The following is a 72,089-nucleotide window of genomic DNA, read 5'->3' as shown; positions in this document are numbered from 1 at the left end:
AGGTCGTGATAATATGGTATCAGATCACTAGGTTCACGTATGTCTCACAAGTTATGAGCATGCCTAATATAGTCTTGCGAATCGGTACGGAGACATCTGTACTTATCTTCGAGAGGCTATAGGGTGTTAGGAAACTACCTTTCTTCATATTCCATCGTGCAATTTATGTAGTACTAAATATCTTTCTCTTATTCTCTCACAGATGGTGAGAACGCGCTCTAATGAGGTTCCAGATCAGGGAAGAGCTACTCCCCATGTTGTTAGAGGTCGAGGGAGGGCTCCAGCCCATGGTAGGGGACGAGGACGTCCCAGAGTTATCCTAGTTATACCACCAATGGATCCAGTAGAGGATCCTATTATCGAGGAACAGGGCAAGGTGCCCACAGCAGAGCCACCTCCGGTGGATTTTACGTCTGCACCGGGATTCCAGGAGGTCATGGGCCGTATTCTGCAATTCATGGACACTATGACTCAGGCCGGTTTATTTCTGGCAGACCCAACCATATCTCAGGAGGGAGGGGTAGCATAGACTCCTACCGCATAGGCTCATGGGCAGGCAGCTGCTTTGTATCAGACCCAGGGTGCACTACCCGTGGGTGGGGCCCAACCAGTGGTAACAGCTATACCTGAGCCCAGACTAGTTGCAACCACCGAGCCACAGAAGCTATTGGATAGATGGACTAGGCTACATCTTCCTGTTTTTGGGAGAGAACGGCATGAGGATCCCCATGACTTCATTGATCGGTGCAGGGACAGATTGCACAACATGAGGATATTGGAGTTTCATGGGGTAGACTTTCCTACTTTTCAGTTGAAGGGCAAGGCCCGTAGATGATGGAAGTCTTATCTTCTTGGCAGACCAGCAGATTCTTCTCCCATGACTTGGGACAAGTTCACCCGTATTTCCCTGGATAGGTATATTCCATCCTCCCAGAGGGAAGAGTTGCGGTTTCATTTAGAGCAACTCCAGCAGGGCCAGATATCAGTGACCGATTATGAGGCGATGTTCTCTGAGTTATCTCGTCATGCACTTATGATACTCCCTACTGATGCAAAGATAGTATGGAGGTTTTTTGCGAGTTTGCATACTAGCATTCAGGCCACTATGGCCCGAGAGGTTGAGATGGGTACTTCTTATGAGTTGGTCGTGGAGATATCCCGAAGGATTGAGGGTGTGTGTCAGTGTAGCCGAGAGCAGGTTATGAGAGATAAATGGTTTAGATATTTTGGAGAGTTCAGAGGTGCTCCGTCTAGGGTTAGAGGTCAGTTCGTGAGAGGGCAGTCTAGCAGGCCCCCATATCCAGCACCACCGCCTCCTCGGGGTGCTCCAGTGCGACCTTATTTTAGTGCTATGCCAGAGAGCTCTTGTCGCCCACTAGTGATTCAGGGTTCTTCCAGTGTGTATTCAGGTCACTAGGACCAGACTTCTAGTTAGCAACCCATCACATCGAGAAGTTGTTACGAGTGCGGGGATTTCAGTCACATGCGGAGATTCTGCCCCAGGCTTTGGGGTAGGCCAGTGCAGCAGGGTCTGCAGCCTATGATTACCGTACAAGTTGCTCCACCAGCCGTCCGACCACCCAGAGTTGGAGGCCAGGTGGTTAGGGGCCATCCTAGAGATTGAGGCCAGCCAGGTGGCACTTTAGCTCAGTTCTATGTTTTTCCGGCCAGACCAGACGTAGAAGCCTCAAATGCTATGATCACATGTATTATTTATGTTTGCGGCAAAGATGCCTCTGTATTATTTGATCCAGGGTCTACATATTCCTATGTGTCATCTCTATTTGCTGATTCCCTGGGTATTTCTCGTGAGTCCTTGGGGTACTCCTGTTTTTGTGTCCACTCCTGTGGGCAATTCTATTATTATGAATCAGATCTACCGGTCCTACATTATTTTACATTCTATGGTTATGAAACTAGAGCAAATCTTCTGCTGCTTGAGATGACCAACTTTGAAATCATCCTGGGCATGGACTGGTTATCTCCATACCATTCCATCCTATATTTCCATGCCAAGATTGTTACCTTGGCTATTCCAGCATTGCCTAGGTTGGAGTGGAAGGGTTCGTCTGTTAGTGCATCTAATCAGGTTATTTCTTTTCTGAAGGCTCGACACATGGTCGAGAAGGGTTGCTTGGCTTTTCCAGCCTATGTTCGGGATACTATTGCAGAGACACCGATGATTGATTCAGTTCCTATAGTCCGGGAGTTCTCCGATGTATTTTCTTCAGATCTTCCAGGCATGGCACCAGATAACCAGCATATATCTATCCTACCGTGTCGCATGGCACTGAAAGAATTGAAGGAGTTGAAAGAACAACTTGAGGAGTTACTATCCAAAGGGTTCGTCAGACCGAGTGTATTGCCTTGGGGTGAACCAGTATTATTTGTGAAGAAGAAGGATGGAACGATGCGAATGTGTATTGATTATCGCCAATTGAACAAAGTCACTATTAAGAACAAGTACCCATTGCCGCGTATTGATGATCTATTTGACCAGTTGCAGGGTGCTAGGGCGTTCTCTAAGATCGACTTGAGGTCGGGGTACCATCACTTGAAGATTCAGGATTCAGATGTTTCGAATACTGCTTTCCTGACCAGATATGGTCATTATGAGTTTCTGGTGATGCCCTTCGATTTGATTAATGCCCCATCGGCATTTATGGATCTGATGAATAGGGTATTCAGGCCATACATTGATTCTTTTTGTCATTGTCTTCATTGATGACATTTTGATCTACTCGCGCAGTAAGGAGGAGCACGAGCAGCATATGAGAGTGGTGCTTCAGATGCTGCGGGAACTAAAGCTATATGCTAAGTTCTCTAAATGTGACTTTTGGCTAGATTCTGTAGCATTTTTAGGGGAATATTGTATCGGGCGAGGGTATTAAATTTGATCCCAAAAAGATCGAGGCAGTTCAGAATTGCATCGTCCCACTTCGGCTACTAAGATCAGGAGTTTCCTGGGGTTACCATGTTATTATCGTCGGTTCGTGGAGGGCTTTTCATCTATTGCAGCACCTTTGACCAAATTAACCCAGAAGGGTGCTCTGTTCCTATAATCCGATGATTGTGAGCGGAGCTTTGAGAGGCTCAAGTGTCTTTCGAGATTTGCATATGGCGGGATCCGTTTTTGAGGCTGCCCTCAAAGATGTTCATGTTAATTCTCATAAATCTTGAGTCGTTTGTGGGTATGATCCTGCTACACCTGAGGCCGGTGATGACAAGGGGGACGAGGGCATAGACTGGCTCGAGGAGAATGACTGATATGATGTTGCATATCTTGAGGGCAAATATGGCGATGGCGAGGGTGTTGATGGTCCGGGTGGCGATGCTGTTGAGGGACAAGTTGGCGAGGATGCTGAAGGCCCTAATGGTGATGACCGGTAGTTTTCCCTTTTGATTTTTTATGTATTTTTATCGGCGTCTCCACGAGCCTATTGTAAACATCTATAAGTATGTGAAATATCAAAGTTGTTCCTTATATAATCTTCTCTTCTTGTGGTTCATTTTATGTCCTTGTGTGTATTTTTTATTTCTTTGTTGTGATATGGCCGAGAGCCGATAGGTGTTTGTTCGAGCGAGGCCAGACATAATCTTTTGTTAAATTACGGCTGAGGGCCGGTAGGTGTTTGTTTGTTCGAGCTTAGTCGAACATAACCTTTCGTTAAATCGCGGCCGAGGGCTGTAGATCTTTTTTTTTAGCTTGGCCGAACATAACTTTTCGTTAAATCGCGGCCGAGGCCGGTGGGTATTTGTTCGAGCTTAGTCGAGCAAAACATTTCGTTAAATCACAGCCAAAGGCCGGTAGGTGTCTGTTCGATCTTGGTCAAACATAACTTTTTGTTAAGTCGCAGCCGAGGGCCGGTAGGTGTTTGTTCGAACGGGGTCGAACATAACCTTTTGTTAAATTGCGGCCGAGGGTCGGTAGGTGTTTGTTCGAGCGTGATCGGACATAACCTTTCATTAAATCGCGATCGAGGGCCGGTAGGTGTTTGCTCGAGCGGGTTCGAACATAACCTTAATACCAAAAAAGTGTGTTATTGCTTTGACATTGTTGCTTTGGTTATATACTTGGAGAAATTTACAGATTTTTGGGTGTTTGCTGGTGTTCCAGTCTCAGTCCCAGTCCATCTAGTCCCTTCATTGGTTGACTTGGAGAGTATTGACAGGTCGAGCAATGAAATATTAACCATGACCCTACCTTCACGTACTTCGACTCGAAGCGTTCCCTTTGTTGCCTCGTTAAAAACCTCCTTGAGAAAACCCAAATAGGACAAAACTCTAGTGAGGGAAAAAAGATTACGACTTGGGGGACGCTTTTTCTCTCAGAAGTTTAAGTATTTGAGGTGGCTGATATTCCAGTTGTTTGGTAGTAGCTTTCCTTCCATTGTTTCAAGTTGGAATGAACCTTTGTTCGCTTTGGATGTGATTTTGTACGGAACATCCCAATTTGTTCCCAGCTTGCCTTTTCGGGGATCTTTGCTCTCTTGAGTTTTGGATTTCAGTACATAGTCCCCTACTTTAAGCGGTCGGACCTTTGCTTTCTTATTGTAATAACATTCTTCTTGTTGTTTTTGGGCAACCATTCTTATGTAGGACATGTCTCTTCGTTCATCGATTTCCTCGAGTTCCTGCCTTCTGCTTTCGTTGTTGCTCGTGCCGCTTTCATGGGAGTATCTGAGGATGGGTTCTCCGACCTCGATTGGTATTACTGCCTCAGTCCCGTAGACCAAAGATTAGGGTGTCCCTCATGTGCTGGTCTTCGGAGTTGTTCGATATGCCCATAATACTTCTGGTAGCATTTCCGGCCACAGCCCCTTGGCGTCTTCGAGGTTTTTCTTCATGATGTTTAGTATAGACTTATTGGAGGACTTTGCTTACCCGTTACCTGCTGGGTGGTATGGGGTTGAGAGTATTCTCTTGGTATGTCATTTATCGAAGAATTTGGCGGTTTTCTTCCCTGTGAACTATGGTCTGTTGTCACATCTGATTTTCTTGGGTAGGCCAAATCGGCATATGATGTTTCTCTATATAAAGGTGATTACCTCATGTTCCTGTATTTGGGCGAATGCTCCTGCTTCCACCCATTAAGAGAAATAGTCAGTTAAAACCAAAAGGAATCGTACATTACCTCGCCCTGCTAGGAGGGGGCCCACGATGTCCATTCCCCATTTGATGAACGACCAAGGGGAGGTGACCGAGTGGAGATGTTCGCTTGCTTGATGAATCATTGGGGCGTACTTCTTGCACTGTTCGCATTTCTTCACGAAGTTTACGACATCCTTTTTCATGGTGGGACAGTAGTAACCTACCCGTATAAGGCATCTGACTAGTGCTCGATTGCCAGAATGAGCTCCGCAGTGGCCTTCGTGGACTTCCTCGAGGACGCGCTCGGTTTGGTTCGGGCCTAAGCATTTCGCTAGAGGGTCGCATAAGTCCTCTTGTATAGGTCGTTATAAAGGAGTATGTATCTGGCAGCTTGCATTCTTAGTTTCTTGGCATCTTTTTTGTCGCCTGGGAGTGTACCGTCCTACAAATATGCGATAATGCGATTGCACCAGTCCCAAGTTAAGTTTATGGTTCTTACCTCGATTTGGTCTAGTGACGAGTTGAGGAGGTGGACTACGCTTTTATCTCCGATTGTGATGATTTTTGTCACTGCGACTAATTTGGCGAGGCCGTCTGCATCGGCATTCGACGCTCGTGGAATTTGATTGAGCTGGCATTCGTCGAATTGAGTCAATAGATTGCATATTTCAGTATTGTAATTTTGCAATCTTTGTTCCTTTATTTGAAAAGTTCACGTGACTTGGTTGACTACGAGATGGGAGTCACAACGGAGTTTCAACCGTTTAGCCCCATATTTGAGTGCTAGCTTTAACCCTGCAATTACGGCCTCATACTCGGCATCATTGTTAGTTATATCTGGGCATCTTATGGTCTGGCGAATTACTTCGCCTGTCGGGACCTCGAGCACGAGTCCAGTCCGGACCTTAATGAGTTGGATGCGTCGTCGGTGTATAGGACCCAAAGGTCTTGTGTTTGGAGGGAAACTTTGACGGCTTCCCTTTTGACTTCAGGCATTATTTTTGCACTGAAGTCGGTAAGCACTTGTGACTTTATCGCCGTTCGCAGCTAGTATGTGATGTCGTGCTCGCTTAGCTCGATGGCCCATTTGGCTAGCCTCCTTGATAGTTCGGGTTTATGCAAAATGCTCCTCAAGGGAAATGTTGTGACGGCCGAGATGGGGTGGTATTGGAAATATGGTCTAAGCTATTGTAAAGCTATGACCAAGGCCAGAGCCATTTTTCGAGGTGTGGATACCCCGTTTCGGCATAAACGAGTGTTTTTCTAATGTAATAGATGGGAGATTGCATATATTTGTTTTTGCGGATCAAGACTGCGCTTACTGATACCTTGGATACGGCTAGATAGATAAAGAGTTGCTCCCCAGGTTCGGGTTTCGAAAGCAGGGGTGTTGATGATAGGTATGCCTTTAGTTCTCATAGAGCCTGGACGCACTCGGAAGTCCATTTTAGACTGTTTTCCTTCTTGATTACGTCAAAAATTTTGTGACATCTATCCGACGACCACAAAATGAACCTTGATAGAGCAGCGATATGACCAGCCAACCTTTGGACTTGCTTTTTGGTGGTTAAGAGTTCTAGTATCCCCTCGATAGCTTTGATTTGGTCTGTGTTGACCTCGATCCCTCGCTGCGACACTAGGAAACCTAACAATTTTCCTGAGGCAATGCGAAATGCGCATTTTTCCAGGTTCAGCTTTATTCTGTATCGTCTGATTATGTCGAAAGTTTCTTTCAAATGATCGATGTGATCTTCTGCCCTTTTTTGACTTGACTAACATGTCATCTATATATACCTTCATGGTCTTACCGAGTTGGTCTTTGAACATCTTGGTTACTAACCTTTGATAAGTAGCCCCCGCATTTTTTAGTCCAAACGACATGACCCGATAGCAATACGTTCCTTGGTGGGTGATGAACGTGGTCTTCTCATGGTCTTATTCCTCCATGAGAATTTGATTATAGCCTGAGTAAACGTCCAAGAAACTCAATAGTTCGTGCTCAGCTGTTACGTCGATGAGCTGGTCGATGTGGGGTAACGGGAATGAATCCTTCGGATATGCTTTGTTCAAGTCTGTGAAATCCACGCATATACACCATTTCTCATTTTTCTTTTTGACCATCACTACGTTGGCAATCCACTTGGGGTACTTCGACTCCTTGATGGAGCCGTTTTCTAATAATTTTTCCACCTCATCACGGACTGCATCGTTGATGGAGGTGTTGAATTTAACTGTGACTTGCCTTACTGGGCGGGTGGAATGTGTCGATATTTAACTTGTGTGTGGTGATTTCCTTTGGGATGCCCGACATATATGCATGGCTGAAAGCAAACAAATTTGCATTAGGTATTAAGAATTGACTGAACTTACTTGGTTCCTGGAGTTTACAGCCGATATAGGCCTTCTTGTTATAATCGTTGAGGTTTAATTAAATGGGTCGAGGTCTTCTATATTCGAACCTGCAAGCTCGACCATGTCGGGGTCCGTGATGACATCCCCGATTTATCCTTGCTTCGACCTCGACCCTGTTGATTGCTACGCCTCTTTTTCTTTATCTTTTTTCTGTTGGATGGTCATGTTGTCCAAGGCAATGCAGTAGCATTCCTAGGACGTGCGATGTTCTCTGCGTATGCCAAATATTCCCCAAGGTGTCGGGAACTAATTACTTGGTACAAGCTTGATGGGATAGCTCTCATGGGGATTTATCCATGGTCGTCCCACTATGGCGTTATATGCGATGGCCTGGTCCATGATGTGGAATGTCGTCTCTAGAGTCACGCCGCCGGCCAAGACGGAGAGTGTAATTTTCCTTGATGTCCGCTCAACTGCATTATTAAAACCAGTTAGTGTGATGCAACACGACACTATCTTATCTTCAGGCCTCATTTGGGTAAGGAATCGTGGATGGATAATGCACGCACCGCTTCCATCGTCGACCATGATGCATTTGACATCGGTGTCTAAAATGCATAAAGTAATAACGAGGGCATCATTATGAGGGAAAGTCAAACCGTCGATATCTGACTCGACGAAGAAGATACTTTCTTCGAGTTCGTCATACCGTTCGAGGGTGATAGACCGCTTGAGTTTATGAGTGGTGGTGAAATTCACGTTATTGATAGAGGCGTCGTAGTTGTCTCTGATGATTATATTGATGGTAAGAACTGGCAATGGCAGCTTCGGCGGGTCTTGATGTTTGATAAGTAGGGATTTTGACCGATTATTTGCTCTCTTTTACTTGTGATTTAGCTCAAAAATGCTTAAAGGTATTCCCAGAAACTAACAAAATATGTTTACTTGCGGGAATATTGGGATACGAGCCAAAGAAGTCAAAATCAACTCATAAAGGAGTTAAAAGTGAACAAGAACCAAAATAGGGCAAAAGGCAAGCAGTGCGGCCGCAGAGGGGAGATTCAGAGAGTAGTTTTTGGGCCAGCTAAAGGCATGCGGACCGCACCGAAATTGTGCGGCCGCACTTGTCGAAGAATCAGAGAGCTGGGTCAAGTCCAAAAAAGCAAGGAGTGCGGACCGCAGCACTTTTGTGCGGCCACATAATCATAAGTGCAACCACACCTATTTTTATGCAGACCACAGAAGCCCCCAAGTCCCAAGCCCAAGTACCCAAGAATGTGGACCGCACGATAATTGTGCGGCCACAATAGCTCATTGTGCGACCGCACCAGAATTATGCGGCCGCACAACCTTCGTAGGGGCATTTTTGTCAGATATTTTTAGCTTAGTATAAATAGAACTTTTTGTCATTTTTAGGTTAAGTCGAGTTTTCAGAAGAGCACCCGAGCCATTGTATTTTCTATTTTGAGGATTTTTGTACTAGATTAATATATATACATTAGATTTTCTTTCCCTAATCAATTAATATGCATTCTATCTTAATTTCTTCTTTGATTTCTGTACTTTTCATGAGTAGCTAAATCTTTAGTTAGGGTTGTGACCTAACCCTAGTGTGAGTATTTGATAGGTGTTTAATTTAGGGCTTGTTTTTTATTGGGTTAGTGATATTTAGACTTGTTCATGATTAAACCCTGGAATCAATGGTTACAAACATTGATTCATGCTTATTTGACTTAGCCTCTACTTGAAAAAGAGAGACTAAGTCTAGGAAAACTTGGCTAATAAGAAATTGGGGTGAACTTAAAAAATTGATAGCCCCAATTAAAGGGTTAAACCTAGAGATAGTAATACCCGACTTGAGCTAATATCACTTGTATAGTGCAAATACCCGAGAGGTATAGAGTGAGTACCCGGATGTGATTGCTACATCACGACCCCAACTAATCAAATTTGCCCTGGAGCTGACAACCCATTAGGTAACCACCTAGATAAAAGTCACAACCCTAGTCCCTTTTAATCATTTGAAAAACTCAAAACCAAAAATATTGTCCTTAGTTTTATACTTGCAAACAATAGAGTAAAGTAGAAGTAGAACACCATTCAAGTTGTGGAAGTGTAATTGGAGCCAAAACTTGCAATTAACTTAGATATACACCTAATCCCATATTCTAACTCCCTGAAGATTCGATCCCGACCTTCGTTGGGTTTGTTATTGCATCGACCGCCTCATTACTTAATTGTGATGTGGGTTTGGCCTAGATCAATTTTTGGCGCCGTTGTCGTGGAGTTAAACGAATTTAGCTATATATCTAGGTATTTGTGTGTTTTGTATTTCTTTCCTTCCAAGTCACTAATTTTGTTTGTGAATTGCGTTTAGGTACAAAATGGCCCTTAACAACGAGCCCCTCGGAAATTTACCATTGGGGGAGGGGTATAATGATCAAGTGGATGAGGTTCATCCCGAGCCTCAAGTAAACAGGCGAGGCCGACCGCCTAATGATAATATCCCAAACCCTCCCCCACCTCCACCAAGAGCAGCGCACCGGGTGTTGCTGAATGAGGGCTATGCAAGTGCAATAGTTCCGCCCCGGATTAAGGCGGGCAACTTCCAAATAACCAACGTGATGCTTACACTGCATGAGCAGCGGGGTTGCTTCACCGGAGCTCCACACCAAAATGCCTACAAGCATCTCAAGGGTTTCGTCGATACTTATTGGGGGAGCAAGCAAACAAATATCTCCGAGGACGCACTGCGGTTAAGGCTATTTCCCTTTTCTCTACGGGGAAAGGCTTTGGACTGGTTAGAGAGATTGCCCAATAATTCCATCCACACTTGGGATGAGTTGGCCGAGAAGTTCATTGCCAAATTCTTCTCTCCGGGGTACATGGCTATACTAAGGGATGAAATTCTAGCTTTCAAACAAGAGCCCAATGAGCCATTGCACGAGATTTGGGAAAGATATCATACCATGGTCAAAGAATGCCCGAACAATGATATGACCGAGGCCATGATCCAATAGACCTTCTATAAGGGGATCAACACAACGAATTAGTGTATGGTAAATCAACTTGCTGGGGGTAACTTCATGAACACGCCTTATTCTGAAGCTTGTGAAATCTTGGATGAGATGGCAGACACCTCTTCGACGTGGCAAAGTAGAGCCAATGTTCCTCAAGGTGACCCATATGTTATTCACCTACACAAGGAGCTACATGATCATGGGCAAGCTATTGCGGAGTTGACAACTACCATGAACCAATTGGCTAAGGCTCAGCTTCAACAGGTTCAAGGGCCAAAACAGGTGAATGCTATGGAAGGGGTGGACATGATGGTAAACAAGAGATGACAACGAGGTCAACAAGTACAAAACCATCCGGAACAATTTGAGCAAAGTAATAGTGGGTATAATCAAGATGATTCATATGATGGGCAAGATGAAGAGGTTCAATATGTCAACAATTATCAAGGTCAAAGAAGCAATGCTCCAAATCAACAACAATGAAGATCATAAGGAAACCAAGGAAATTGGAACAACCAAGGCCATCAAGGAAAATTGGAGTGGTGGCAACAATAATAATCAAAGCAATTGGGGTAATCAAGGTAATCAAGGTAATTGGGGAGGTAATAATCAAGGTAATTGGGGTGGCAATAATCAAAGCAATTGGGGAGGCAACAATAATCAAGGGGATTGGAACAATAGCAATCATGGAAATCGGGGGTCGGGCTTTCAGAGACCCCCGATGTATCAATAACCAAACAACCCGCCTCCATATCCGTCGCAAGGTCTTAATTCTTTTAATAGTGAAATGGGACGGATTGAAAACATGTTTAAGAAAATGATGGAGAAAAACGCCGACTCCGATGCCCAATTAGCCTCCCACAACACTTATATCCGCAACTTGGAGGTTCAACTTGGCCAAATTTCTCAAGCTTTAAATACTCGCCCAAAGGGGGCACTACCTAGTGATACGATGGTGAACCCGAAAGGTGGGAATACGGTGCATGCAATGGCCGTAAAAATAAGAAGTGGGAGAGGTGGAGTTACTAGTACCTCAAACCAAAGAAGACATGTGGGTGATGATGTGTTGGTGCAAGATGATGAAGAGCCAAGCAATGATGTTCAAGCTAATGAAGAAGCGAGGATTAATATTGATAAAAATGTGGAGAATACGCAAGAAGATGTGAACCCATCTAGGGAGCACGTGATTGACATGTCGGAGCCGGTAGTGCCAAAGGCTAAGGCACCAATGCCAAGGCCTCCTCCTTCACACCCTCAAGGACTTGCAAAGCAACACAATGAGAATCAATTCAAGAAATTCATTGATATGATGAAAAGTTTTTCCATAAATGTGTCATTCATTGAAGCCTTAGAAAATATGCCAGGATATGCCAAGTTCATGAAGGATTTGGTAACAAAGAAGAGATCAATGAACTGTGAAATGATCAAAATGACACATCAAGTGAGTGCTATTGTGCACTCTATGGCTCCAACATTAGAAGATCCCGGTGCTTTCACAATCCCGTGCACTATTGGGAGTGCCGATTTCGTCAGAGCTTTATGTGACTTGGGGGCAAGCATTAACTTGATGCCCTATTCTATGTTCAAAACATTGGGGATTGGGCAACCAAGACCTACATCCATGAGGTTACAAATAGCAGATCGGACAATCAAAAAGCCGTTGGGGATAATTGATGATGTGTTAGTTCGAGTCGACAAGTTCATCCTTCCCGCAGATTTTGTGATACTTGATTGTGAGGTTGACTACGAGGTGCCAATCATTTTGGGGAGACCTTTCCTTGCTACAGGGAAGGCCTTAGTTGATGTGGAAGCTGGCGAGCTCACCTTCCGGGTGGGCGATGAAAAAGTGATGTTCCATGTTTGTAAATCAATGAGGCAGCCAAATAGCAACGAATTGTGTTCGTTCGTGGATCTGGTAACCGAAGTAATTGTTGATGACACGAGTGTTGTGTTAAATATTGAAGATACCTTGGAAGTTGTGTTGTTGAATCATGATGAGGATGAGAAGGAAGGCTTTGTATATTGTGTCAATGCTTTGCAAGGAATGGGATCATATACTTATGAGCCCCGAAAACTTTCCTTGGATCTCGAAAGCCGGAAGACTCCACCAACAAAGCCCTCAATCGAGAAGCCTCCTACCTTGGAGTTAAAGCCTTTGCCTTCACACCTTAGGTATGAGTTTTTAGGCCCTTGTTCCACTTTACCTGTTATTCTTTCCTCATGCTTAACTAACGTGCAAGTAGATTCCACCCTTGCGGTGCTCAAAAGGAGGAAGAAAGCAATAGGTTGGACATTGGAGGATATTCGGGGTGTAAGCCCCGCCTTTTGCATGCACAAAATCATTTTGGAGGAGGATGCCAAACCCTCCGTACAACATCAAAGATGATTGAATGAGGCCATGCAAGAGGTAGTAAAGAAAGAGATCATCAAGTGGTTGGATGCCGGGGTTGTTTACCCCATTTTCGATAGTTCGTGGACCTCGTCGGTGCAATGTGTCCCAAAGAAAGGGGGCATGACTGTGATAACAAATGACAAAAATGAATTGATCCCCACAAGAACTGTCATTGGGTGGAGAGTGTGCATGGATTATAGGAAGCTCAACAAAGTTACTCGGAAAGACCATTTTCAGCTTCCATTTGCAAATGCATTGGTGCATATTGAGAAGGTTAAAGAGCTTCAGAGTCGGTTAGATTTGGCCATTTTCGATATTGCAAGATTGGCTAATGAACTCGAAGTGGCCAGATCTGAGGTGACCGAGGCTAATAAAAGAGTTGATGCTGAAGTGGCCAAGTTCAGGATCGATATAAAGGTCAACCAGGCCAAGGCCAAGAGCATGGTCGAACACGCTAAATGGAAGGCTCAGAGAGAAGCTCTCGAGGAGGTCAGTGCTCAGGGCTTTGATGTTGAGGCCGAAATTGAAAATGCCAAGGCAGAGCAAGACAGGGCTCGAAGGCTGGCCTTCCCTAAGGAAGACTCCGATAGCTCGAGCGAATCTGAAGGTGAGGAAGATCCCGAGGACACGGCCTCCGATGAAGACCAAGCCATTTAGGACCTTAAAAAGTTTTTGTTATTTCTATCGAGGCTACTTCGGCCTTTGTAAAGAACTTCCTTTGGGGCGTGTTGCCTTTGTAAAAGATTTTGATGTATAGAATTTTTTTTCCTTCTATAGCTTCTGAATCTTTTGCCTTTTTGTTAACTTACACAAAGGTCAAAAGTGCCTTAGTATGGAATAATTATTTAAAGTCCAAGATTGAGATAGTAAGGACCGATAGCAAGTAGTGCACTCGACTGTTTCTTATGGGTAGTCCCCGAATGAATGTTCGAACTCGAACTGAGATAGCTTTTAGACTTGATGAATAGAGTTCAAGTGAAATGATTTGCTCGAATTCGAACTAAGGTAGCCCTTAGGCTTTTCGATCGAGTGAGAGTGATATCTCGAACTCGAACTAAGGTAGCCCTTAGGCTTTTCGATCGAGTGAGAGTGATTTCTCGAACTCGAACTAAGGTAGCCCTTAGGTTTTACAGTCGAGTGAGAGTGATTTCTCGAACTCGAACTAAGGTAGCCCTTAGGCTTTTTGATCGAGTGAGAGTGATTTCTCCAACTGGAACTAAGGTAGCCCTTAGGCTTTAGGGTCGAGTGAGAGTGATTTCTCGAACTCGAATTAAGGTAGCCCTTAGGCTTTACGGTTGAGTGAGAGTGATTTCTTGAACTCGAACTAAGGTAGCCCTTAGGCTTTACGGTCGAGTGAGAGTGATTTCTCGAACTCGAACTAAGGTAGCCCTTAGGATTTTCAGTCGAGTGAGAGTGATTTATCGAACTCGAACTAAGGTATCCCTTAGGCTTTACGGTCGAGTGAGAGTGATTTCTCGAACTCAAATTAAGGTAGCCCTTAGGCTTTATGGTCGAGTGAGAGTGATTCTCGAACTCGAACTAAGGTAGACCTTAGGCTTTAAGGTCGAGTGAGAGTGATTTCTCGAACTCGAATTAAGGTAGCCCTTAAGCTTTACGGTCGAGTGAGAGTGATTTCTAGAACTCGAACTAAGGTAGCCTTAAGGCTTTACGGTTGAGTGAGAGTGATTTCTCGAACTCGAACTAAGGTAGCCCTTAGGCTTTACGGTCGAGTGAGAGTGATTTCTCGAACTCGAATTTAAGGTAGCCCTTAGGCTTTACGGTCGAGTGAGACTGATTTCTTGAACTCAAATTAAGGTAGCTCTTAGGCTTTACGATCGAGTAAGAGTGATTTATCAAACTCGAATTAAGGTAGCCCTTAGGATTTACGGTCGAGTGAAAGTGATTTCTCGAACTCGAAGTAAGGTAGCCCTTAGGCTTTACGGTCGAGTGAGAGTGATTTCTCGAGTGAGAACTAAGGTAGCCCTTAGGCTTTACGGTCGAGTGAGAGTGATTTCTTGAACTCGAATTAAGGTAGCCCTTAGGCTTTACGGCGAGTGAGAGTGATTTTTCGGACTCGAACTAAGGTAGCCCTTAGGCTTTACGGTCGAGTGAGAGTGATTTCTCGAACTCGAACTAAGGTATCCCTTAGGCTTTACGGTCGAGTGAGAGTGATTTCTCGAACTCGAATTTAAGGTAGCCCTTAGGCTTTACGGTCGAGTGAGAGTGATTTCTCGAACTTGAAGTAAGGCAGCCCTTAGGCTTTACGGTTGAGTGAGAGTGATTTCTCGAACTCGAACTAAGGTAGCCCTTAGGCTTTTTTGTCGAGTGAGAGTGATTTCTCAAAGTCGAACTAAGATAGCCCTTAGGCTTTACGGTCGAGTGAAAAGTGAATTCTCGACCTCGAATTAAGGTAGCCCTTAAGCTTTATGGTCGAGTGAGAGTGATTTCTCGAACTCGAATTAAGGTAGCCCTTAGGCTTTATGGTCTAGTGAGAGTGATTTCTCGAACTTGAATTAAGGTAGCCCTTAGGCTTTTCGGTCAAGTGAGAGTGATTTCTAGAACTCGAAATAAGGTATCCCTTAGGCTTTACACGTAGTCCCCAATTCGGGGTTATAGTTCGAATTTGAATCAAGGTATCCCTTGGGCTTTATACTGATCTTGTTGATTTTTCGGACGGTAGTCCCCAATTTATGGGGTTAATCTAACTAACTCCGGCCATGGTCGGCCCTTTAGCATGTTTGCATAATAGACCGAGAATATGAAGTAGAAGATCCTTTATGAGGTATGAGGTATCGGTACAGAAGAAATTTCACTTTATAGGTCATTATACATGCGTACATGTTTTGTGCCAGGGCTCGAGCAAACTATGCGGGCATGGTTCGTTTGACCATTTGGCCCTTACAAATTTTTCCCATTGATACCTGGTTGCCATGAAGTAAAGAGCTTGCCTAAACTTAATATTTGAAGGCAATGGGCAATGCCCCCCATTATTCGAGGTTGATTGTAAAGAGGCCTCAAATACTGTAGGATTGTTCTAAGTTAGCATGATCAATGGTTGCCTCATTAAAAACCTCACTGAAAAACCTATTTGGGACAAAACCGGTCTAAGGGAAAAAGACTGCAACGTGCGCTTTCGGACCTAAAGGCTTCATGTTGAAGAATCCATCCTTGTTTCTGTTCGAACACGTGCAAGGGTTAGTTTCGAAATACAAATGAACATGGGAGGGTCGTACCTTAGCAGTAGTATTATTTTAAGTGTGATACATTCCAATTGCTCAGTAGTTGTACGCCGTTTATCATACCGAGCTTATACGATCCTTTTCCGACGATTTCAAGAACCTGATACGGTCCTTCCCAGTTGGGACCCAGTTTCCCTTCATTCGGATTTTAAGTGTTAAGGGTGACTTTTCTTAGCACCAAGTCCCCGATGTTAAAATGTCAAAAGTTGGTTTTTCGATTGTAGCACCTTTCGATCCGCTGCTTTTGGGCGGCCAATCGGACGAGAGCGGCTTCTCGTCTTTCATCCAAAATTCTAGGCTTGTATTCATGGTCTTGTTATTTGACTCTTCTGTTGCATATCGAAACCTGATGCTAGGTTCTCCGACAATCAACCGGGATCAGAAATTCGGTGCCATAAACTAACAAGAATGGTGTTGCTCCGGTGTTGGATTTTGATGTTGTGAGGTATGCCCATAGGACCTCGGGTAGTATTTCTCTCTATTTTCCTTTGGAGCCGGTCAGTCTCTTCTTAAGATTTTGGATGATGGTTTTGTTGGTCGATTCGCCTTGTCCGTTCCCGCTGGGATGATAAGGTGTCGATAGGAACCTTTTGATCTTGTGATCTTCGAGAAATTTAGTTACTTTGTTGCCGACGAATTATTTCCTATTATCACATACAATTTCGGATGGCATCCCGAATTGACATATGATGTGGTCCAAAATGAAGTCTATCACTTCCTTTTCTCTGACTTTCTCGAAAGCCTGTGCTTCAACCCATTTAGAGAAATAATCAGTCACAATCAAAATAAACTGAGCCTTACCTGGGGGTGACGGAAGGGGGCCAATGATGTCTATTCCCCATGTCAAGAAAGGCCATGGAGATAGGACCGAGTGGAGTAGTTCCCCGGGTTGATGAATCATGGGCGCATGCCTTTGGCATTTGTCGTACTTTTGAACGAACTCCCTTGCATCCTTGTCCATATCGATACAATAATATCCTACTCTGATTACTTTGTGGACCAACGAATCGGCACCGGAATGATTTCCACAAGTGCCCTCATGAATTTCACGTAAGATGTAATCGGTATCTCCCAGACCCAAACATATTGCCAATGGTCCATCGAACGTCCTCCTAAATAGCGTTCCATCTTCGGACAAGGTGAACCATGCTGCCTTTGGGCGCAGAGCCCTCAATTCCTTTGGATCTGATGGAAGCTTCCCATTCTTGAAGTACTCTATGTATTTGTTTCTCCAATCCCAGGTTAAACTTGTGGAGTTTATCTCGGCATGACCTTCTTCGATTACCAATCTCATGAATTGTACGACAATCCCCGAGTTGAGTTCGTCATCTTCGACCGATGAACCCAAATTTGCAACAGTCGGCCTCGTTGTTCTGTTCCCGGGGTACATGTTGTAAGGTCCATTCCTTAAATCGATGTAGAGTCACCTGTAATTTGTCCAAGTACCTCTGCATTTGATCTTCTTGGACTTCAAAAGTCCCATTAGCTTGGTTTACCATGAGGAGGGAATCACACTTAGCCTCTACGACTTTCGCTCCCAAGCTTTTAGCTGGTTCGAAACCTGCAATCATGGACTCATATTCAACCTCATTGTTAGTTAATTTTGCAGTTGTGATAGACTATCTAACTACATTACCTATGGGTGATTTCAGTACGATGCCTAGTCCGGACCCCTTCGCATTCGAGGCACCATCCGTAAAGAGAGTCTAGACTCCCGAAGAGGCGCCCAATTTTATAAGTAGTTCTTTTTCAATCTCGGGTTCGAAGGTCGGCGGAAAGTCAGCCAGGAAGTCCACCAAGATTTTAGATTTGATGGCGGTTCGGGGACGATACTCAATATCATACCCACTGATTTCTATGGCCCATTTAGCCAATCGATCGGGTTTGTGCAAAATATTTCGAAGAGGGTAAGCTGTTACAACACATATCGTATAACACTGGAAATATGGTTTTAGTTTCCTAGATGCGCTTATTAAAGCAAGCGCTAATTTTTCTAAGTGTGGATATCTAGTTTCGGCCTCGCCTAAGATCCGACTGGCATAATAAATAGGGAATTGCGTACCTCGTTCTTTTCAAACCAAAACTCCACTTACCGCTATCTCCGAGACAGCTAAGTACAAGTAAAGCTGTTCATCTGCTTTTGGGGTATGAAGTAATGGTGGGCTTGATAAATACTGCTTTAATTCCTCCAAAGCATGTTACCATTCCATAGTCCATGCAAAGTTGCTCTTCTTCTTAAGTAGTGAGAAGAATCGGTGGCTCCTATCTGAGGACCTCGAAATGAATCGCCCTAGGGCGGCTATCCGTCCCGTTAGCCTCTGCACGGACTTTACATTATATACTACCATGATGTCCTCGATAGCTTTGATTTTATCGGGGTTGATCTCGATTCCTCGGTTGGATACCATGAAACCAAGAAACTTGCCCGAGCCGACCCTGAATGCACATTTTTCGGGGTTGAGCTTCATATTGTACTCCCTCAGTATGTCGAAAGTTTCCTGCAAATGCTTTAAATGGTCCTCTGCTCGCATGGACTTGACTAACATATCGTCAATATAAACTTCCATTGATTTTCCTATTTGTCTTTCAAACATTCGGTTTACTAGACGTTGTAAGTTGCACCAACATTTTTTAGACCGAATGGCATTACGTTATAACTGTAAGTACCGTACTTAGTGATAAAAGAGTTTTTTCCTGGTCCTCTGGGTTCATATGTATTTGATTGTACCCGGAGTATGCATCGAGAAAACTGAGAGTCTCGTGGCTGGCCGTGGCATCGATCATACGATCGATATTAGGCAAAGGAAAAGAATCCTTAGGGCATGCCTTATTCAGATCTTTATAGTCTATACACATTCTAAGTTTGTTTCCCTTCTTAGGGACTACCACCATGTTTGCTAGCCATTCGGGGTATTTTACTTCTCAAATGGATCCTCTTTTAAGAAGCTTGGTTACCTCATCTTTGATGAAGGCATGTTTGACCTCGGACTGGGGCCTTATTTTTTGCTTTGCCGGATGAAATTTCGGATCCAAGCTTAGTCTATGAGTGGTGATTCCCGATGGGATTCCTGTCATATCAAGATGGGACCAAGAGAAACAGTCCATGTTATTTATAAGAAAATGAACAAGCTTTTTCCTAAGCTCGAGACTTAACCCCGTGCCCAGGTATACCTTTCGTTTGGGCAGATGTTCGACTAGTGTGATTTGCTCCAATTCTTCGACCATTGATTTGGTAGCGTCGGAATCATCGGGGACCATGAAGGATCGAGGTATCCCATAATCATCATCTTCGTCAGTCTCCTGCTTCTCCAGTTGGGTCGAGGTTGGCGTTTGTGATTGCTATTTGGTATCCCGTTTTTCCTTTGAATTAGGTCCCTTTGCCGATGACAGTGATGATATTGGAATCACTTCATCGACGGAAAACATCTCCTTTGTGGCTGGTTGCTCTCCGTAGATTGTTTTGATTCCCTATGGTGTCAGGAATTTTAGAACCTGGTGAAGGGTCGAGGGTATTGCTTTCATGTTGTTTATCCAAAGCCTCCCGAACATGGCGTTATATCTCATGTCGCCTTCGATCACGTGGAACTTCATTTCTTGGATGGTCCCGGCCACGTTAACTGGCAAAATTATCTCGCTCTTAGTAGTTTCACATGCCATATTGAATCCGTTTAGTACCAGGGTTGCGGGCACGACCTGGTCCTGTAGACCGAGTTGCTCTACGACCCTCGATCGAATGATGTTGGCTGAGCTACCTGGATCAATTAACACACGCTTAACTTGAGTTTTATTCATAAGTACAGATATTACCATTGCATCATTCTGGGGCAGCATGATCCCTTCTGCATCTTCGTCATTAAAAGACAAGGTTCCTTTTAGCATGTAATCCTGAGCTCGAGATCGTTTCTCTCTTACAATCGACATCTTATTACTGACCCCTGGGGAACATCGATCCCTCTGATGATCATGTGGATGATGTGTTGTGGCTCTTCTTGTTCGTTTTTGTCTATTGAATTCTCTATTTTTGAAATAGTTTTTGGCTCAGTCACTTAAAAACTCTCGAAGGTGCCCTTCATTGAATAACCGAGCTACCTCCTCTCTCAACTGCCTGCAATCTTCCATTTTGTGTCCATGAGTGCCATGATACTTGCACATTTGATTGGGGTTTCTCTGGGTTGGATAAGACTGCAGAGGTTGAGGCCATTTAGTATCTTTCATGTGTCCAATAGCCGATATGATGGCGGATGCATCAGTGTTGAAGTTATAATCCGATAACCGTGGTGCTTCCTTAGGTCCGGTGTGCCTGTCGAACCTACTCTTATTCATCAGCCCTCAGGACCCTTGGTCTCGATCACTTTTCCTTTCACCTCGTACGGGGTTGCGTCCTGGATTGCCACCCCTACGATCTTCGTTATACGGCCGGTATCGGTCCCTGTTCGACCTTGGTTTCTGGCCGATGTCCCTTTTAACAATGGACCCAGAACCCAACTGGTCGTCATCGACTCTAATCTTCGATTGATATCGATTGTGTACATCGGCCCAGGTAATAGTCGGGTACTCGATCAAGTTCTTCTTCAACCGTCGTGAAGCCATCGAGTTTCGTTCTTTTAGTCCTTGGGTGAAAGCTTGAACGACCCGATCGTCTGTGACCGGTGATAGATCTATTTGTTCCATTTGGAAATGAGATACAAACTCTCTTAGCATTTCGTTATCTTTTTGCCTTACCTTAAAAAGATCTGACTTTCTGGTTTCGACCTTTATGGCTCCGGCATATGCTTTTACGAAGGAAAATGCAAGCATAGCAAAAGAATCGATAACGTTGGGCGATAAATTATGATACCATATCATTGCTCCCTTTGACAGGGTTTTACCGAACTTTTTTAATAATATGGATTCGATATCATCATATTCTAGATCGTTCCCCTTGATGGAACATATGTAGGAGGTGACATGTTCGTTGGGGTTGGTCGTTTCATTATATTTAGGAATTTCGGGCATGCAGAACTTCTTGGGGATCGGTTTTGGAACCGCGCTCGGGGGGAAAGGCTTTTGCACAAATTTTTTGGAATCCAAGCCCTTCAATATTGGTGGTGCCCTAGGGATCTGATCAACCTTAGAGTTATAAGTTTTCACCTTTTGTTCGTTTGCTTCAATCCTCCTTTCTCCTGACTCTATTCGTTTTGTTAGTTTCTCGAGCATCTTAATAATTTTGGGATTAGTCCCCTATTCTTTTTCATTCGACCTTATTACAGCTGGCCCCGTTTTGTGGGTGACTTCTTGGGGTGGACCAGGCTCGAACCTGCTCGGTGCCTGGGTTTGGCTCTGCAACTGGGCTATCGCTACTTGTTGAGCTTGCAACATTTCGAAAATCATATGCAGGCTGATCCCGTCTTCTCCACCTTTTGTGTATTTCGAATTGCAGATCGAGTTCCATCATGAATGCTGTTTTCTGGGTCGGAATGTTGGTTCGCCTCAATGGCCACATGTGAATTAACGTCAATTGGATCTATGGCTCGAGTTCCAATGGGGTGGGCGAGTGGCCTTTCATCCCCGAGCGTCAGGTTGTTATTCTCATCTTGAAGGCCAACTTCGTTATCGATAGGTAGTGAGAGTCCGTCGTTTTTAACCTGAAATCAAAGGCATTCCCAAGAGCAAGTGTAAAATAGTGTATTTCACAGAGATTCATACCAAATAACCACTATTATCCTTAGCCCTATGGTGGGCGCCAAACTGTTTATCCGAAAAAATGGATAGAGTTGAATTTATACGCAGTTCTAAGGATACGTGGTATAAATTGGTATAAATTGGTACAAATTGGGAAAGATAAATAAGTATGCATTGAAATTAGTTATAAAAGAGATGAATGCAAACCAGATGAACCAGTTAGCCTAAGCCTTCAAATTTAATCATCTCCAAATTGGGTGAAGAATGATTGATAGAAGAAACAATATGACCAAAAATACCAAAAACCAAAGAGAAATAGTATTAGCACTGTTCTCTATATATATTAGAATGAATGTGTGTCTGAATCCGTGAATGAATAAATTGAGTCCCCTGAATCAATGATAACCTACTCTTAATATAGTGGAGGAATCCTACTTTGGATATAATTAAAAATACATAGTGGGGATCCCATGATAGATTAATTAATTGATTTTTTCTTGATTTTCGCCGAGATTCTCACCCCAAATGCGGCTATAAAGGCTCTTTTGTTCTTTGGCTCGAGCCCGAACTCAGCCTCTCTCGATCGTGATCGGCCTCAATTCGCTCGATCTCAATCTAGGATCGTTCTCGTTCTCGGCCGATTTCGGTCTCGAATGGTCTCTATTTGCTCGACCTCTATCTGGGCTCGATATCGATCTTGGCTGAAACCGACCTTGGTCGGTTTCTAGGGCTCGAACTCAGCAGCCCGACTTCACATCATAGCTCGATATTACAATGACGAACCTCGGTCCATCATGCCCCAATCTCGATTAGTCATACGAAGGGCAAACTCGGTTTTGACCGTATACAATTAGGGAAAAATCACTTTTTTATTTTTTTAATTTTATTTTTAGCTTTAAACCTTGATTTCATCCCAATTCAATGATTAATAAACTACATCCTCAAGTGCCGAAACAGTCGTATATTTTTGGGATAAATAAAAAAATGAGATATGTGATATTCTTTATAAATAAATAAAAAAGCTGAAAATGACAAAAGTTTGTCTAACGGCATAGTTAAAAATGAACTTAAGTTTCGTACCTTTTTTCCCCTTTAATAAGTTTCTTACTTCTAATATGAACCTAATTATGAGAAAGTGAATAAGACTTTTGTGCATATGCAAAAGTATTAAAACAAAAAGGTTCCTGCCTGTCATGCCCCAAAATCGGGGAGCGCGACCGGCGCTCAATCGAGTGAACCCGACCGAACAAGCCTGTTAGATTTTCTTCTACCCAAACTCATTCATGAATAGAGAGAATACATATTTTCATTAACTAGACAAAAAGGTGATCATGTCTACAATACCAATTCATTATCAATAGTTTCATCATTTTTAAAGTCTCAAATGGAACAAGTAATACCACCACTACATAAAATAGTTTGACTTTTCTAGCACCAATACACAACCCACACTATGTCTACGGAGCCTTTATAGATAAAGAAGAGTACTATGATAATGTCGGCAACAAGGCCTCGGCTATACCTCGAACACAATACACAAAGAACAAAAGATACATGACCCCGGAATGAAGTGGGGCTCACCAAATCAGCTGGGAAGAGAGTGCACCGCTATTACTGATCAATGTCTCCTGTTGTGGAACCACCTACATCCATTAAAGATACAACGCCCTCGGCAAAAGGGACGTTAGTATCGTCGAATAGCACTAGTATGTATAATTAAACACCCTCTCAATAGAAAGAATAATATTACAAGGAGGAACAATCATAAAATCAATGGAAGTCTCGAACAATACCAAAACATCAAGTTAAGAACCGCAAAAGATTTCAAGTAAATTTCCATATTTTCAGGTTGGATATCCTTATTACCGATATACCATCGTTCACAATACCATTATTTACAATACCAATTCCACCGTACTCTTAGCACGGAGTCTGATCACGACCCGATCGGCTAGGCCATAGCATTAGAGACATCGACCACAATCACTCTCAATACCAATACCACCGTACCTTTAACACGGAGTCCGATCACGACCCGATCGGCTAGGCCATCTCATTAGAGACATCAACCACAATCACAATTTCAATTACAATTTCTAGCACAATCACCACCATGTGTGCAGCATGGCATCCGATCACGACCCGATCGGCTAGGCCGTCTCATCCGAGACATCAACCTTTTTATATCAGTCATCTCATTTCATACTTCTCTCACATCTTTTCATTTCATTAGCACTAGTGGCCATAATTATAAAATTATTACTTGGCACATTGGTCGTATTTAGTATTTCATGCTCACCTTTTCACTTTCTAACATCATCATCATCAACAACAACAACAACAATTCATATCAAGGTTTGTAGCACATATGTGAGCAATTAATAGTCTCAGGCAGATAGAGATTCTTCACAAAATTTGACATAATAGCCTTCGTTTGAATTTGACTTGAAGTCGAACATTTTTAATGCACAACCCATATTTTGAACACATCCTCAATTGATAACATAACATGAATAAAGCATTTGGGGATACTTATTGAACATATATCTTTCAACACAAACTTACTCGGAATAGCCAATTTTATGATGAGCCACTCGGGACTTACATAAATGACATGAATATCGTGGGATTCAATTCTAAGAGAAGAGTTTAGCCAACATACCTCAATTGAGATTCCTTACACTCTAAAATATTCCGGAATTCTTAGCAACTTCAATCTGTTTTAGAAATATAACAAATTGAACCAAAATTAGGAGGATGATCGTCGTTCTAGCTCATTTGGACATTTTATCAAACACTAGGTGTGTATAAGATTCCAAGGTCCTTTTTATGGAGGATTCCATCATCCCACAACCCATTCTTTATCATTCTTAGCTCAACAATCTTCTTACACCCTTTGATAACACATGCATGCAAGATGAGCAACTCCCAATGCCCAAGAATTATTTTACTAATTACCCATTTCTAGTTAACTTTCGAAATTGAGGGTTAGGGTGTAGAATCTTATCTTTAGGATGAAGACCTTGTGGGTTTTCCTTGTTAATCTTCCAAGATTTGAGCAAAGATTGATGAAAATTTAGCCTAGGGTTTCCTCTCTCTAAAACATCAGATTTTAGCTCAAAAATGGTCCTTTGCATGCATTTAACGAAGTAGGGTCGGTATAAAAACTCAAAAAATGAAGCTCTGGAACAGGGTTTGCGATCACATAATTGATATGCGGCCCGCATATCGGGCGCATAATCCTTCAGAATTGGAAAAAACCTGTCTGGCTTTGCAGTCACTATGCGGCCCGCAAACCTGTTCTGTGGTCGCATAATAAACCTTAGAACAGTTCTGCAGTCGCATAGTCGGCCGCAAAATGGCATCCAAACCTGCCCATACCTGCCTCACTCTGCGGCCATTATGTGGTCCGCAGAGTAATTCTGCGATTGCATAATGGACAGCAGAAACGCATTTCTCTGCCGAAAATTTTTCTTTACTCCTCAGTGCATTGTTCACCCCAAAAAGTCCGACCCAAATTTCTATAATCCTCAAACACGTAAGCCTAGTCCGGCACCACGAAACCTTACTTTACTTATGTGAAATTTTTACGGGGCCTTACACTGCCGAATATAAAATTTAAAGTGAACTGAAAGCAAAATTCAATGTTTAACTTAGACTAAAAAAAAGTATTGTTAGTATTATTGTCAGCATTTGAGTAAAGCTAGGATATGATACCGATCAAAAGAAAAAATAGTGAATTGTAGGATAAGCTAGCACAACCCAAAATCTGAGAGGTACTTAAATCATAATTCTTAAAAATGTTTCCCTTTGATACTGAATGGTATCAAATAATAATAACATAGTGTAATTTCTTAAATATTAAAAGAAAAGAAGAAAGAAGAAGTAAGAAACTTGGGTTAGTTTTAACGATGCCTTAGACTAACTTTTGCCATTTTTAGTTTTTTTATTTATAAGTATAAGAGTTAAATGGATCTCACCCATTAATTATTTTATGGTCCATATGGCATGAATCTACAAGGATATTGAATATTACCTGAGGCAACAATACTATCTTTTTCCATTCATCATAGTGTAACATGCAATTCTTCATCAAAATTCCGATGATTTCCTGTGGCATATTTAGTGGAACACTAATTTCAATATCTTTGTTTTCCTTTTTAGCTCATTTGGATAGTACTTTGAAAGAAATTATTTCTTGTAATATGAAGTCGTCTTTACTAGGTAGCACTTTACGATAAATATCAGACTTGCTATGTGAATCTCAATTGTTACGTTACGTGCCTTTGTGTATTTTGATGATCTAACATTCTTCTTAATAAGAATCAGATTGGGAATCAGTTACACATCCTCAAAGTGCTCAAAAATAACAAGTCTCAAGTTTGGCACAAGTCCCCACAACTTGGGTCAAAGAAACGAGAGAGGAAACATATGCTCATCAGTTCCTCTGGTGTTAGTATAAGTTAACTCTCTACAGCTGTAAAGTCGCTGCATTATTTTCTGCACATGCAATAGTGCAACAGTCACTTCCTTGAGCATGCCTTGTACCTGATATTTGCATACATCATCCTAATGACCTCACTTGTATATTACCAACATGAGGCAGGGAAAATCAACACACTTGCACAACCCTAAACACTCAATTCTCTCTCAAGTGTGCTGAAAACTTCAAGTCATCGAAGAACAAAGCAACAACAGAACCAAGGACCAGATCCTAGTATCAAGTCTATCATATGTCCTTAGTATTGTCGTGTCTTTGTTAGTGTCATTTATTTGTAACTCCTACCCATATTACTTAGAAGTATTTCTGTAGGAGATCTTTTGTAAAATCATAAACCATGTATTTGTGTTTTGGCTAGAGTTAGTCAAAGTGTGTGTTTTGTAATAGAGTTATTACAAAGAGACTTGTAATCGAGTTGTTACAAGTAGGTGAGGGATTAAGAGGTTAATTCCTAGATTACAATAGGTTATAATCTGAAAGTTGCTCATTTAGTGAAGTTGAAATCCTACGAGGGTAGGTTGTAGTTTTTAATCCCTTAATCTAAGAGTTTTCCACGTAAAACTTTGTTATGTCTTTTACCTACTGTTGTGTGTGTGTGTGTGTGTGTTCTGTGGAAACTGATAGAGAACCAGGTTCTCAATACAGTTTGGTGGACACTAAGTTTACATCAATTGATATCAGAGCAGGTTCTTTCTACAAGGCTAACACCTAGAAAGGATCCACATGGCTGCTCCACCAAACTTTGAAGAAGGTCAATCAACAAGATTCAGTGGACATTATTACAGATGGTGGAAGACAAGGAAGCATGATTTTATCATGGCTGAGGATTCTAAGCTCTGGGATGTTATCTGCGATGGCCCTTCGTTCCCATGAAGACCATTGGGGAGCCAGCAATGACAATTCCAAAAATAAGGAAGGAGTACAACGATGCTGACCGCAAAGCTATAGAGAAAAACTTCCGAGCAAAAATGATCTTTATTTGTGGTATTGGTCAAGACAAGTATAACTGAATCTCTGTCTGTCAATCCGCCAAGGAGATCTGGGAGGCTCTCCAAACAGCACATGAAGGGACAACTCAAGTTAAGCAGTTAAAGATCGACATGCTCACTACTGAGTATGAACTATTCAGGATGATTGATGATGAGTCCATTCAGGACATGCATACTCGATTTACCTCCATCATCAATGAGATCTACTCGATGGGAGAAATCATTCCAAGAAACAAACTTGTCAGGAAGATACTTAGCGTATTACCTGGATCTTGGGAAAGCAAAGTTAATACCATTACAAAGGCAAAAGATCTTCAAAAGCTAACCATTGATGAACTCATTGGTAATCTGAAGACTTAAGAAATGAAGAATAAGAAGTACCATGAAAGAAGAGAGCCCCAAAAGGAGAAGAACCTAGTCCTCAAGGTAGACAGCAATGACTCAAATGGTGAGGATGCTGACATGGCCTACCTGATAAAGCAATTTAAGAAAATGGTTCACATGAATGGAGGCATTCCAAAAAGGGGAAGCTCCAGCAAACCAAGAGGTTATGACTTGTGTCATAAATATGGAAATCCCGGACATTTCATCAAATATTATCCTCTCCTCAAGCAAGACCAGTACAAGCACAACACGGACAAAGCAGCCAAGAGGAACTCGGTTCCTGACAAGAGATTCAAGAGAAAAGATGTCGCTGACAATATTGTGAAACAAGCTCTTGCTGAATGGGGAGATTCTTCCAGTGAATCTGGGAAGACGATGGACAAGGTGATACCTCCATGATGGCAGTTGAAAGCGAAGCAGCTGAATATGACTCTATCTTTGTCCTGATAGCAAAATCTAACAATGGTGAGGATGATGATGATGAGGTAAGCTTTCTAGACGTTCAAAAAAATTTGAAGTCTTACTCTCAAAAGAAGCTTATATCCTTGGAAAATGTTTTAATTGATGCTTATCATAACCTTATAAATGATAAAAATGTGTTAACTGTGGAACTAGGAGAGGTAGAACATAAGAGAGATGATCTGGTAGTCGTAGTGGTTGACCTAAAAAAAACCATTGAGGTTCTAAAGAGAGAAAAAGATGTTCTAACTGAAAAAATTGAAAACATAGAGCATGAGAGAGATGACATGTTGTTAGTAGTTGTGGATCTAAAAGAAACAATTGAGGAATTAAAAAGGGAAAACAGTTCTGGGAACATCCAAAAGGGAAAGGAAATTGCAAGTGAGGCACACATTAAGCTTGAAAATTGGTGAAATCTAGTATGTGTGCTGAATTTGAAAGAAATAGACAACTTCAAAAAGATCTAGGCAGAGTTAAAAATGATCTAGAAAAATCTCTAAAGTGGACATGTTCCTTTGATATAATCACTGCCATGTATACAAGCAATTATGGGAACAGGCAGGGAGTCGGGTTCCAAAAGGAAAAGACTCCCTACTATCTACATAGCAAGTATGTTACTGTCTCTGATAACTGGCTATGCACTCACTGTGGTAACACTAGGCACTTTAAAGAAAACTATAAGGCTAGAATTTAGTCCCAACAAAAAAATAAGTTTTTTTGTGGAAAAGGTAACTACTGCTAAAGAACCCGATTCCTCCATTAAAAAGCGTGTAATGCCTGCTTGGACAAAAAGAAGTTTAATTAGCCCTTTTCCTCACTACAAGGGACCCAAACTTGTTTGGGTTCCTAAGTTTAATACTTGATTTTCTTGTGCAAGGAGCAGTGAAAAGAAACAGCCAAAAATGTTATATGGATAGTGGCTGTTCTAAGCATATGACTGGAAGCATTGATGATTTCCTTTCACTCAAAGCCCTGCAAGGAGGGAGTGTATCCTTTGGCAATGGCAAAAAGGGATACATTCTGGGAGTAAGAAGAGTTGGGAAGACGCTCACTCATTGAATTGATAATGTGTACTATATAAATGGCCTAAAATATAGTCTACTGAGTGTCTCTCAAATTTGCGACAAAGGAAACAAAGTGGAATTCTTATAAAAAATTTGCACAGTCACAAATCTCGTGACTGGTGAAGTGGTTCTGTTGGCAAAAAGATTCAAAAATATCTATGTTGCTAATTTTGAGTCTTTGAAAAATGGGGATCTTACATGTCTAAGTGTTGTTGATGATAATGTTGAGCTGTGACACAAAAGATTGGGACATGCAAGCTTTTCATTGTTGAACAAGTTGTTCAAGAAGGACCTGGTCTGTGGGCTGCCCAAGTCAAGGTTCAAAGATTACAAGGTGTGTGATGCATATGTAAGAGGAAAGCAAGCCAGGACCTCTTTCAAGCCCAAGAATGAAGTAAGCACCTTAAGGCCACTTGATCTTCTCCATATGGATCTATGTGGACCTATGACGGTGCCAAGTAGAGTAGGAAAGAAGTACATTTTTGTCATAGTTGATGACTACTCCAGGTTCACATGGACCCTGTTTCTCATAACCAAGAATGAAACCTTTCCTCTCTTTGTTGAATTCGTAAAGCAGATTCAAGTGAAGATGAACCATAATGTTGTAAGTATAAGGTCTGATCATGGCACATAGTTTGACAATACAAAATTTGACGAATTATGTGCTGAAAATGGTATAAGTCACAATTTTTCAGCTCCCAGAACTCCCCAACAAAATGGTGGTGTGGAGAGGAAAAATAGGACTCTTGAAGACATGGCAAGAACTATGCTAATTGACAATGGCGTAGACCTCTTAAACAAAACTCCATATGAATTGCTGAACGGAAGGAAGCCCAAGCTAACTCACCTAAGAACGTTTGGATGTAAATACTTCGTTCTCAATAATGGTAAGGACGCACTGGGAAAATTTGATGCAAAAAGTGATGAAGGAATCTTTCTTGGATACTCCTCACAAAGCAAAGCATACAAGGTCTACAACAAAAGAACTCAATATGTTAAATAAAGCATACATGTAATCTTTGATGAATTACACCACCTATGTGGGAAAGATTCACATGATAAGATTGATCAAGACGGAGAGCAGTCGAAGGTTCCTGGATAAGTCATTTATATGGCAAATGGAAAGGCGGAATTGATGAGCCAAGTCAAGGAATCCAATGAAGAAAATACAACAGAACCTTCAACTGATGCAGAAGAACCTGGTTCCTCCATCACAACAACTGAAGCAGAGGACAAAGTTGTTGATGCCGTGCAAGGAACTCCTGATGCTAAACAGGGAAGTGGTACTCACCCACCCATATATGCCAACAACGAATCCCATTTTGAGGAACCCGGATCTTCACACAATGAGATTCAGGTGTCTAACTGGAAGCAGTAAAGTTCACATCCTCTCCAAAATGTGATCACTCCTCTTGATTTAGGAATTCAAAATAGATCAAAGACAAGAAACTCGTTTGCCTTCTCAGCGTTCCTCTCTCAAATTAAGCCAAAAAATATCAATAAGGCATTGAAAGATGTTGACTGGATTACTTCTATGCAAGATGAACTTCATTAATTTGAGAGGAACTGTGTATGGCACCAGGTTCCTCGACCCCTAGACAGAACGATTATAGGAGCCGGGTGGGTGTTCAGAAACAAGCTTGATGAATTTGGTAATACAACAAGGAACAAGGCCAGGTTAGTAGTTAAAGGCTATAATCAAGAATAAGGGATCGACTATGATGAGACTTTTGTCCCAGTTGCTCAAATGGAAGCTATCAGAATCCTCATTGCCTTTGCATCTCATATGGAATTCAAATTGTTCCAAATGGATGTCAAAAGTGCATTTCTGAATGGATATTTAAAGAAGGAAGTTTTTGTCAAACAACCACCTGGTTTTGAGTTTCATGATCATCCTAAACATGTGTTCAAACTTGACAAGGTATTATATGGTCTGAAATAGGCCCCTCGTGCATGGTATGAAATATTATCCAAATTTCTTCTTGAAAATGGCTTTACAAGAGGAAAAATTGACAACGCCCTATTTTTTGAAGAAATAGGGGAGGAACATGCTCATTGTGCACGTTTATGTTGACGACATCATCTTTGGTGCAACAAATGATTCCTTATGTGAGGAGTTTGCAAAGCTTATAGGAAGCGAGTTTGAAATGAGCATGATGGGAACGATGATAAGTCAGCAGAAGTACATTAAAGAGCTCCTGAAGAGATTTGAGATGGAAAGTTTAAATACCATTGACACTCCTATTGCCACTGCCACTCGTTTGGACATGGATGAATCTGGTTCTCCTGTGAACGAAACCATGTACAGAGGCATCATTGGTTCACTCTTGTATCTCATAGCTAGCAGACCTGACATTGTATTATGTATGGGATTATGTGCTAGATTTCAATCCAGTCCAAAGGAATCTCATCTGAAAGCTGCCAAGAGGATTCTAAGGTATCTCAAAGGAACGCAGGACCTAGTTCTCTACTATCCTTCAGGAGATAACCTTGGACCTAATTGGATATGTTAATGCTGATTATGTTGGTTATCTGGTAGATAGAAAGAGTACGTATGGCATGACTCACTTTCTAGGGTCATGCTTAATCTCATGGGGTACAAAGAAACAAAACTCTATGGCTCTTTCAACTACAGAAGCTGAATAAGTGGCAGTTGCCTCTTGTTGTGCTCAACTTCTGTGGATCAAGCAACAATTGGAGGACTTTGGTGTGTTTTCGGATTGTGTGCCACTACTGTGTGATAACACAAGTGCTCTCAACATGGCAAAAAATCTAGTTCAGCATAAACGAACAAAGCACATTGATGAGCGATATTATTTTCTCAGGGATAATATTGAAAAAGGCCTCATCTGCATGAAGTTTTGCAAAATAGAGGACCAGGTAGCAGATATCTTCACCAAATCTTTGAGAAGAGAGCACTTTGAAAGGAATCGACTGGCTTTGGGGCTGATAATTTCAAATTGAGTACCATGTCCCTTAATGATTGGCTATGAAAGAATGAACAGGTAAATATGCTAAAAAGTGTTTTCTGACAAATTCTAACTCATCTATATACCATTACAAGTAAACGCGCGTGGAAATTACAGAGTGCACAAGCAACCAATAACTTTGCATCTGAGTAAAAAGATGAAGCTCTCATTTACAAAACTCAGTCAGGGAATGCACACTTTAAATGGCTACAAAAGTGCCACGTCATTAAATGTTTCTCTCTCTCTCTCTCTCTCTCTCTCTCTCTCTCTCTCTCTCTCTCTCTCTCTCTCTCTCTCTCTCTCTCTCTCATCTGCTTAAAACCAAACGTCACACTCATTGGTAACCGACCCATCTACCCAATACGTTACACTCGTTTGCAACCGGTCCCTCACTCCCTATAAATAACCCCAAAAGGTGTCTCTTTCCCAACTATCCACATCAAAGACACAAAATTCTCTTCTCTTTCAAAAGCAAACCCTCTCTTTCTCGTGTATCCACTTCCAAACTCTATTATGTCTCAGAATTCAGAGCTTTCCAGCACTACCAGTGTCATCCCCCTTGTGTCTTCATCTCACAAAGCACAGGAATATGTGTCTGAGTCTCAACCATCACCTAGTCAAAACCCCACACTGGACCAATAACCACCTACTGGCTCTTCTCCAACCCAATCGAGTTCTGGTTCTCATCGCAGTCGTAAAACTCAGAACCCCAAGAGATTTATTGCTCCAATCTCTCCTTCTGCCTCGCCAGAAAAAAATGGTAGATGACGAAATAATAGACGGAGATGAGGAACAAGAGGTATCCAGTCAGAAGGTTGGGGAAACCTCTGATACTCATCAAGATGTGGTCGGTAGTGGTGAAGTCTCAGCAGTGCCCACTCCAAGCTTTGATCTAAATATAGCCACTCCAACAGGTAATATTCCTACCGCATTTTCTGATACTATTTTGGGGGTGAATGGGAGAGAAGCCATTGAGAACGTGTTACTGATTTCTACTGAGGGAGGTTTAGTTGGAGGATATGAGTGTGATGATGAGACCATTGGGTCTCAGAGAGGAGGTAAAAGCCACAAAGTTGAAGGTGGGGAACTAGTGGTTGAAGGTGGGGAATTAGTGCCTTTGCTTGGCACCAGTCAGTACTACTGAGGAAAAAACAGAGAGACCTGATCCCTCTGCCCAAGAAGAGCACTATGTTCCCACTTGGGATGAAACATCTTGCTCCTCAAAAGAGCTCCCGGCCAGTACTGATCCTGCTCATTCTCTTCACTTCAATGCTGAGTCGTTGAACTATGTCATTCCTAAGATGAGATCTTTATCCGAAGAGGAAAATGAAAATAGTGAGGAAGACTATGACAATGTGACGGTGGCAAGCTTCATTGCTCCCAGAAGTGGTAGGGCAATTCCCAAAAATCCCATTCTCAAAAGACCCACCATCAGGCAGCAAAAGAAAGAAGCTTATGAGTCTGTTCTGAAGAAAAACAAAGAGAAAAAGAGAAGAAGAAGAAGGTTGGTGAAAGGGGGAAAACTCGTCAATGAGGAGGATGTGCCTCCAGCACATGTTGTTCATGTTGATGATGAAGAGGTGAATGAGGAACCTTCTTCCTTAATTCTTAAATCTTCTAAGAAACCAGTGATTCCAGGGCCCAAGAGAGGGCCATATGTGAAAGTTGTAGAGGAGAAAAGTGTTGAGGGAGAGAAGTCTAGTGAAAAATGTTCTGAGAAGTCTGAAAAGAAGGAGGAAACTATGAGGAAGTCTATGAAGAGGAAGGCTAGTGACAACGAGGAACCTGGTTCCTCCAAGAAGGCAAAAGTGAATGTGCCAAAGGGTGGAGGCAGAGAAAACCTTAGGAAGCAGAGGGTGCTATGGGGCGGAACCTTCGCACCTAACATTTTTGACATGGCAGGGATGCGACAACTATTTGACATTTGTGAGTTTCAAAAGTGGACACACTTGTTCACCAATGAGATCCCCAAGGTGTATGATGAAGAGGTGTGTAGCTTCTACGTAGATATGTTTACAATGAAAGATGATAACATTTGCTTGAAGGTCAATGGCGTAGATTCTGTGATTGACGAGGTTGTTCTATATTTTGGGAGTGCCTATTGAAGGGATCTCATCCATTGAGGGGACATGTTCTCCTAACTTCAGAAGTTCCATTCTGAAGGATGATAGTGTGCAGCAGGGGGAACGGGTGCACAAGAAGGCCCTCCTTCCAGTGTATCAACTTCTGTTTGATATGGTGAATAAGGTCTTGCTTCCACGTGTAGAAAGATGTTCTATCACTTCAAAAGTAGACACGTTCCTCATAGAAGCACTGTATGCCTACCCCACCATCAATCTGTCTGGTCTTATGATTGAGCATATGAAGAAAGTGAAAAACTTCAAGGACGACAATCATAGTTTGCCTTATGGGTTCTTGCTCACTAAAGTATTTAACTTCTTCAAAGTTTCTTTAGGAAGAGCAACAGTGGGAACTCGCAAGCAAACTTTCTTAAAGACAACCTTAGAGGAATGTGAGTGTATTGACAAGAAAGGGGGTGTTGGCAGCAATTCCATTATCTCGCAATTGATTGATGCTCAGAATGCTGCCAATGAGGAGATAAAGAGGTTGAAGGCACAGAATGCCATTCTTGAATGGCAGCTTAGTTAGGCCAAGAAGGCTCATGGTTCCAGCAGTGCACAAGGCACAAAGGTTGCTCGCCTGACCAAAGAAAATGCAGATCTCAGGAAACAGGTCGAGGACCTAAAAGAGAGGCTGATTAACGAACAAGTTTCTGCAAATGCTCGAATGGACATCCTTCTCAGAACCCTTGCCTCCCCCTTCTAGTGGCCCTTAAGCAGTTCCCTTCCCTGTGTCAAGTTGAATGATGTTTGTCCTACCTTAGTTTCTTTTTGTTGTTTCTATGACTGGTACTTTAAGCTGTTGTTTTGTCGATATTTTGTAACAATGATGCTACTATCTCTGCTTTCTTCTCCTAAAATTAATGAGCATATCATCTTTTACTATGCATGTTATACTCTTGTGCTCTATTTTTATCCAAGTTGTGTGCACACATGTGGCCTGAGTTAACTTTGCTAGACTTCTTTTTGCGTTTACTTGTGTCTAATCTTTTTATGATGCCAAAAGGGGGAAGAAAAATTGAGAAGGGGGAAACATGTCCTTAGGTTCTCAGGGGGAACAAGTCTTTTTGCAGAAAACTCTGGTTCTCAGGGGGAACCGTAATTATAGGTTTGTCATCATAAAAATGGAGAAATTGTTAAGTTACGTGCCTTTGTATATTTTGATGATCTAACAAATTTCTTACAAGAACCAGATTAGAAACCTGTTACACATCCTTAAAGTGCTCAAGAATAATAAGTCTCAAGTCTGGCGCAAGTCCCAACAACTTGGGTCAAAGAAACGAGAGACGGAACAAATGCTCATCAGTTCCTCTAATGCCAGTACAAGTCAACTCTCTACAGTTATAAAGTCGTTGCATTATTTTCTGCACATGCAACAGTGCATCAGTCGCTTCCTTGAGCATGCCTTGTACCGGATATTTGCATACATCATCCTATTGACCTCACTTGTATATTACCAATATGAGGCAAGGAAAATCAATACACTTGCACAACCCTAAACAATCAATTCTCTCTCAAGTGTGTTGAAAACTTCAAGTCATTGAAGAACAAAGCAACAACAGAACCAAGGACCAGATCCCAGTATCAAGTCTATCATATGCCCTTAGTATTGTTGTGTCTTTGTTAGTGTCATTTATTTGTAAATCCTACCGAGCTTACTTAGAAGCATTTCTATAGGAGATCTTTTGTAAAATCATAAACCTTGTATTTGTGTTTTGGCTAGAGTTAGTCAAAGTGTGTGCTTTGTAATAGAGTTATAACAAAGAGGCTTGTAATAGACTTGTTACAAGTAGTTGAGGGATTAAGAGGTTAATTCATAGATTATAATATATTGTAATCTGAAAGTTGCTTAGTTAGTAAAGTTTAAATCCTACGAAGCTAAGTCGTGGTTTTTAATCCCGTGAGCTGGGAGTTTTTCACGTAAAACTTTGATGTGTCTTTTACTTACTGTTGTGTGTGTGAGTTCCGTGGAAACTGATAGAGAACCAGGTTCTCTATACAGTTTGGTGGACCCTAAGTTTACCTCATCAATTTAGTCGGATTTCAATATAGGCACACCGAGAAATTTTATCGGTGCTAATCCTCAATCTCATCTTGGGATGTTATTCAAAGGTGCTGAATCGTGCATCTAGAGTCTAGCCTAACAAACTCAATCTTTCTCATAAATCACAACTTACATATTTGTATCATGTATCCACAGACGGGTTTAAAATTGATTCTAAAAGAACCTATTTCACCGAGCAGTGCTAATTTCTCCCTTTTTAGAATGGCTCTAAGGGCTACATTTACGTTAAGTCTGATCGATAGTAGCAGCATTACTTCTTGAAATCTAATAGTAATTGTCTCTTGGGCAGAATTCCTGCTACAAATTGAGTTTCATTCCACAACCAAAAAGACTCCATTTGAATTTATTTATGGAAAAGAACCACCTTCCTTAATTTCATATATTTTAGGCACGACGAAACTAGAGTCTAATGAAATAACAATTGCTAGGTCTCGATCTTATTTTCAATGATACAAGGGAAAAGATTGCAGCAGCACACAATCACATGAAGAAGATTTATGATTCTAAGCATAGAGAACCAGAGTTTTCTGTTGGTGAAGTTCTTAACACACACACCTCAAGATGTAAATACAATAGATAATACATGCAAGTTATTCTGTATAAAACTTAAGAACAAGCTTAAGAAACTAGCTACTAGAATTGGATATTGAAAATTATAAAATTGAAAATGTCGATTGTGTAGATTTGTATGTTGAATTTATAGCATACTTCATTAAATCAACTAAAGTATGTACAAATCATCACGAGCAGTGGCCGGATCTAAACATAAGCTATGGGTTCTCAAATAGCGGGGTTAGAGATCAAAGTACGGATTAGGTGGAACTCAATAATGTTAGCGCAAACTTTATATTTATCTTAAAAATTATTTAATTTATGTACAAATAATTAATGTAATACTAATAATTTAAAATGACTAAAATTCTTCAAAGCCTAGCTCCACTTTGGTATCTATGTGACTGTTCCATTACATGTTATTTAGGACCATTTATTTAATTTGACCAAAATAATAGTAAGATTAATTATTTATCTACACATTCACCATTAATGTCCATTTGAACTTTGAAGTCAATCGGATTAGAGTATTAGACTATGGTTTGACAATTGACAATACTTACCTGTCAACCAACCAGTTCAAGATTCCGCATATTACCTCTAAAATTCCCTCTCTTTCTTCACTATTCTTCTTGTTCCTCCAAAGTCCAAATTCATAATCCACCCCTTTCTTCCTCCATTTTCGCCTTTGCAACTAATCCGAATAATCCAAAAATTTATTACTATCTTCTTCTTATTAGTTAAACACATCAATTTCTTTTGGAACAAGTTAACTGAATTATGCTTCGCCTTCTTTGTAGAACGAGCCGCCGGTGTTGTACCCGTTTACCTCGCCGTCGCTCCCTCTCTTCATCTTCAAATCGTAATCCCGAGGATTCCGTCGATATCCTTAACAATATAAAAAATCCCCATCTTGTCCCTTCTCCTACGTACCCCCCAATCCTACAATCCGACCAACCCTCAACTCTGCCTCGTTACTCTCTATTTGCTCTATCGGCGACGCTTTTATCCGCCATTGTTGCTTCCTGCGCTGTAATTTTAACACGAGATGATGAAATTGAGAACGTGCTGGAAAAATCGAACGAGTCGTTGATGAGGATTGTAAATAGGATGAAGAAGACAGGGGCAGCAGCTTCCGTGCTATGGAAGTCGTTGAGGTCGGTTATGTCTTCAGCGAATCACGAGGTTCGGGTCGGGTTTGAGATTAGGGTTGCGGCGTTGTTAGCTGACATTGCCGCCGCCAGCGAGAGTCGGAGGGCGGCGCTCATTGCCGCTGGCGGTGGCGCGGTGATTGATTGGCTTCTGGAGACGGTGGGGATCTCAGGGGAAAATTGTGGGACTCAGGCTGAGTCAGCTAGGGCTTTGGCTTACTTGATTGCTGATCCTAATGTGTGTGAGGATGTTCTCGCGAGGCCTCATGCTGTTCCCTATCTTCTTAGGTTTATTTTCTCTGCTCAGCCTCGACAATCAAAAAAGGTGAGGCCTTTTTCCATTAAATTTTTAAATAAATTACTGTATGGAAGAAATTGAATAAAATAGTTAAAATTTAGTGAAATGTTTAACTTCAGGACTTAATCGTGCCTCAAGCAAGCCCTTGAAGATACTCGAAAATTATGAATGGCATGAAATGACATTGATTAAGTTCTTTGTGACCAGGCTATTGAAAGTTATTAAATTGTTATATAATTTTTTATAATTTTGGAGAATTATTATTTTTTGTTTGACATGGAAATGTTGAATTTTTGTTCGAAGCAGAATACAAGACGTAGTTCATTCGATTATTCTGATTCTTTGAAAGGTAGGAGCATGCTGGTTGCAGCAATTATGGATATTGTCACGTCCCATTGTGAAAGTGCAGACAAGGTTTTGTTCAAGCCTACACTACTCAAAGATGCTGAGATGAGAGATATTGCCGCAGCGATTGAAGTGATCGAGGAAGGTGGTATGCACTGGGATGAGCCACATGAGGAGGATGATGATGGCGGAGAAGGGATGAAGGGTATTGGGATGAAGATTCTTGAAGGTACGACTGCTGTAGGACTTTCAAGAACTAATGCGCTTGTTGAGATGGGGCCTCCTAACACTAGCCAGACAGTCAGATATACGCCTAATAATCTCTTGTTTAACAAAATAAATGATAGTTCGTCAGCACGATCAAATTTGTCTTCTGCTGTGGTTCCTGGCCTTTGGGATGATTTGCATTCTGAACAAGTTGCTGTTCCTTTTGCTGCTTGGGCATTAGCAAATTGGGCAACGGCTTCGGAAGTTAATAGGTATCATATTCAAGAATTGGATCAAGAGGGGCATGCAGTCATGGCTGCTTTAGTGGCACCAGAGAGATCTGTGAAATGGCATGGAAGTCTGATAGTTAAATTGCTTCTAGAAGATGACAATCTGCCGCTAAGTACTTCTGTTTCTGATTGGACTTCTAGTCTTCTGTCTACTGTTTCGCATGCAAGTAAAACTCAGGACATCCCCCTAGCTCAGATGGCATTGTCTGCATTTTTGGTTTCTCTTGAGCGAAGCCCTTCGGCACAGGAGGTAGCAGTGGAAAAGGGTCTTCATTTGATGAGAGAGGCTGCTAAACAGACCACAAAGCATTCTTCGGTGCAAGAAGCATTGGCTAAGGCTTTGGAGTTGCTCTGTGCTAGGGAATGGCATATGTCACTGGAAGAAAGCCAGCATTGGTCTGGCGTTCTGCTCCCTTGGGTCTTTGGACAGCTATCCTCTGATGCAATACGGTCATCAGCAATAAGTATCCTTTCACGCATTCTTGAAGATTATGGACCATCCTCCATACCAATTTCTCAAGGATGGTTAACTATTATGCTAAGTGATGTTCTGGAATCCAAGAAAACAGCATTAAGCAAAGGAAATAACCAACCAAACAGTGATAAAGTGAAGGTTTGTCACACTATAATCTTTTTTTGTTTTGTTTTGGGATGGTGTGGAAGTAGTCTTTTTTATTTGTAAGTAGAAACATCTTGTGTCTCCTTGGTTTCTCTGTGGTTCATGAAGAATCTTAATTTTGCAGACCCAAGTTGATCAAGCAAATGTAGTTTCTGCCACACAAATTGCTAATCAATTGGCAGGAGCAGTTGTCAATTTAGTAGGAATGCAACTGGGAAGAGTTGCCAATGCTGATGATACACATCCCTTGGCAGATCTTCTCTCCCTGGAACCTTTTGCTGCGGCGCTAAAAAGTCTTAAGAAAGACAAACTGCCTAAGATCAATGCTGCAGATTCTGCAGTGGCCACGCTTAGAGGGATCAAAGCGCTGACAGAAATATGTGCCGAAGATACTCTTTGTCTGAACAAAATAGCTGATTTTGGAGTCCTCAATTTGCTTAGGCGCCTGTTACTGGATGATGATTATGAACAGCTTGCTGCAATAGAAGCATATGATGCGTCACGAGCATCGGAGGGACAGGAACGGGTGCCAACTGTTCCTGGCGAAGCTTCTACTACTGCGAATTCCAATGATGCATCCAGTCTACGTGTTCCACCTACAGGTCATATTAGGAAGCATGCAGCACGGTTGCTAACTGTACTTTCAGTTCTTCCAAAAGTCAAGAAAGGACTAGTTGGAGATAAAGAGTGGTGTGAATGGCTTGAAGAATGTGCCAGTGGAAGGATTCCTGGTTGCAATGACCCTAAAATTCGAAGTTATGCGAGGGCAACACTGTTGAACATATTCTGTGATGACCAAACTGGTGAAGATTCTGTAAATGGTGATGTACTTCATGGAAATCCTTCTAACAAAGAACATACTTGCCCTCGTTATGCTGATATGATCCTCCTGATAAATCCTGAATTACCGCACTGGAAATGTATGGAAAAGATAATGCCAAAATCATTGGATGGGTCGTCATCTTCAGGTACCACTGATTCTGCTGAGAGTGAGCATACAACAGATGAATATACCAGTAATGATATATCATCGACATCTGCAAGTGAATCTGAGAATATATCAGAGTCAGAAATACCTGCAGTTGATGTTGTCTTTATACATGGTTTGCGTGGGGGACCCTTCAAAACTTGGCGGTTGTCAGATGACAAGTCATCAACCAAATCTGGCCTGGTTGAGAAAATTGATGAAGAGGCTGGACGGGAAGGAACATTTTGGCCTGGTGAATGGCTGGCATCTGATTTCCCTCATGCCCGTCTGTTTAGTCTGAAATACAAGGTTGGTACATAATCTGTCTATCCTTTTAAAATCTTATCGAATATTCAATCATCTTTCTCCTCATGTGTAGCTTTTTTTTAATCTTAAAAAAGGTCTTGCAAATGATGAGGTCTAGCACTTCTTTAAATTAAAAATTATCTCATGTGTAGCCTTTTTTTTATTTTAAAAAAGGTCTTGCAAATGATGAGGTCTTGCATGAAAAAGGTTTACCTTGTCGTCTGACTTTAAACATGGAATTTTATGCAGACAAATCTAACCCAGTGGTCTGGAGCGAGCCTACCTCTTCAGGTTTGCATTTTTCTTAACTTCTGTCAAATTATCGTGTGTGTTTGAGGTTGGTCATAGTATCATGCAAAGCACTGGACTGCCCTTTTCAATCGTTGGAGACTAGTTTATCTATCCTAAAGTTTTCAAGAAATGTCTATACATTGCCGCATATAGTTCATCCACTAATGAAGGGAAGGTGAGATTATTCAACTCCTCTACTACACCATTCTACACCAGAAAACGTTGGAAAAAATAGAAAGGATGTTGCACCCAAGGGTATGACCTAGCACTCGCTACAAGCTGATGGACCATGAGAAACTGAAATTCAAATCACAATAGAGGGAAAAAGGCTAGGTAGTTTTTCCTCATCCGTCTAAGCTTTAACGGTGAGAAGTTATCCTGTAGGTGGAAGGTAGCAGGTACACGGTGGATTAGTCGAGGTGTATGCAAGATGGCGTGGATGCCACCATTATAAGAATATGTCAACCATTATCCAAAAAAGGGAGCAAAGGAATGGTGATAGCATTGCAATATTGGAAGCAAACAAATTTGCCGAAGAATAATGAGAAAGAATACAGGATAGGGTAGAATTATATGAATTATAATAACACAAACTCAAGTATTTAATGTAACTTGCATCCTTGTTATCACTAACAATCATTCAACTCAAAGACAATAGTAGTAGAATCAAAGAAAGAATTAGATAAAGAATATATATACTATTTGAAATGGAATTAGATAAAGAATATTATTTGTCAATTTCAAATAAATATGCAAGAACCCACTAATTAATAATCCAATTAGGCTCAACACAAAGGAAGACATGTAATAGCAATCAAGAGAAAGAAAAGAAACATGATGGAGAAGAGATGAACTCATACAAAAAATCTTACCCTAAAAATTCAAGTTGAAGTTCAAGAAGATGAAGATGAGATCAATCCCAGCGCTTAGAAACTTTAAAATTAGGCTAAGCCTCTCAAAACTAAACTTCTCCAAAACTAAGATCCTAACTAATGGGATGATTACAGCTGTTAATAGTTAGAACAGGTTTCTTCATCTTGAAGAGTTCTATTGTGCAGAACCCGGGCATGTTTTGTTGCTCTTGGTCCTTTAATCTGTTGTGCATTTCCTTATAAAAATAACTTGGTGTGCATGCAATTCAGTGGCATCAGATGTATTATTCATTTCATTGTTTTAAACCCTCAGGAAGTAAGTGCCATGCTGTTGGAGAAGCTTGTTGCTGCAGGCATTGGCGATCGACCAGTTGTATTCATTTCCCATAGGTTGGTCCTAATCAAACCGCATATTCTCTGCTGTTAGATTACTTGGAGCTTGTGATTATCTGGTCCACTAATTGGAGCTCCCTTCGTTATACCTTCCATTCTTGGGCGGTTCTAAAATTAACCACTTCCTATTGGGGGAAGTCTTAGTTCATGTTATGTAGCATCCTCTGTTGCTCTTTTCAAGAAACCTTTTTTGTATCCTGCACCTAGGATTGCAAAAATTATTTTGTTTGGCGCTGCACATTTTCGCTCTAGCTCATATGACACATTGTTAACTATTATCATAGTAATGGTGTCATAACTATTTTATCTTCCTGTTAGTAATGGCACCAGAACCCTTTTGCATCAGTTCTTAAATTTATTTTAAGCATCTATTCAAGCTGATACCCCATAGCTACACATGCTTACTGACACGAAACCACACTTTTGGTTGCAATTTGGCAGCATGGGCGGCCTGGTTGTCAAGCAGATGTTGTATCAAGCAAAAGCAGAAAAGAAGGATGACCTTGTCAAGAATACAATTGGAGTCGTATGTGTGCTGCTTCCTATCAGATGATGAATTACAAGACATTTGACCTATTTTTATACTTTTTAAATTCGGTTATTCATTAGTTTTCTTAAAAATGATTGGGTCAGGTATTCTACAGCTGTCCTCATTTTGGCAGCAAACTTGCAGACATGCCTTGGAGAATGGGTCTTGTTTTCCGCCCTGCACCCTCTGTTAGTAAAAATTTCCTGCTCCCTTTATTTACCTTGTTATCTTATTTCTCTTTTCTACTTATGTTTTTTCCCAAGAGTACTTCAGTTTCTTATTTAGAAATATGCACATGAGATTTGAGATTTTTGTTGCGGGTGAACTTGGATTGTGAAATTTGATAAATACTACTTCCTGCCATTGCTAGATTGGGGAGCTGAGAAGTGGATCTCCAAGATTGGTTGAGCTAAATGATTTTATGCGGCAGCTTCACAAAAAAGGGATGCTTGAGGTCCTCAGTTTCTGTGAGGTAATGTTTTTCCACCCTTGAGTTCCCATTGAAAAAATTCACTTCTGTGGTTGCTGTTCTAAAAATTGACTGATGATCCTTTCGTAGACCAAGGTAACTCCAATTGTTGAAGGCTATGGAGGCTGGGCTTTTCGAATGGAAATTGTACCATTAGAGTCGGCATATCCCGGATTTGGAGAATTAGTTGTAAGTTGCTCAAATTGATGATTACCAGGCACCCATATTTGTTGCAATAGTTTGCAGTTATCATTTCGATTGCTTGCACTTTGTGGTTGAGCATATCATATCATATCATATCATATCAGTGGGCTGTTCTTTTTCTTCTTCTTTTGTAGACATTTTTTTTTATAATGCAGATCATATTAGTTAGAGCATTCTTCTCTCAATTATTGGGGCCTAACGATGTTTTTGGCAGTTTGATATAGAACTAAATATGTTAAAGGAAACATGGAACTTTCTGTCTCATCTTTCTTAGAGATAAGTTTACACACATAATATTGAAGTGGTTGTCACTTTATGTTATTCTGGAAGTAACTAAAATTTTAGTAGGTGAAAGGGAGTAGAGCTTTTCGAAATGGTTTTTACTGTAGGTAGCAAACATAAAACTTGGATCGTGCTTGATCAAAAAAGTAAACCTGAAATTTGGAGATTGGGAAGTTGATCCTGATCTCTGTGGCACCGTCGGATGCTTGTCCTTAATAGTGAAAATGGAGGGCAGGATTGTTCTAATGAGCCAGTCGTTTGAAAGCATGTATCCTCCAAGCTATCGCACAATTTTATTCATCTTGACTTATGGAGTTATGTTGACAATGTGATGTTCAGATTAACTATCATTGAACTTTATCTCTACCTGTGGAGTTTTTCATCTTTGCCCACATTTTGGTGCAGGTTTTGGAGTCAACTGATCATATTAATTCCTGCAAGCCTTTGAGCCGCAGCGATCCTTCTTATAAAGAGACACTAGAATTCTTGCATAAATTGAAAGCTCTTAGTAGATGAAGATAGCTGTACATAAACAAGAACCAAGCACAATGGAGTCTTGACATTCCTTTTTCCTCCATTCTTCACATGCAAATAGTGTAAGTAGTCCATATACTCGAGTAGGGACTGGAAGTAATTGGCGCTTAGATTAGTTAGGTAGAGCTCATATGGAAGTACCAAATTCATAGGTTAAGAGTTTACAGATTACTTGTACAGCGACAGTTTCTACTAGGCTGTACATTAGGGAGAGTAAACTACAGAATGCTAACCATCGATTTCTTTGCTAACAGATTGATCATTCTTGAGAGAATGTTGTAAACACTTTGTTCTGTAAATGTTGTATCATCCACTGTTGTATATACATTTACCAAAAGCTAAAAGATTACTATCCTTTTTTTTAAAGGTGTTTGACTGTTTGTTCCCCCCCCCCCTCTTTACGGGTACTTGTTTAATAAACTGTAAAGATTATTTCTCTTTTGTTTTTGATATTTTATTCTCCATTTTTCATCTTCAATGTTATTTCTTTGTTTTTGCTTTTTTCCAAAATGTGCAGATTTTGGCTCAACAATTACCAGAATTATGCTGAACGCACTTTTAGAAGGCGATTTAATGATAAAGCATAACGGACAGAATAGACTGAAGTCGATAATGATGCATGCCATAATTCGTTTATGCTGAAAGCAATCTATAAGTGTGTTTGTTGATTGCATTTTATAAATTGTACCTTTTTAAAGAGATTTAGAAGTTCCATTTATCGAATGCGATTATGGTTGCTAATAAATTCTTCCACATTCTTACTCTTCTAGATAAAAAGTCGACAAGTGTGTCTTAACTCCCCTGAATCTGATGGTAGTAATATTTATATAATCAATGATTATCAATTTCTTTTATAAAACGGTATTTTCACTTTTTTTTTTTAATAACTTAAATTTCAAATTCAAAACTATTTATTGCGTCAAATCTCAACCAAATCAAGTCCGTTGCCCCAGAGAAATTCGTTGATACATATGTTTATTTAATAGTGCTTTATCAGTTGAATCTTCTTAAATCTTTAGTAAATATGTAGCATGCTACATTAAAAAAATTACTTTGTATCGGAGGAATCTCTTTTTCTCTTTTGAGCAAGTCCTTTTTATTGGAGAACTATAAATAGAGTAAAATCTAAAAAGAAAGTAGACTAATAAGTCCAAACTGAGAATCAAGAAGGGGGAAAAACTGAGCAAACACAAGTGAAATAGAAGTGACAGTATTAGAAATGCTGACTTATAAATCGCATTAGTAGATTTGTGACTTGTAAATCTCATTAGTCTAACAGATTTGGAAAACGCCGTTTCATGAATATGACTTATAAATCGTATTAGTAAATGTTACTTATTAGTCTAGCAGATTTGGAAAACGCGTTCGCCAATGCCACTTATAAATCACATTTTACAAATGTGACCATATCACATTCAACTTATCGAATTAACAAGAATTGTTCTGTGGCTACTTTAATCGTCGGTCGGTACGGTACGATATTTAAATATTTTGGTTCGGTTTTTTCAGTATTCGGTTTCTTAAAATTCTATACCAATATCGTACCTAATTAAATTCGGTATGATTCGATTTTTTTCCTTTCGATTTCGGTTTATTCGATTCAATTTATTCGATTTGAATAATAACTAGTACGTAGAGTCATAGACTGTAATATTCTTAATTAAAGTACTCAAAAGTACAAAACTAAAAACCTTTGTTGACAAAACATTTATCCAAAAGCAAATATTAATCCCGAGAGAAAAAACTGTACATAAAGGATAAATTTAATCATTAGAAATGTATTGTTACTTTCTTATAGTTAATTGATGAATTTAGAAAATAAAGGAAAGTAAAATTTTAGATTTTTTTATATTTATGTTATAATTAATAATATATGTATTGTGCAATATAATATATATTTTGGTATGATATCGGTATTTTGGTATTTTATTTTAAAATATCAAATACCTTACCTAATATTAATATTTTTTAAAATTAAACCAAATAACATACAGAATAACAAAATATCTAATAACAAATAATAAAATTTTTGATTTCGGTACCGTAATTTGGTATTTAACAAACCTAGGCTCCTTTATTTAAACAGAGGAAAGTGAGCAAGAGACCAAAACCCTTGAGAGAGACACAAATGGCAACATTGACATGCTACTGCTCATGTCCTTCAACCCCAATACCAAAATCTTCCCTTTCCTTGCTGCTCCTTAAAATCCCAAATCCCCAACTTTTTACTAAATATTCTTCTTCACCGTCAATCTCCACAAACCCAAAGTGGACGAACCGAGCTTCCATTATTCTTCAATGTTCAAACTTCAACACAACCTCATCATTTACACTCGCAGAATCAGAACTAGAATCTGAAACTGAAACTGAAGAAGAAGAAGACGAAGAAGGAGATGATGGGGTTACATCATTAGCCAAGAAGCCACCAGTGAAGAGGAAGAGGAGAAGGTACAGAAAGCAATACCCAGGTGAGAAAAAGGGTATTACTGAAGAGATGAGGTTTGTTGCTATGAAACTTCGTAATTCCAAAGGAAAAAACAGTTCATCAGAGAGTGATAATGGGTATGAATCAGCTTCTTCAGAAGAGGATAATAATAATAATATAGGTGGCGATGGGGGTAGTGAGGAGACTTGGCAGCCAAGTATAGAAGGTTTTCTCAAGTATCTTGTTGATAGCAAGCTTGTTTTTACTACTATTGAGCGCATTGTTGATGACTCCAGTGATGTTTCTTGTAAGTGCTATGATTTCTTTCTTCGTTATGTTGCATTCATCAAAAAGTCTTCAACTTTCAGCCCCAGTTTTTTGCTCTAGTGGTAAGGGCGCGTCACGTTATGTGTGGGTGTGGGTTAGGCACACATCACATGTTACAAAAGCCTGGTATTTAAAGTGGAGAAGGATAGAGGCGGGCCTGTTCCGTTATCCACCAAGTTTCAACCTGTGTGCTGATGACAAAAGTCTTGAACTTTCAATTTATTCCCTCCCCTGCCCTAAAATAAGACCAAGAAAGTTTAACTAAATGCTTAGTTTGTGCTGTATTGTTTTTAGATTCTTTGCACTATGTAAAAACTTGTTAAGAATTGTTGGTTCTCTTTGGTTCTCATTTTCATGATAGAGGAAAAAACAAACAGTGTAATATGTTAGTGAGTGTTTTTTTTTGTTTTTTAATTGGGGGTAGGGGAAGGGGAACGGGGGAGGGTACTAGAAGGTGGGGAATCGAACCTTCACCAACAAGGTGAAATTTCAAATAGCCAACCAACTGAGTTACTAATATGTTAGTGACTGTTTTTTTTTGTTTTTTGATTGGGAATATAGGGGAAGGGGAAACAGGGGAGGGTATTAGAAGGTGGGGAATCGAACCTTCACCAACAAGGTGAAATTTCAAATGGCCAACCAACTCAGTTACTAATTTTCCCTTGTGACATTTAATTTATTTGTGGTTAAAAAAAAAAGGAACACGGTAAAGACTTTTAGGACATATTGCTTGTTGGATTTCAAATGATGTTATGCCATTTGCTGTTTAACCTAGATGCCTACTTCAGAAGGACTGGATTGGAGCGAGCGGAATGTATATCGAAAGACCTAGATTGGTTTAGCCAACAGGGCTATGAGATTCCAGAACCGAGCAATCCTGGAGTCAGTTACGCCAGTTATCTGGAGGAACTGGCAGAAAAGACTCCTCCTTTATTTCTCAGCCACTTCTATAACATATATTTCTCGCACATAGCAGGAGGTCAACTCATAGGCAAAAAGGTAACAACTTCCTTGTGTTAGTCATTGTCCCCTGAGTGTTTTTGTGGAGTTTTCATTTATCTGGAAATGATGAAACGAAGTATTAAATTAAGCTTCATCTTCAAATGTCTTTCTTTAAATATTCTCTTTGTGAAAAATCTCCAGTTTAAGGGTTTAATTACATATTGAACTCATGTTTGAGTTGAAAATTTTTGGTCTGTCTTGAGCTTTAGTTTATTGTCAAATCATGTTGCCTCATGTTGAGATTCTTTATATAACATACGTTCCCATTGATACACAGAAAATGAAGACCTTGCTTAGAAAATAACGCTTGAAGCGAACAATTTATGAGCTAAGAAAATTTGGGAAGTAGCACAACTGAATGCATCCTTTTTCCATCTTTAGAGTTTAACTCATTGAATTTCAGTTTGAGCCTATAACTTTTCGTCATAATAACCATTTATTTTGAAAACAACATGGTGTCTTTGACATGTTTAAAGGTTACTCAGGGATATATACTCCTTATTGTCATTTGATGGACCTTGGACTATTTCCTTTTTCTCTTTGGGGCGGGGGGTGAAGTGACTTGTAATGTTAGTCAGTCCAGGCTTTAGTAATTATTATGTGGCTCTAATTTCTTATCTTGTCTAGCAAATGCTGAAGCTGAGAATAGTACTAATTTATGACTTAGGTAGGACTATAAATATAAAGATGCAAATTGAAAATCAGAACAGCCTTATTCTCATCTCCTTCGATTAGTTCTAATCTAGAAATGACTCAAAGTAAGATGGAATCTGATCCAGATTGCCTCTTAAGCTAGGTTTAGAAAATCAATCAAATACTCCTACTAAAGTTGAATGAACCAATTTGCAACTGTACATTACTATGGTGCAGAGTTTGGAATGGCTGGTCATTTTTTGAGCAAATGCTAAATAACAGCTATGTTCTTTTTTATAAGGAACTGAAGAACATCTATTTCTTTTTGTATACAACAACAACAACAGACCCAGTATAATCCCACAAGTGGGGTCTGGGGAGGGTAATATGTACGCAGACCTTACCCCTACCTTCAATCTATTTTTTTTGTATAAGGAGCTAAATAATAACTATTTTGTAATTTTTCTAGCTTAAAATTTAGGTAAATTTCTTATTTTGCTTACCATCTTGAATCTTTGGTTTTCACATGACTTATCCAAAATATATAACACTAAAAAGAAAGAGGAGAAACTTTGGCTTGTTCAATAAATATTTTTTTCGGAAAAGGGCCAACAATACCCCTAACGTATTGAACATGGCTCAAAAATACCCTCCGTTAACCTTTTGGTCCGCAAATGCCCGTAACGTTTGTTTTTGGGCTCAAACTTACCCCTATATCTAACAAAACTAACGTGGTCAATTTTTTGACTTTAACTTCGCCATGTGGTATTTCCTTAACCCGCCACGTGTATTATTTGTATTAAATAAAACCCACATGTATCTTTTAAAATACCCAACGACCCTGACCCGTTCCTATATATTTGAATGGTCGGCTAAAAATAATTATATTCGCTAGTTAAATATATAAAAAAATATACATTGATTATATATAAAAATATGTATATTATACATTAATATTTTAATATATATTTTACATGATATTATTTTTAGGAGAAATTATACGGTGTAGTTTTCCCTTCAAATTTTGCAGATCTTAACAAGTTTAACTAATATAAATTTTAATTTGCAAACATAAAAATGATAATGTTCTATTTATATGACCTTCTAAAGGAGAAGCAAAGAAACAGATGGAAAGGAAATTCTTTAAAACCATTAATTATATACATATCCAAATGCTTAACACATTAATGGACTTCACTTGATCTTTTCAATGGGAACTAATAGTGTTTTAATATATAACGATAGAGCTAAAATATTAACAAAAACTATCGTTTCATTGTCAGATTTACTTAATAAATTCGAGTTATAGATCATAATTAATAGGGAAAACTACACCGTATAATTTCTCCTAAAAATAATGTCATGTAAAATATATATTAAAATATTAATGTATAATATACATATTTTTATATATAATCAGTGTATATTTTTTTATATATTTAACTAGTGAATATAATTATTTTTAGCCGACCGTCCAAATATATAGGAGCGGGTCAGGGTCGTTGGGTATTTTAAAATATACAGGTGGGTTTTATTTAATACAAATAATACCCGTAGCGGGTTAAGAAAATGCCACATGCCGAAGTTAAAAGTCAAAAAATTGACCAGGTTAGTTCGGTTAGATATAGGGGTAAGTTTGAGCCCAAAAACAAATGTTAGGGGCATTTGTGGACCAAAAGGTTAACGGAGGGTACTTTTGAGCCATTTTCACTACGTTAGGGGTATTGTTGGCCCTTTTCCGTATTGTTTTTGGTAAGTTTTTGCTTGTTCTGTGATGATTGACCACTTTCCATTGAAGATAAAGTTTTCTAATTGCCGGGGTTGGCCTTTATTATACTGAAGTTTATTGCACTTTTGTTTTACTAATTTGCTTAATGAGTTACTTTGAATTACCATTTGCCTGCATTTTGTCAATTTATGTTGGCTCTAAGATTTCCAATATGCAAGTTAACTCCTCTAACTCAGTATTTTAGATATTTGGTTATCTATATTACTGAATTAATGTTATTAGGCCTTTGAGAAACTCTTAGAGGAAAAAGAGTTGGAATTCCACAAGTGGGAGGGGGATGCAGAAGAGTTGTTGCGAGGTGTGCGTGAAAAATTCAACATGCTGGCAAAGGTAAATGCCTAAGAATTTTGCGTCATGGACTTTGTTTCAGTGCTTCAAATCACCATTCACTGCTTCTCTTATCAATTGCATCTTTATTGCAGCATTGGTCTAGAGATACCAAGAATAAGTGTCTGAGAGAAGTAACCAAGGCATTCCGGTTTATGGGTCAGATTGTTCGGCTAATCATCCTGTAAAAACCGTTCCAATCCAAAGATCAAACTTGGTTTCTCAATGGTGAGGTCACTTCAATCCTAAACTAACCTGATTTCTAATATGATATCTATTTCATTCCACATGTCATGTGAATCTGGTCTTTCAATAAGAGCTGATTATGTGCCTAGAAAGTAATCTAGTACTCATTATTTCTTCATCTTGTTCAGTTCTACCGGGCTCTATGTTTTGGCTCGATTATCTTGTAATAGTACTTATACATCCTGATTGTCTTCTCTTGTGGAATGAACCTGTTATTAATGGAAGCCATTCTCTCTTGTTGGAGTCAATTATGGTCGTTTTAACTCTCATCACTGTACTTACTATTGAAATCAGAAGGAGCAGTGATTTCATTCCCTCGAGGGAATGTAGCTCACTTTGAACTTGTGATGCAATTCCCTCCTGCTACTCGGTCTCATGTACTCTACAATGTTTTGGCCATTTAATCATGTCTTCATAGCTGCTGGAAAGCATGTGCTTTAGTCGGCTGATCCTCTTACTAAGCTCTACTATAATTCCATATCTCAACTCGCTCTCTTCCTAATGGGCATCTCCTTTCATGGCAAGGCAGCTGGCTCACAAGTGTCATGGTCGCGAACAACTTGTGCATATTTTGCATCAAAATGGAAAGATTCAGACTGAGAGGATTGTCATTGGTCACCGTTCAAGCTGCAGATGGAGGCAGGTGGCTTTACTCTTTTCTTTCCCTGGTCTTCTGATTTTAACTTGCAGAGTCCTTGGGAGCATTCTAAACTTGAAGGGGAGAGGTGCTTCCCTAAAATCTCCTTATTTTCCATTAGAAGAGGTCCCTAAGGGAGCCTGGTGGAATGACTTTTATGGTATGTGTATTCAAAAAGGTGCAACCCCCATGCGCAGAATCCAGCCACGAAACCATTAACAGAAGAGAGCCAGTGTGGTTTGTGTGTTCGAGGAGCTGGAAATCAAGTTCTAGGACATAACCATTTTAGAGGCATTTATTTAGCAAATGTAACATTTGGGATTTGATGTGGAGGAAAGACTAATGATAATTGTGTTATTCTTTTTTGCACGTGTAAGTAAGGCTGTCCAACGGGACGGGCCGTCCCGTCCCGGCCCACTTAAATCTAAACGGGATGGGCCCATGTTAAACGGTACACGGGATGGGACATGATGCCCATTTCATCCCGTTCCGTCCTGTCCCGCCTATCCCATGTGTTTTTTTAAATTTTTTTTCTTTTTGAATCCCCCCTCCCCCCAAACACCCCCTCCCCCACCTCCAAACTTTTAATATAATTCCTAAGTTTATTAAATTATACTTTGGCCCTATTTTAAACTATAAATACCTCATCCTTCTTTATTTTTTCCCACAAAAATCAATCATTGTCTCTCAAATCTCTTACATTCTATTTATATTATTCTCTCAATTTTCTCACAATCAACTAAGTTTCAAGTATTTGGGCAAATATTTGGAGCAACTTTCAAACTTCAAATTAATTCGTCAAGTATTTGGAGCAATCTTTTGGGCAATTTCTTCAAGTTTCAATATTTAATCATGGTGCACTCGTTCCATCTCCTAATATTTGCGTATCATTTTAGTGCTTAATTTTTGTGTTTACTTTACGTGTTCTATTTTCGTATTTCATTTGTGTGTTTAATTTGTGTTAACTTTTTAAATTTAATTTCGTATTTAAATTATGACATCTAAAAATGTATTTGTCCTATTTAAAAAAAATAGTAAAGGTGATTGTAGTAGTAATCATAACCCTAGTTCTAATCCTAATTCTTCTCCTAGAATTAGAAAACATATAGATGAAATGACTCATGTTGATGAAACTTCATTTTTCCAACTCCCTGCATGTTATAATATTAATTTCGGAGAACAACTAGATCATGAAATTTTACAAAGACAATTTGGCAATGATATTTTTATTGAGTATGAAGAACAGGTGGTGAAACTGCTCTCGGGCGGATCTAGCAGATTTGAGGCTGACGTCAAGCTCGCGAACAGTTGAACTAAAGAGCCTATTATGCTCGATAGTTTTCCTGTACTTCTATTCTAGCTAGGCATTTTTCGCCTCCACAGCAGCAAGCTCTTCACTTTTGGAGTTCAAGGCTGCCTCCAAGGGAAGGTATGGAAACAACAAGTGGTAAAACTGCTCCTTCTACTTCTAAGGCTAGAGTAGAAGTTCTATGGGAAGGTATGGATGATATAATAGGTTTTGATTCATCTATTGATGATGAACTTGATTCACTACTAAAAAACGGCCCATTTCCAACCGAAATATTCTGACCGAAAAAAGTAGTCGGAAATTTCCGACGGAATCTGTTGGAAATGGCATAAAAATATTTTTTTTTAACTTTTTATTAATGTTTACTGCGGATATTCCGTCTACATCCGTTGCAAATTTTGGAGGAAAATATCGCGAAAGCATTTGTGACCGATTCAGTCGGTAAAATTAAAAATAAAATAAAATAATAAAAAAATATTGCGACCGATTCGGTTAGCAAAAATTTATTAAAACGAGGTCTGACTTCGTTGGCTTCGTTTGCAACCGATTCAGTCGAAAAAATTTTAAAAATTTTAAAAATTAAAAAGTTGCGATCGATTCGGTGGGAAAAATGAAAAAATAAAAACTTGTGACCGATTCGGTCGCAAAAATTTATTAAAACGAGGTCTGACTTTGTTGACCTCATTTGCGACCAAATTAGTCGAATTGTTTTTTATTTTTTTAAATTTTCGACCGATTTAGTCTTAAATAGTTTTTAAACACCCCCCCCCCCCCCGGTCCCTTTCCCTTTCTTTTTTCTTTATCTCTTTTCTTCCTTCTCTCTTTTCTTTCTCTCCTCGCTGGAAACCCCCTCCCCCGGGCATCACGGTGCTCCGATGACAGCCCTCTTTCTCCGGCGACACCTCTCTCTCTCTCCCCTCTCGCGGTCAGTTATTTTTTCTTCTTTGTTTCCATTTTTTGCTAACCTTCACAGAGAAAAACACACTGTTTGCTTAAATTAGTGTTTGTAATTTTCGCTTTTTCACGGTATCTTTGTTATCAAAACTCGAAAAGCCACAAAGAATTAATAGTGGAACAAGTTTTGGATTATTTACTAAGAAATAAGAGAGTAAATTAGTATGCACCTTTTGATTTTTTTGTGCAACTAATTGTTATTCTTATTATGCTTTTATTACACTTTTCATATTAATTTGGTAGTTGACTCTAGGTTTTAGATTGTTGTCGAAGAATTTGATTGAATCTAGGTTTGAGATTGTTGGCTGTTTTATTTGACATATGGTATAGTTAAAAATACAGGAGAATTCTGCAAAAAAATTTTGAGATCTGGAGCGGATTTGTGACTTAATCAGTCGCAAAATTTCCCGGATTTGCGACCGATTCGGTTGCAAATTATAATTTTTTTATTTTTTAAAATTTATTTATTCTCAAATTTTACGACCAATTCTGTTGGAAATTTAAATTATGTATTTATTTTATTATTTAAATTTGCGACCGAATCAGTCGGAAATTTACCAACCAATTCAGTCGCAAATCTCTTATATTTAAGCGCGTCCTATTTTTCATTTTGCGACCAAATCCGTCGGAAATTTCCGACCGATTCGGTTGCAAATAAATTTGCGAGCGTGTGTTTTCCGACCGACCTTTTTCGGTCGGTAATCCGTCAAAAAGCTCGATTTCCGACCGATTTGACGGTCGGAAATTTGCCATTTTCTAGTAGTGATTCTTATCTTAATCAAGGATTGGAAAGTATTAAAGACAAAGAAGGCAACGAACAACTTTTGGTATGGTGGAGGGAGTGTGACAAGGCTTTTTCGATACTTTCAATAATGACCCGAGATATCCTGACTATTCAAGAATCATCAGTAGCATCAGAGAGTGTTTTTAATGCGGCAAGATTTCAAATCGGAGATCATAGACATTCATTAGTGGAGGACAGCCTAAAGATTTCCGTATTATTCAGAGATTGGATTAATTCAGAAAGAAGAAATCTTGATTTTGAAAAATTAACCACTAGGAAGAAGAAGAATACAATGAGATATTTAGCACTGGGAGCGATGACGGCATGGAATTCATGAAACATCAATCAACATTGCCAATTCCAGAACAATGTCCGAGAGAAATTATAGATAAGTTACAACGAAGCTATATAAGAGCTTACAACTATTAGTATGATAATTTATAATTCGCTACTAAGAGGCATAGTTCAAACCGAACCCTTCCTAGAAGGTGGCTGCGTAAATTAGGTGATATTCAAAAGAATTATATTTGTATATGAAATTTGAAAGTTCTATTAATAAAATAAAAGGCTCTAAGCCTTGAATTGTTTTATGAATTGTCTTACACTCTTACTTAGTTACTTAATGGCTTGAAATTATATTAAATAAATTATAACTTTATTATAATTACTAAAATATTTCATTACAAGTCTTTTGTTTTAATATTTTATAAATCTTTACTTAGTTTCCTAATTTTTTTATAATTTTTTAAGTTTTAAGTTTATTAAATAAGTCAAAAAACTAGCCGTAGCAAACATTAAATACTTAGTCATTGTCAAAAAACTAGTCGTTGCCAAACTTAATGCTTAAATAATTATTTTTTTTAAAAGAAAAACAGCTCACTTAAGGCCCGTGAAACCGTCCCGTCCCATCACGTTTGTTAGCGGGATGGGATGGGCCTACCGTTTCGTTCCGTTTATCCCCCGTCTTGCCACCGTTCCGGCTAAATGTCGTCCCGTCCCATCCCATTTATTTGGTTTGTCCTTAAACTCCCCTAGCTGCATTAGAGGTCTTAGAGCACTTTCCCTCTTTTTTCGGACGAGTCAAGCAAGTCCAGGAAGAGTGAATCGTCGAATAGGGGGAAGTAATATCACGGCAAATACGAATCCAAAGGCAGGATAAGAAAGGGTTTAGCTAATGGAGATCTTAAATCTTCCGGGAATCAGTAACGCGTAAACCATATCAAACCAAGACCAATCAGTATCCGAACGGAACGGATTCGAACTTCTCCTAGAATAGTTTCCGTTGCGAAATGAAATAGACAAATCACATCTCATTAGAAAGGTAGGTATTTTCTTTTTTATTTAGGATCTTTCTTATTTACCTTTAAGGCATCCTCCCGTTGAACAGCCTTACGTGTAAGTGTTTACATTTGTCTCTGAGAAGGCAATATTACAAGGTCTTGGAATAAGGTTATAAGAATTGCTATGATTAGGCATATTTTCCTAACGTCTCAAGTTATTTGTCAGCTTTTACTTCATACGGTTACTGATAGAAGAGTTGATAATATAAGTTGATTAAGGTAGAACTCGTTGAGAACATATCAAAAGTGGTCAATATTTAAGACAACTGAAAAAAGTAAATAAGATAACAATTAGAAACAATATTTCAGTCGAGCTCTTCCTCAGCATGGTAATGCCCAGCCTTGGTCTCCTTTGCAATACTCCTGTACTTGTTCATCAACTTAGTCTTTCCCTTGTTCAGCAGAGAATTAGGGGACATATAAATCCTCTTTCTGCAACATTTTCTTCTTACTTCAGGTAAGAAAATCCGAACAGCTCCCTCTTCATATTCAGATTTATATAGTTCTAAGGCATTACTATATCTCGTTTCTGCAGGTACAAAGTGAAAGACTTCGTGAAGGTGCTTGTTCTCCATCATGTGATTTGTAAAACCGTAGCCTAAAAATCTTGTTATGTAATTCATCTGCTTCAATTGTGACCAGGTGCTAAAGGTAAGTCTCGTACCACATAAAGTAATAGTAGCTGTTTTATTGTAATCATCCTCCAGAATTTTCGAAGCATCTTGTTTTGCTCTCTTTACATGCTTCATAATGTCATTTTTCATGTCCTTTTGCTTGAATATTCTTGTGTTTGAATTGAGAATTTCTCAAGATTACCTTTTTCAAAAATTAAAGCAAGCGCGTCGATGCTAGCAGCAGTAACATCTTCATCACCTTCCTCTAGTTGTTTTAGAAGATAAGGGATCAATTCTTTCCACTTTTTGTGACCAATTCTACATATATTTATATCCGAAAGGAGCAGAGCCCAAGCTGATATTGCTGCAGCAGTCACGTACGATGAATGTTTGGTTTCTTGATTCATGAATTGCCATATAATTTCCATTGTTCTTTCTGTGTCTACAAAATCTCTTGCAGCAACAAGAGTGACAATAGACAAACACTCTAACACTTCGACCGAGTGAGATAATTTGGAATTGAGGAGTTTAGGAAGAAAGACTAGTGATTCTTCATAAATCTCATGTGCATTATCTCCTGCACCTAGAGTCAGTACAACTAATCCTATAAGTTGTAATGCTAGATCTACCTCCAGTGCAGAACTCCGTTTCAAACAATTTTGGCATCGATGTACTAAAGTGAAAAAATTATTCTTGGCAAATTCATAACGAACATTGGTCTCGAATTCCTCTACCAATGTCCTTAGCGCGTTTTCTCTCCTGGAACTTTTCTTTTTGTATAATTCTTGTAAATAAGAATAGAGTTTCTTCTTTGGAATTTGTATAGAACCCTGTTTCTCCTGCATAGCAGCAGAGGCGTCGCCGCCTATTGGCGAAACTTGCCGGTTTTGAGGCCGGCTGAGTCTTTGATTTTTCATTCTCCAGTTTTTGGTGGAGTATCGTGTTGATTTGTGTTTGCAAAAGTGTGTGTGTGTGTGTGTTTGTTTGTTGTCCAGTGCAATATAAATAGTTGTCTGTGTTTCCTTCTCCTGTTGAATAAAGGATTGCAAGCTTCTAAGTTCTAACCTTCTCCGTTCAGGAAATAGATTTGTTTTTTTGCTCAACGGGAAAAGGTCTCGACATAGAAATATAGAAATTTTCCAAAAATATAAAAGGAGAAATTATTCATTCTACGCGGGGAAATAATCTCACAATTCTATGTTCTACAATCAAATTTGGGGAGACAAAAAATAGAAGCTTTCCACACATCAGCCTCCGTTCTTTTCTGCTTTAATAACTATATTCTTTCCTTCGACCCAATTTAAAAAGGATAATTTCACAAACCTTTCGGTGAGATTTTGGCTTGCACGTCTCCCTTATTGGACATTTAAGTGTAACAAAATATTTTTTAACCTAAAAAAAGAAAAGTTTATCCTTTATAAGTTAACTATTATTAGCACCCGCGCGGATGTGCGGACATTAATCATGTCAAATATTTAAGTTATTTGGATTATATGTAAATAATCTTAAAATTTAAACTTTCTCAGTAAATATAGATAATCATTGGATATTAATAATAAACACTACATGGAAAAAATTAACCATTTCTTCTATTTTTCTTTTTTGATACCATTTTCGTCGGTGTCATTGGATCCTAAAAATATTTAAGAAGCAAAATAATAACTTATATTTATGGCAAAACAATCAAATATTGAGACTATGAATGACTCTTTGGATATGACTTGACTCTTTTACTACTACTTAAACTCTTATTTTGTGTGTTGATATCTCTTAAAAATATTTCTTTTTTAAAATCTTAGTTTCTAAAATTTTATTTTTCAATAATAATTATTTTTATAATAATATAAGTGAAAATATTGTCCTTAATTCAAAACTCATTTTAGTTGGCTATCTACAAATTTAAAAAATTCTTTAGCTAGTGAATTGTTTTTCCAGTATGACTCTATTTTGATACTTGACATTAAACATGTTAAATTTCCGAGTTATTTGAATTATATGTAAATAACCTTAAAATTTAAGCCTTCGAAATAATTATAGATAATCGTTAGATATTAATTAAGAAACACTACATAAAAAAAGATTAACATTTTCTCAAATCTAGTAGTGATAATTTTATTTTTGCACTATTCTCATTGGTGTCATTGGAACCTAAAAATAGCCACAAAGCGAAATAATAACTCATATTTATGGCAAAGCAAATGATTCTTTGGTTACGACATGACTCTTTTACTACGACTTGAACTCTTATTTGGTATGATATTATCTTTTAAAAAATATTTCTATTTTGAAATTTCAATTTCTAAAACTTTATATATATTTCAATAATGATTGTCTTTATAATGATGCAAGTGAAGATATTATCCTTAATTTAAAATTTACTTTAATCGGCTATCTAAAAATTTAAATGATTATTTAGCCGAAAAAACTTTATTTCAGTATGACTCCATTTTAAGTTTATCGATATCTCGAGCCACAGACTTTGAATTTTTAATACCCTATATATACAAAAAAAATTGTTCTTTGAATTATTAAATATTAAATTAGTTGATTGTTATTATATAACATTGCATATCTATACTATATTAAAAGCATGAAGGTCCTTAGCGAAATGTCGTTCTCCTTTTTTACCCTTTAAAAATAAAGCTCACATTGAATAAAATAGTCATTTTATTAATTTTCTAATATCTAAGATTTTGAAATCAACTAAAACTTTATTTATTATAGTAGAAAATTCCAATATTTAGGACATTTAAATAAACTAGAATTTTCCTTTTATAATTCAAAATCCTAATATTTAGGAATCAAATATAAGAATTATTTTTTTTACGTTAAAACTCATTTTAGGAATTCAAATTTTAAAGTTTAAACATCTCACCACTAAGCGTTAGATTTGGGTTCAAGACATACTACTTTTTAATTTAAAGTATTGATTCGTCCATTTTTTTTGGTCCAGTACTATTAATTATTCTAAAAGTAAAACTAGACAAGGAATTAGAGTTAAAATAAGCCAATATATGACTAATATAAGGGAATTAATTTCTGCTTCTTCCGTCTCAAATTATTTATCGTAATTTCTAAAAATAGATAATTCAAATTATTTGTCATTTTAGAAGTTCAAGACAAAATTAATTAATTTTTTTTCATTTTATCTTTAGTAGTAATTATTCTTGAAGATGGAGATGGCACATAAATAAAGTAAATGTTCAATGAACAAAGATTATATTAAAGACATAAATAAGGGTAAAATAATCAAATTCTTTCTAACTAATTTTTTTAAGGGCATATCAAATAGAAATACGACAAATAATTTGAGACGGATAAAATATTTATTAGTAATCAAGAGCCTTTAAATAGGTAGAAAGATGGTGAGTTTGTTAATGTTATGAAAGATTTATTTTAATAATAAGAACGTAACTCCAACCAAACAAATAATTGGTCAATGGCAGAAATCTCATCAATTGATAAATGATGATGAATGATTATGTGATGACCCAAAATATCATCTTTAAATTTAATAAGTAATTCTGTGTTCTAAGACCTCGAAAAGCATCATTTATCATTCCTCGACCTGCGTGCACAGTCCGTACAATTTTTCGAAAAGTTTTTACGTGAAAAATGGATTAAATGTGAAATAGAGCTTTAAAACTTAACTAAGTTGACTTTAGTCAACATTTTGAGAAAATGGACCCGGATCAGTATTTTGACAATTCTGATAGGTCCGTAATGTGATTTGGGACTTGGGTGTATCCCCGAAATCGAATTCCGAGGTCCCTAGCTCGAGATTTGGAATTTTGATGAAAAATTAAAAGCTTGAAAGCTTAATGAGTTTTAAGAAATTATTGATGTTGAATTTATTGACCTCGGGTCAGTATTTTGGTTTCGGAGCCCGGTATAGGTCCAATATAATATTTATGACTTGTCTGTCAAATTTGGTGAGAATCAGAGTTGATTTGACGTGATTCGGACGTCCGGTTGTAAAAATATAAGTTTTAAAGTTTTTTTGAAAACTTCCTTTGATTTAGTGTCCAATTCGTAGTTCTAGGTGTTATTTTGGCGATTTGATCGTGCGAGCAAGTTCGTATGATATTTTAGGACTTGGGTGGATATTTAGTTTGGAGCCCCGAGGGCTCGGGTTGATTTCGGGTGATTAACGGACCATTTTTGGACTTGGAAAAAACTGCAGAAATCTGCTTCTGGTATCCTTCTTCGCGTTCGCGAGAGGTGGCTCGCGTTCGCGAAGAAGAAACTGGAGGCAGGTGAAATTTACTCTTCGCGTTCGCGAAGGGAAGAGGGCAGTGTTCATCGCGAACGCGTGGAAGCGTTCGCGTTCGCGTAGAAGGCGAGGCCTGGCCGGGCACCAAGCGTTAAAGCTTCGCGTTCGCGTAGGGTGTATCGCGTTCGCGAAGGGTAAATTTGGCAAGACTTCGCGTTCGCGACATTGCCTTCGCATTCGCGAAGAGCAAAGTTTTGGAAGCACAAAAATGTGCTTCGCGAACGTGAGGCACTGACCGCGTTCGCGAAGGGTAAAAATCCCAGAAACAAAACTTAAGTTCTGGAAATGGGGTTTCGACCCATTTTCAATTCTTTCCCATTTTTGAGCTCGGGTAAGGCGATTTTTACGAAAAAATATTGGGGTAAGTGTTCCTTATCCTATATTGATTATATTTCATGATTTCATACTCATTTATATCATGAATCCGTGAATTTATGGAAGAAAAATCAGATTTTTATAAAATCTTCCAAAAACAAAAATTTAAGATTTGAAGGTCCATTTGATATCGGAATTGGACAAATTTTTTATGGTTGAACTCGTATCGGAACGGGTGTTCGGATTTCACGAGTGTTTTCGGGATTTGAGACGTGGGTCCCACTGTCGAATATTTTAATGAATTTTGGATTTTTATCCGAAAAATGTATAAATTCATATGGAATTAATTCCTATGATTAGTATTGAATATATTAAATTGTTTGTGAATAGATTTGAAGCTTTCGGAGGTAAATTTAAAAGGAAAAGTTATGGTTGAATAATTGATTGGAATTTACAAAGCGAGGTAAGTGTCGTGGTTAACCTTGACTTGAGGGAATAGAACCCTTAAATTATTTGTTATGTGAAATGCATGTGAACGACGTATAGGCGAGGCGACGAGTGTCTATACGTCGTCAAATTAATTGTTTGCCTCCTTACTTGAAAAATCATAAATTATTTTAAATCATAAATTAATTATTATAATAATTGTTTCTCTCCTATTCTTTGTCAAATATTAATTCTTGAATTCCTGCATTAATTGTTACATTCTATTTGAATTATGTGTTTTAATTGTTATTTGACATTTAGCATATTAAATATTAAACTGCCTATTTTCTCCCTTATTTCTATAATAATTTGCTATTTGTCATTGTTTGTTTCATAATTAAATCATAATTGTTGTATGCTTGTTGTCTTATGATTTTATATTAATTATTGCATTTATTGGGGAAATTTCTTCTGTAAGAATTAATTGAAATGGAAATATTGGAGGATCGGGTTGTACGCCGCAACAGACTTATTAAAAGTTAATATTGGAGGATCGGGTTGCACGCCGCAAGAGACTTATTAAAAGTTAATATTGGAGGATCGGATTGCACGCCGCAATAGAGTTAATGAAAAGTCAATATTGGGGGATCGGATTGCATGCCGCAACAGACTTATTAAAAATTCTATATATATACTTGATTGAAATAAATATATGACAGACTTGATTGAAAGGAAAATATTGGGAGAGCGGGTTGCACGCTGCAACAGAATTGGTTGAAATAATAATGGATTATGACTGCTGGGTTGGCTTCAATTATTATAAACGAGTTACCTGATTTATTTCTATTATTTGTGGTTGTTATTAATACTGCGTACAGGTTAATGTAAGTGAACCGCCTTAGCCTCGTCACTACTTCGTCGAGGTTAGGCTCAACACTAGCCAGTACATGGGGTCGGTTATACTGATACTACACTCTGCACTTTTTGTGCATATTTTGGAGTTAGTCCCAGCGGCGTGCCATAGACTTGCTCGGATTTTAGCTACTCGGAGGAGACTTGAGGTATAACTGCATGGCGTCCATAGTTCTGAAGTCCCCGTCTATTTTACTTTAGCTGTGTGCTTATTTCCAAACAGCTTTACTTTATTCAGACTTTTATTTGTATTTATTCTAGAAGCTTGTGCACTTGTGACACAAATTCTGGGATGGTATTTAGACACCGTTATTTTTATGGATTATTTCAAAATTGCTTCCGCATTTGCTTCCTTGTTATTAATAAATTTAAAATTGTTTTAAAAAATGGATAATATTATTGTAACGTTGGCTTTCCTGTCAAGTGAAATGTTAGGCGCCATCACGATCCGAAGGTGAGAATTTCGGGTCGTGACAGTTGGTATCAGAGCACTAGGTTACATAGGTCTCACGAGTCACGAGAAAGCTGAGTAGAGTCTGAAAGATCGGTACGGAGACGTCTGTACTTACTCTCAGAGGCTATGAAGTTTAGGAACAATATCACTTCTTTCTTATTCTGTCGTGCGATTTTATTCCATCATCGATGATTGAACCCTTTTACTCTTATTCTCTCGCAGATGGTGAGAACACGTAATAGCTCTACCGATGGACAGGGACCAGAACCCCCGGTGGCTACTATGACCAGGGGTAGAGGTCGAGGCCGAGGTCGTGCTAGAGGCCGGGGTAGAGCTCAGTACAGAGCCCGAGCAACTGCACCTGCTGTAGAACCTCAGGTAGACCTTCAGGAGGAGGTCCCAATTCAGAATGTACTAGTTGGACCGGTTCAGGTCCCGGAAGGATTCATAGCCACTCCTGTACTTCAGGACGCTCTAGTCCGTTTGATAAGTCTTATGGAGGGAGTGGCCCAGAATGGTACATTTCTAGTGGCACTAGCTGTCTCACAGGCTGGGGGAGGAACACAAACTCCCACTACTCCCGCTCCGGAGCAGATGGCTCCCCAGAATGAGGCTCCAGTAGCCCCGCTAGTTGGGGTAGTTCAGCCAGTTGTTGCGGCACAGACCGGTGATAGGCCCGCCATGTCTTTTGAGGCCTTATTGAGACTGGATAAGTTCACTAAGCTCTTTCCAGTTCACTTCAGTGGTACATCTTTTGAGGACCCACAAGATTATCTTGAACGCTGCCATGAGGTGCTGCGGAACATAGGTATAGTTGAGACCAATGAAGTTGATTTTGCTGTATTCCAGATGACGGGTTCCACCAAGAGGTGGTGGAGAGATTACACATTGACCCGACCAGTTGAATCACCTGCACTTACCTGGGAGCAGTTCTCTCAGCTATTTCTAGAGAAGTTCCTCCCTATCACACTGAGAGAGGAATTCCGCAAGCAATTTGAGCGTCTACAGCAGGGCAGTATGACTGTTACTCAGTATGAGTCCCGTTTTATGGATTTGGCCCGTCATTCTCTCCTTTTACTACCTACGGAGGGAGAGAGAATGAGGAGGTTTATTGAGGGACTCACTCACCCTATCAGACTTCAGATGGCCAAGGAAATCGTAAGTGAGATTTTCTTTCAGGAGGCTGCTAATGTCGCCAGGAGGATCGAGATGGTTCTTATGCAGGAGAGAGGGCAGAGGTCTGATAAGAGGCCTCGTTAGTTCGGTGGTTTCAGTGGTGCCTCGTCTGGAGGCAGGGGTAATTTTGGTAGGGGTCATCCTCCCAGACCGTTTCATTTAACACTTCATACATCTCCCGGTGCTTCGGGGAGTCATGGTCCTATTATGCCTTACTCTGGGCAACCAGTATTCAGTGCATATTCAGCTCCTATCAGTGCACCACCACTCCAGAGTTACTACAGTGGTTATCCGGCCCATTTGGGTCAGCTTCAGCAGCCACGACATCAGGATGTGTGTTATGAGTGTGGGAACATTGGTCACATCATGAGGTATTGCCCTAGATTGGCGAGTAACAAATCTCGACAGGATTCTCGTGCCATCATACCGGCACCGGTTGCTTCACCGCCTGCTCAGCCAGCTAGAGGCAGGGGTCAGGCAGCTAGAGGTGGAGGTCAGGCCATTAGAGGTGGAGGTCAGACCGTTAGAGGTAGAGGCCAGCCAGTTAGAGGTCATCCCAGAGATGCAGTTCAGAGTGGTGGGGCCCAGCCCCGATTTTATGCTTTTCCAGCTAGGCCTGAGGCCGAGCATCTGATGCTGTGATCACAGGTATTATTCCAGTTTGCCATAGAGATGCTTCAGTCCTATTTGATCCAGGATCTACTTATTCCTATGTGTCCTCCTATTTTGCTTCATATTTGGTTGTGCCTTGTGATTCTCTGAGTGCTTCTGTGTGTGTATCTACACCGGTGGGAGACTCTGTTGTAGTAGATCATGTCTATCGTTCGTGTGTGTTTACTATTGGTAATCTTGAGACTAGTGTGGATCTTCTACTTCTTGATATAGTAGATTTTGATGTCATCTTGGGTATGGATTGGCTGTCTCCTTATCATGCTATATTGGACTGTCATGCCAATACAGTGACCCTAGCTACGTCGGGTTACCTCGATTAGAGTGGAAAGGAACTCCTGGCCATTCTGCCAGCAAGGTTATTTCTTATATGAAAGCTCGGTGTATGATAGAGAAAGGGTGTCTAGCCTATTTGGCTTATATTCGCGATTCCAGTGCAGATGTCCCTTCTATGGACTCAGTACCAGTTGTTCGTGAATTCTCAGAAGTATTTTCTGCAGATCTGCCAGGGATGCCACCCGACAGAGATATTGACTTCTGTATTGATTTGGCTCCGAGCACCCAGCCCATTTCTATTCCACCATACCGTATGGCCCCGACAGAGTTGAAAGAATTGAAAGAGCAGTTGCAAGACTTGCTTGATCAGGGATTCATTAGACCTAGTGTCTTGCCCTGGGGTGCACCAGTATTATTTGTAAAGAAGAAAGATGGCTCTATGCGGATGTGTATAGATTATCGGCAGTTGAACAAAGCCACTATCAAAAACAAATATCCGCTGCCAAGAATTGATGATTTATTTGATCAGCTTCAAGGTGCCAAGGTATTTTCGAAGATTGATTTGAGATCTGGTTACCATCAGTTGAAGATTAGGGCATCTGATGTCCCAAAGATAGCTTTTCGGACTCGGTATGGGCATTGCGAGTTCCTAGTGATGTCATTTAGGTTGACAAATGCTCCAGCGGCATTTATGGATTTGATGAATCGGCTGTTCAAGCCTTATTTAGACTCTTTTGTGGTTGTATTCATTGATGATATCTTAATTTACTCTAGCAGTCAAGAGGAGCATGAGCAGCATCTTCGAAGTGTGCTTCACACTTTGAAGAATAATCAGTTATATGCCAAGTTTTCAAAATGTGAGTTTTGGTTAGACTCAGTTGCCTTTTTGGGGCATGTTGTATCGGCAGAAGGCATAAAGGTGGATCCTAAGAAGATTGAGGCTGTTCAGAATTGGCCTAGACCTACTTCAGTTATAGAGATCCGAAGTTTTCTGGGTTTAGCAGGTTATTATCGTCGGTTTGTGGAAGGATTTTCATCTATAGCAAGCCCATTAACCAGATTGACCCAGAAAGGTGTCCCATTCAGATGGTCAGACGAGTATGAGATGAGCTTTTAGAAGCTCAAGACCGCTTTGACTACGGCGCCAGTGTTGGTATTACCCACAAGTTCAGGATCGTATACGGTATATTGTGACGCATCTCACATTGGGCTTAGTGCAGTATTAATGCAAGATGGCAAGGTAATTGCATATTCGTCGCGGCAGTTGAAAGTTCACGATAAGAATTATCTTGTTCATGACTTAGAATTGACAGTCATTGTTTATGCGCTAAAGATTTGGAGGCATTACCTCTACGGTGTCTCGTGTAAGGTATTTACTGATCATCGTAGCCTCCAGTATCTGTTCAAACAAAAGGATCTTAATTTGAGGCAGAGAAGATGGATGGAGTTGTTGAAAGACTATGATATCACCATTTTGTATCACGCTGGAAGGGCCAATGTGGTGGCCGATGCCTTGAGTAGAAAGGCTATGAGTATGGACAGTCTTGCGTATATTCCGGTTGGTGAGAGGACATTAGCTGCAGATGTTCAGACTTTGGCTAATCAGTTCATGAGGTTAGATGTTTCAGAACCCAGTCGGGTTCTAGCTTGCATAGTTCCTCGGTCTTCTTTATATGAGCGCATCAGAGAGGTAGTATGATGATCCTCACTTACTTGTCCTTAAGGACACGGTATGGCACGGTGATGCCAAACAGGTTGCTGTGGGGGAAGATGGGGTTCTGCGAATGCAGGGTCGTATTTGTGTGCCTAATGTGGATGGGCTTCATGAGTTAATTCTTGAAGAAGCACATAGTTCCAGGTATTCTATTCATCCACGTACCGCCAAAATGTATCAAGATTTGCGGCAACATTATTGGTGGAGAAGAATGAAAAAGGATATAGTTGCATATGTAGCTCGGTGTCTGAATTGTCAGCAAGTTAAGTACGAGCATCAGAGACCTGGTGGTTTGCTTCAGAAGTTAGAAATTCCTGAGTGGAAGTGGGAGCATATCACTATGGATTTTGTTGTTGGGCTCCCATGGACTCAGAGAAAATTTGACGCAGTTTGGGTCATTGTGGACAGGTTGACCAAGTCAGCACATTTCATTCCAGTGGCAGTTACCTATTCTTCAGAGAGTTTAGCTGAAATTTACATTCGTGAGACTGTCCGCCTTCACGGTGTGCCCGTGTCTATTATTTCAGATCGAGGTACACAGTTTACCTCACATTTCTAGAGGGCTGTAAAGCGTGAGTTAGGCATGCGGGTGGAGTTGAGTACATCATTTCATCCACAGACAGACGGACAGTCAGAGCGCACTATTTAGATTTTGGAAGATATGCTTCGCGCTTGTGTTATAGACTTTGGAGGTTCTTGGGATCATTTCTTGCCACTTGCGGAGTTTGCTTATAATAATAGCTACCAGTCGAGCATTCAAATGGCTCCATATGAGGCATTATACGGAAGACGATGCCGATCGCCAGTTGGTTGGTTTGAACCGGGAGAGGCTCGGTTGTTGGGTACCGATTTGGTACAGGATGCCTTGGATAAGGTCAAGATTATTGAGGATCGACTTCGCACAACTCAGTCTAGGAAAAAGAGTTATGCCGACCGTAAAGTTCGTGATATTGCATTCATGTTTGGAGAACGAATATTGCTCTGGGTTTCACCTATGAAGGGTGTAATGAGGTTCGGAAAGAAGAGCAAGTTGACCCCTAGGTATATCGAACCCTTTGAAATTCTTGAAAGGGTGGGTGAAGTAGCCTACAGGCTTGCATTACCACCTAGTTTATCAGCGGTTTATCCGGTGTTCCATATGTCTATGCTCCGAAAATATCATGGTGATCCGTCCCGTGTTAGATTTCAGCTCAGTCCAATTGGACAAAGATTTGACTTACGAGGAAGAGCCGGTGGCTATTCTAGCCCGGCAGGTCCGACAATTGAGGTCTAAGAGTTATCCTTCAGTTCGGGTGCAATGGAGAGGTCAGCCGGTAGAGGCATCTACCTGGGAGTCCGAGTCGGACATGCGGAGTAAATATCTACACCTTTTCTCCAGTTCACGTACTTTTTCTAATTCCGTTCGAGGACGAACGTTTGTTTTAGAGGCGGAGAATATGATGACCCAAAATGCCATCTTTAAATTTAATAAGTAATTCTGTATTCTAAGACCTTGAAAAGCACCATTTATCATTCCTTGACCTGCGTGTGCAGTCCGTACAATTTTCCGGAAAGTGTTTATGTGAAAAATGGATTAAATGTGAAATAGACCTTTAAAACTCAACTAAGTTGACTTTAGTCAACATTTTGAGTAAACGGACCCGGATCAATATTTTGACAATTCCAGTAAGTCTGTATCGTAATTTGGGACTTGGGCGTATGCCCAGAATCGAATTCTGAGGTCCTTAGCTCGAGATATGGAATTTTGATGAAAAATTAAAAGTTTGAAAGCTTAATGAGTTTTAAGAAATTACTAATGTTGGATTTATTAACCTCGGGTCCGTATTTTAGTTCCGGAGCCCGGTATAGGTCCAATATAATATTTATGACTTGTCTGCCAAATTTGGTGAGAATCGGAGTTGATTTGACGTGATTCGGACGTCCGGTTGTAAAAATATAAGTTTTAAATTTTTTTAAAAAACTTCCTTTGATTTGGTGTCCGATTCGTAGTTCTAGGTATTATTTTGGCGATTTGATCGTGCGAGCAAGTTCGTATGATATTTTAGGACTTGGGTACATATTTGGTTTGGAGCCCCGAGGGCTCGGGTTGATTTCGGGTGGTTAACGGACCATTTTTGGACTTGGAAAAAACTGCAGAAATCTGCTTCTGGTATCTTTCTTCGTGTTCGCGAGAGGTGGCTCGCGTTCGCGAAGAAGAAACTGGAGGCAGGTGAAATTTACTCTTCGCATTCGCGAAGAGGGGGACACATTCGCGAAGGGAAGAGGGCAGTGTTCATCGCGGACGTGTGGAAGCGTTCGCGTTCGCGTAGAAGGTGAGGCCTGGTCGGGCACCAAGCGTTAAAGTTTCGCGTTCGCGTAGGGTGTATCGCGTTCGCGAAGGGTAAATTTTGCAAGGTTTCGCGTTCGCGAAGAGCAAAGTTTTGGCAGCACAAAAATGTGCTTCGCGAACGCGAGGCACTGACCGCGTTCGCGAAGGGTAAAAATCTCAAAAACAGAACTTAAGTTCTGGAAATGAGGTTTCGACCCATTTTCAATTTTTTCCATTTTTGAGCTCGGGTAAGGCAATATTTGGGCGATTTTCACGGAAAAACATCGGGGTAAGTGTTCCTTATCCTATATTGATTATATTTCATGATTTCATACTCATTTATATCATGAATCCGTGAATTTATAGAAGAAAAATCAGATTTTTATAAAATTTTCCAAAAACGAAAATTTAAGATTTGAAGGTCCATTTGATATCGGAATTGAACAAATTTTATATGGTTGAACTCGTATCGAAACAGGTGTTCGGATTTCGCGAGTTTTTCCGGAATTTGAGACGTGGGTTCCACTGTCGAATATTTTAATAAATTTCAGATTTTTATCCGAAAAATACATATGGTATTAATTCCTATGATTAGTATTGAATATATTGAATTGTTTGTGAATAGATTTGAAGCTTTCGGAGACAAATTTAAAAGGAAAAGCTATGGTTGAATAATTGATTGGAATTTGCAAAGCGAGGTAAGTGTCGTGGTTAACCTTGACTTGAGGGAATAGAACCCTTAAATTATTTGTTATGTGAAATACATGTGAACGACGTATAGGCGAGGTGACGAGTGTCTATACGTTGTCAAATTAATTATTTGCATGCTTACTTGAAAAATCATAAATTATTTTAAATCATAAATTAATTATTATAATAATTATTTTTCTCCTATTCTTTGTCAAATATTAATTCTTGAATTCCTGCATTAATTGTTACATGCTATTTGAATTATGTGTTTTAATTGTTATTTGACATTTAGCATATTAAATATTAAACTGCCTATTTTCTCCCTGATTTCTATAATAATTTGCTATTTGTCATTGTTTGTTTCATAATTAAATCATAATTGTTGTATGCTTGTTGTTTTATGATTTTATATTAATTGTTGATTTATTGGGAAAATTTCTTCTGTAAGAATTGATTGAAATGGAAATATTGGAGGATCGGGTTGCACGCCGCAACATACTTATTAAAAGTTAATATTGGAGGATCGGGTTGCACGCCGCAACAGACTTATTAAAAGTTAATATTAGAGGATCGGATTGCACGCCGCAATAGACTTAATGAAAAGTCAATATTGGGGGATCAGATTGCACACCGCAACAGATTTATTAAAAAGTCTATATATATACTTGATTGAAATAAATATATGAGAGACTTGATTAAAAGGAAAATATTGAAAAAGCGGGTTGCACGCTGCAACAGAATTGAACGTGAATATATTGTGAGAGTGGGTTGCACGCTGCAACAGAATTTATGGAAATGATAATTGGTTATAACTGCTGAGTTGGCTTCAACCATTATAAATGAGTTACCTGATTTATTTCTATTATTGATGTTGTTACTAATATTGCGTACAGGTTAATGTAAGTGAACCGCCTTAGCCTCGTCACTACTTCGTCGAGGTTAGGCTCAACACTTACCAGTACATGGGGTCGGTTGTACTGATACTACACTCTGCACTTCTTGTGCAGATTTTGGAGTTGGTCCCAGCGGCGTGCCATAGACTTGCTCGGATTTCAGCTACTCGAAGGAGACTTGAGGTATAACTGCATGGCGTCCGCAGTTCTGAAGTCCCCGTATATTTTATTTTAGCTGTGTACTTATTTCCAGACATGTTTACTTTATTAAGACTTTTATTTGTATTTATTCTAGAAACTCGTGCACTTGTGACACTTCATTCTGGGATGGTATTTAGACACCGTTATTTTTATGGATTATTTCAAAATTGCTTCCGCATTTGCTTCCTTGTTATTAATATATTTAAAATTATTTTAAAAAAATAGATAATATTATTTTAACATTGGCTTGCCTATCAAGTGAAATGTTAGGCGTCATCACGATCCGAATATGAGAATTTCGGGCCGTGACAGATTACAATTACAGATTTATTAGTATAGAAGTTACACTCATCTACAATGTCATTCGTCCTTTTACCCTTTAAAAATAAATTTCGCATTGGACAAATATGTAACTTAAGTTACTTTCCCAATATTTAGGACTTTAAAATCAAGCGAATATTTTATTATTGCCTAATATTTAGGAGTTCGAGATCAACTAAATAAGGATAAAATATATTAATAAAAAATAAGAGAATATAAAAAGTAAAAAGTAAGTTTCTTTTCAATGAAGGACAAAAAATATTATATATTCGTGTAAATTTGTGTGCCTCTATCATACAAGAAATATTTTATCGTGCAAGATCAATTTTGATCCTTTATTTTCCTTTCCGTACAAAAATATTTTCTTGGTTGTTTAAATTATATTTTATTAAATTGTTTCACCCCTATAATTATTTCATGTGTTAATTTTCCTAATATTTACCTATTTAGGATTTTCAA

The 72,089-nt window shown here is 39.5% G+C and overlaps 2 protein-coding genes and 1 pseudogene across 4 annotated transcripts; 2 read left to right on the top strand and 1 right to left on the bottom strand.

Annotated features, from left to right (window-relative positions):
• Positions 1–37,419: 37,419 nt before the first annotated feature.
• Positions 37,420–44,981, top strand: LOC107779561 (uncharacterized). Of its 2 annotated transcripts, none has more exons than XM_016600013.2 (10): positions 37,420–38,334; positions 38,614–39,762; positions 39,893–41,044; positions 41,291–41,332; positions 42,518–42,594; positions 43,039–43,123; positions 43,231–43,314; positions 43,497–43,598; positions 43,686–43,784; positions 44,487–44,981. In XM_016600013.2, exons 1-10 carry the CDS (start codon positions 37,639–37,641, stop codon positions 44,595–44,597), a joined length of 3,597 nt encoding a protein of 1,198 aa, XP_016455499.1. In that variant the 5' UTR covers positions 37,420–37,638; the 3' UTR covers positions 44,598–44,981. The 2 variants fall into 2 exon arrangements, with proteins under 2 accessions (XP_016455499.1, XP_075082289.1); XM_075226188.1 differs by having other exon boundaries at positions 37,492–38,334; positions 38,657–39,762.
• A 1,712-nt stretch (positions 44,982–46,693) lies between these two features.
• On the top strand, positions 46,694–52,369 carry LOC107808016 (putative inactive heme oxygenase 2, chloroplastic). 2 transcript variants are annotated; one of them, XM_075226186.1, is made up of 5 exons: positions 46,694–47,347; positions 48,143–48,366; positions 51,014–51,121; positions 51,214–51,346; positions 51,894–52,369. In XM_075226186.1, the coding sequence occupies exons 1-4, from the start codon at positions 46,744–46,746 to the stop codon at positions 51,304–51,306; spliced, it is 1,029 nt and encodes a 342-aa protein (XP_075082287.1). In that variant the 5' UTR covers positions 46,694–46,743; the 3' UTR covers positions 51,307–51,346; positions 51,894–52,369. The 2 variants fall into 2 exon arrangements, with proteins under 2 accessions (XP_075082287.1, XP_075082288.1); XM_075226187.1 differs by having other exon boundaries at positions 51,890–52,369.
• A 4,324-nt stretch (positions 52,370–56,693) lies between these two features.
• LOC107808017 (uncharacterized) lies at positions 56,694–57,941 on the bottom strand (annotated as a pseudogene).
• Between the last annotated feature and the right edge of the window lie 14,148 nt (positions 57,942–72,089).

The sequence above is a fragment of the Nicotiana tabacum genome, chromosome 12 (genome assembly GCF_000715075.1).
Source record: "Nicotiana tabacum cultivar K326 chromosome 12, ASM71507v2, whole genome shotgun sequence".
Classification (NCBI taxonomy): domain Eukaryota; kingdom Viridiplantae; phylum Streptophyta; class Magnoliopsida; order Solanales; family Solanaceae; genus Nicotiana; species Nicotiana tabacum.
The sequence above is the reverse complement of the archived record's forward strand: the minus strand, read 5'-3'. Positions and strand labels throughout refer to the sequence as shown.

Excerpts from the sequence above, each read along its gene's own strand:
- LOC107779561 (XM_016600013.2), top strand. The coding sequence starts at position 37,639 with ATGCTTCGCCTTCTTTGTAGAACGAGCCGCCGGTGTTGTACCCGTTTA. Across the intron at positions 41,045-41,290 it reads TGTTTAGTCTGAAATACAAG|ACAAATCTAACCCAGTGGTC; the intron begins GTTGGTACATAA and ends AATTTTATGCAG. Across the intron at positions 43,599-43,685 it reads AGGTCCTCAGTTTCTGTGAG|ACCAAGGTAACTCCAATTGT; the intron begins GTAATGTTTTTC and ends ATCCTTTCGTAG.
- LOC107808016 (XM_075226186.1), top strand. The coding sequence starts at position 46,744 with ATGGCAACATTGACATGCTACTGCTCATGTCCTTCAACCCCAATACCA. Across the intron at positions 48,367-51,013 it reads GTCAACTCATAGGCAAAAAG|GCCTTTGAGAAACTCTTAGA; the intron begins GTAACAACTTCC and ends TAATGTTATTAG. Across the intron at positions 51,122-51,213 it reads AATTCAACATGCTGGCAAAG|CATTGGTCTAGAGATACCAA; the intron begins GTAAATGCCTAA and ends TCTTTATTGCAG.